Source organism: Lithobates pipiens, unplaced genomic scaffold (genome assembly GCF_037356315.1).
Source record: "Lithobates pipiens isolate NorthernLeopardFrog02 unplaced genomic scaffold, aLitPip1_a1.2 Scaffold_22, whole genome shotgun sequence".
Classification (NCBI taxonomy): Eukaryota; Metazoa; Chordata; class Amphibia; order Anura; family Ranidae; genus Lithobates; species Lithobates pipiens.
In genome coordinates, this window is record NW_027507784.1 from 273,084,002 (window position 1) to 273,154,007 (window position 70,006).

General features: G+C 45.0%; 2 long non-coding RNA genes across 4 annotated transcripts; one reads left to right on the forward strand and one right to left on the reverse strand.

The window, feature by feature from the left end:
* Positions 1–44,248: 44,248 nt before the first annotated feature.
* Positions 44,249–46,840, reverse strand: LOC143924650 (uncharacterized). Of its 2 annotated transcripts, XR_013261903.1 has the most exons (4): positions 45,561–46,840; positions 45,312–45,458; positions 44,626–44,877; positions 44,249–44,473 (listed from the first exon to the last, which is right to left on the reverse strand). It is a non-coding gene; the product is annotated as an uncharacterized LOC143924650 (long non-coding RNA). The 2 variants fall into 2 exon arrangements; XR_013261902.1 differs by having other exon boundaries at positions 44,249–44,877.
* Positions 46,841–46,873: 33 nt separating this feature from the next.
* On the forward strand, positions 46,874–49,454 carry LOC143924651 (uncharacterized). 2 transcript variants are annotated; one of them, XR_013261905.1, is made up of 4 exons: positions 46,874–48,142; positions 48,245–48,391; positions 48,826–49,077; positions 49,230–49,454. It is a non-coding gene; the product is annotated as an uncharacterized LOC143924651 (long non-coding RNA). The 2 variants fall into 2 exon arrangements; XR_013261904.1 differs by having other exon boundaries at positions 48,826–49,454.
* The last annotated feature ends 20,552 nt before the right edge of the window (positions 49,455–70,006 follow it).

Genomic DNA, 70,006 nt, shown 5'->3' on the forward strand with positions numbered 1-70,006 from the left:
TCATTTCAAAAGTACGGCGGATAGTCCGGCGGACTTAGTACGCCGTATTAGTCCGCTGAAAAAGTGCCGTGTGTGGGCAAGTAGCTTGTTCGGAAAGTCCGGCGGACAGTCCGGCGGGAAGTCCGTCAGACTAAGTCCGCCGGATAGTTGGCTACGTGTGTACGCGACATAAGGCAATAAAGTCGCATTTAAAAAAAAAAACCTGTACTTTACACTACAAAAGGAATATAAATGACCTGAGGGATCTGTTAGCATTGGACATACACCAACCTACCTGTCCACTACACTAACCCACCGGTCCACTACACTAACCCACCTGTCCACTACACTGCCCCCTACCTGTCCACTACACTGCCCCTACCTGTCCACTACACTGTCCCTACCTGTCCACTACACTAACCCACCTGTCCACTACACTAACCCACATGTCCACTACACTGCCCTACCTGTCCACTACACTGCCCTACCTGTCCACTACACTGTCCCTACCTGTTCACTACACTGCCCTACATGTCCACTACACTGCCCTACCTGTCCACTACACTGCCCTACATGTCCACTACACCTCCCTATCTGTCCCCTACACTAACCCACCTGTCCTCTACACTAACCGACCTGTCCACTACACTGCCCCACCTGTCCACTACACTGCCCTACCTGTCCCCTACCGTTACCCACCTGTCCCCTACCCTTACCCACCTGTCTAATACACTGCCCTACCTGTCCACTACACTGCCCAACCTGATCCCTACACTGACATACATGTCCACTACACTGACCTACCTACCTTTCTAAACTGCCCCACCTGTCCACTAAACCAACCTACCTGACCACTACACTGACATACATGTCAACTACACTGACCTTCCTACCTGACCCACTACACTCTTTCCTGCACTACTCCCCCACACATGTACAATCCAGGTAGATTGGTGGATTTTGCTTACCTGTCTCCAGGGCCTCCCTCCATGATGATCGCCCATCAGATGAGTGAACTCCCCTAGCTGTTCCTCAGTATCCCACGCCATACACTCATCTGCACTAAGCACCGCACCGCACCCCCCCCCCTGTGCACGCACACACCGGCCACACGAGTCCCGCACCTGAGGAATTATGGGGAACAGACTGTACCACAGGAGTCCCTTGGCAGGGGGAGGGTGCTGGGGAGCAGTGCCTTGCCCGGCATATGCCTCATTGAATGAAAGTGTAAGGTGGTAGGTGGGACTGGAGGAAACACTTGCACAGTTGGGTCACTCTTGGGACAGCAGTCATCATGGCAGCACAGGAATGATGTTGCACTTGGGAGAGAGCACTGCCCCCCCCCCCCCCCACGCTACACCACTGGGGCTGCCCGGGCCAGATGACATCATCGGCAAATGCAGAATAGCTGACGGGCTGCATCAGTTTCATTGCGGTACACTGTATTGTCCCGGAATTAAGGTGCCGGGACCCAGGACAGACCTGCTAATTGCGGGAATGTACCAGGCAATCCGGGACACGTGGGCACCCTAGTGCAGAACCAGAAGAGTGGACTGTGGTGGAAGGGGTAGTGGAAGGAGGCAGCTGCAGCCAGAAGGGCTGGCAGGGCCTGAAGAGGGCTAACAGGGATTAGTAGCCATAGTTAGGGCAGCTAGCACAAGGACTTTTCAGGCCTAACCAACAAATAGTGCTAGCTGTTCCTGGGGAACCCATTGATGTGCTGGTGAAGTGAGGAGTGATGAACTTCAAGCAAGTTTGCACAGGAGGAAGCTGAATGAGTATGTACATGGAGTGTACATCATTGTCCCAAAAAACAAAACAATTGCTGTTCTATTTATCCACACGGGGCATCCCATATCTCCCATCCCCATCCAAGTTATACCCCTCAGGCTGGGTTCACACTATTGCGAATTGGATGCAGGTTTTCTCGCATCCAATTCACAAAAGCAAGAGATTGTGACCGGCTCTCTAAGGAACCAGTTCACATATCTCTGCTGTGGCTGCGGTGCAAATTTATACAGGAGCCCTGTGCATCTTTTTGTCCAAATGTTTAGTGCTGTGAGCCGCATGCAAAAAAAAACAGTTTGTTGACTTATTTTTTTGTCTATGAGTGCTCGAGAGTGAATGCAGAGCTGGGCAGGATGACAGACAAACTACAATTCTTTGCAGCTCCTGCGGGGGTTTCGCTGCATGTATATTATAATATACACTCACCAGCCACTTTATTACTTACACCTTGCTAATACTGGGTTGGACTTCAGAACTGCTTTAATTCTTTGTGGCATAGATTTAACAAGGTGTTGGAAACATTCCTCAGAGATTTTGGTCCATATTGACATGCAGGGCCGTCTTTAATACTGATTGGACCCTGGGCAAAATTTTTCTAGGGCCCCCCCCCCCCCCATGCAGTTTTGCTCTCCATCTGCTCTGAGACATACAATAAATAGCAGCTAGACTTAAAATCTGTTTACTGAATCTGATCAGGCAGCAATTGCGATTGGTTACCAGCGGTTACAGCATATCATTACTGCTTAATGACTGGTTGCTAGAGGTTATAGCACACATTACGGCTCACTGATTAGTTGCTTGAGGTTACAGCAAATGATTTCTGCTTGTTAATTGGTTACTAGAGATTACTGTAAACTAATACTGCTCACTGATTGGTTGCTGGAGATTACAGCACATCATCTCCTCACTGCAGGGGAGCATGATACACTATGAATGCCACCTTTATTTACATATCAATGCTGCCGGACGCATCTATTTACTTAGTAATGCTGCCACTATTTACATACGAATGCCGGTTATTTACATGTAAACACATGGTCTGCAGGTGAGTTATCTTTACACAACAATAGGGCAGAGCTGGGCAGCATTAGTACCATCACTTCACACTGAGATATTGGGACTAAAACTTCAAGGAACAAGGGAATTTACACTGAGATAGTTGGCAAGTATGAGGCAGCTGCTTTGGGCCCCACAACAATGACAGGGCCCAGGGCAGCTGCCCCTTTTGCCCTGCCTTAAAGACAGCCCTGTTGACATGATAACATCACGCAGTTGTTGCAGATTTGTCTGCTGCACATCCATGATGCGAATTTCCTGTTCCACCACATCCCAAAGGTGCTCTATTGTCAGCAACAATACTCAGGCAGGCCGATGCATTTAAACGATGCTCAATTGGTAATAAGGGGCCCACAGTGTGCCAAGAAGATAACCCCCACACCATTACACCATCACCACTAGCCTGAAGTGTCGATACAAAGCAGGCTGAATCCATGTTTTAATGTTGTTTATGTAAAATTCTGACCCTGCCATCTAAATGTTGTAACTGAAATCAAGACTCATCAGAGCAGGCAACATTTTTCCAATCTTCTACTGTCCAATTGTGCAAATTGTAGCCTCAGTTTCCTGCTCTTAGCTGACAGGAGTGGGACCCAGCGTGGCCCTCTGCTGCTGTAGCCCCACCTGCTTCAAGGTTTGTTGTGTTGTGCTTTCAGAGAGAGTATTCTGCAAACCTTGGTTGTAAAGAGTGGTAACTTGAGTTACTATTGCCTTTCTAACATCTCGATCCAAACTGCCCATTCTTTTTTGACCTCTGGCATCAGCAAGACATTTTCGTCAACACAACTGCTGCTCACAGGATATTTTCTCTTTTTTTGGACCATTCTTTGTAAACCCTAGAGATGGTAGACATGGGCGCCGTCAATAAATTTGTTTCGTTCCGTTCCGTTCCAGTTCATGTTAGAATTAATTTGTACTTCGTATTTCGTGTTCGAAATTCAATTTCAATTCGTACGAAATACTTTGTTAACTTGTACGAACGTTCTTTACGATGAATTTAAAGGAAAAAATATATACCTCAATATGACAATATGTCCAAATTTCGTTACTACGGAAACAACACGTGACTTGGTTGACCAATCATAGGTTTTCTTCTGCTGCTGAGGCCTACAGGGCAGGCCCGATCATGTGACTTCCCTTTGTGGATTAGTTAGTGTAGTGGAGCAGATCACACGATTATTTCTCTGTGCATCTGAGCGAATATCTTTGCAATCCTTAGCTTTTCATTGTTCATTTTAGTTTATATCAGTTGTAGTTTGCAAGTGTATCATCTCCTAGTGTTTAGTTTCTGGTTTTATTAGTTTTTTGGTTGGTTTTGAGAGATCTTTTTTTTTTTTCATTTCTTGTTTCTTTTAGTTAATATTTTGTTATTTTCTGTTTGTATAATATTTCTTTTGTACATTTGGTGATTTTGGTGTTAGTTTGCTGCAATCAAAATCATATTTTTTTTTGTCTACATTTTTCTAACTTTTAAAGGAAAAATTAGCAGCAAACAAGGACAAAAAAGCAGTAAGAGTGCTGCTGGGAGAGGGAGAGCTATGAGCTGTGTACATGAGCAGCAGGTGGGACGTTCTGTCTCTGCGCCCTCTGAGCTCAGCTCACCTCCCATAAAGCTGAGGCGACTGGGAGTGAAGACTGCTGGTGGTAAAGAGCCTGGCAAACAGCAGACATTTGCATGTCGCCAGCTGTTCCAGGATTTACCTCCTAGAACCAGCAGCACAATTCATAGCAAAAGTGGCGCTACCACCTCTGCCACTGCTGCTGGTAACATGCTGCCCATTGGTACCTTTTATGGAAGAGGGCAGGCCAAAGGGGTTCCCAGTGCACATACATTTGTGCAGCCAAAGCTGGAGATCCTGGCCATGCAGCAGGAAACATGTCAGGAGGCCGAGGCTCATGATGATGTCACCACCACCATTGCTGCCAGTGCCATCACCATCAGCACTACAGGGAGCTTGACAGTGGTCAGCAAGGAGACAGAGTTTACTGCTTCTAATGATCACTGTTCCCTTGGCAATGTGAAAGAGGTGGAAGCAGGCTTTCCTGACATTGTTGTAGACAAATGTAATTTCCAGCCCTCTACCCATGTTGGCACCACCGACAGCCCAGAAAGTATCTCCCCTCAGTCCCCACTACTTTTTTCTCCTGAAAAGACCCCTGCCCAAGTGCTTTCTAAGCCTCCAGCATCAGAATGGGCCAATGCAACCATTAGACCTCAATCCATCACAGCACCCAATATACCTGGGATGTTCAGGTCTCTTCCTCCCACTCCTGCCGAACCTCAGAAAGAGAGTGTGACCACTGCAGTGGAAGGTATTCCATCAGGCAGTGTCCGAGGTGGTGGCTGCCGTTCCAGCATTTGGCAGCATTTTCAAAGAATTGGTGTCGGTCAGAAGGCCAAATGCAATCACTGTGGCAGGGAGGTCAGCCGGGGCCGAGACATAGGGCATCTCAGTAACAGTGGCATGAACCAGCACATGCGTGTGCACCACCATGCAGTGCTGTTAGGGGAGAAAAGTATCATGGCCACTCCTCCAAACACCAAAAGTGGAACCAATAGTGGCACCGCCACAGCCACCATCCCGCATCCAATCCATACCAGCCAGGCCACCCTGGAAGATTTTGGTGGCTTTCAGAGTAATTGTATGTCTCGGGCGCAGGTGCATAAAATAACACGCCTGATTGGCCAGCTCATTGCAGTTGGAGGAGAACCTTTCAACATGGTGGAAGGTGAGCCCTTCAAGCAATTGATGCAGGCTGTTGCACCACAGTACCGTGTGCCATCACGTAAGACCTTCAGCCAAACTGTGGTGCCAGCCTTATACAGGTCTTGTGTCGGGGTGCTCAAGTAGGAGATTGGAAGGGCAGGTGGACAGGCAGTGCACCTGACCACTGACCTGTGGAGTGCGTGTAGTGCCCAGTATGCCTTCCTGTCCCTGACGGCACATTGGTGGCAGGCCAAGGTGTCCCATGATGTAGTTCAAACATCTGGATCCTCGCCAGTAGTTGACAAACATGGGTACCGTTCCTTCCTCCTGCACGCTGAGGTGCTTGATGAAAAGCACACAGCGCAAAACATCCTGCAAGCCCTGCAGAAAAAGTTGTTGCAGTGGTTTGGACAGGCAGACAGCAACTACCGGATTGGCTATGTTGTCACTGATGGAGGCAGCAACATGGTCAAGGCTGTAAGGGATGGCAGCTTTGTGGGTGTGCGCTGCTCAGCCCACCTTCTCCACCAGGTGGTAACTGACAGTTTTCGGTTGGTGGAGACCATTTCTGGTGGCGATGGAAGGCTGTCCAAAGTGGTGGACTCTTGTCGGAAGATGGCTGGCCACTTCCATCAGAGTGTGAGGGACAGCCACCTCCTCAGGGTGGAACAGAGGAAGGCAGGCCTTCCAGAACACTGTCTAAAACAGGATGTGGGGACTAGGTGGAATTCAACCCTAGCAATGCTGGAACGCATCCTTGAGCAGCAGAAGGCTCTCCATGCCATGGCCTGTGATCATAACATTGGCATAGAGGGATCTTTAGGCAGGGAGGACTGGGCCATAATCGGGCAGATTGTGGCAGTCCTCAAGCCTTTCCTCTCTGTCACAGAACACCTAAGCCGCGAGGATGCCAGCATTGGTCATGTGCTCCCACTCTTCAACCACCTTCAGAGCAAATTGGAGAGGTTCAAGTCGGCTGAGGAACCTTTGCCTGGTGGTGGCCCTCAACCTGATGTGTTGGCTCTGCTAAACACATTTCTGATGGAGTTGGGCAGGCGCACGCAGGAGTTGACCGCCTCTTGCCCAGAACTGATGCTGGCTGCCATGTGTGACCCTCGCATCAAGGGCAAAATGGCTGTGCAGTGTAGTGCTCTGACAACATGGCGGGACAGACTAATCGACAGGGTGCGTCAGAGGGAAAGGCAGATGGTAAGTCTGGGAGAAGAGGAAGAGGAGGAAGAAGATATTGAAGACCCCCTCTCCCATGCATCATCTACATCTAGTGAAGTGAGCAGAGCTCCTGCCAGTGGAGCATCTTCTGTCTTGGCTGAGGCACTTGACACCCTAATGGGAACCTCCAACATAGTGCACCCCAAGAAACCCATATCAGCAAAGGAGGTTGTCATGTCCTATTTGTCAGCCCCACCAGTGCACCCCACCACAGATCCAATGTTTTTTTGGCAGGGGAAGAGCGAGGAGTGGCCTGCCCTCGCAGATATTGCCAAGGAGCTACTGTCCTGCCCTCCGACAAGTGTCCAGAGTGAGCGGGTGTTTTCTGTGACGGGAAACATCCTGTCACCCCAAAGATCCCAGTTGTCCCCCAGCTAATGGAGCAGTTAGCATTTTTGAAAATCAATTTGCCAAAGCTGGGGTACCCCTCCCTCACTCTGAACATTCCTTGAACTGACTGTCTGCAGCAGAGATGGCCATTTGGTCTTAGTAGTTGGTCCCTGTCCCTCCTCCACACAATCCCTCCCCTCGCTTCTCATCTACCCCTATTTGCTTGTGACATCATCTGGGATGGACGAGAAGAGAGTGCCCTGATGTGCCCCAATGTGCCCTGATGCTCCCCAATGTGTCCCAATGTGCTCCAATATGCCCTGATGTGCCCAATGTGCCCCAATGTGCTCCAATATGCCCTGATGTGCCCCAATGTGCTCCAATATGCCCTGATGTGCCCCAATGTGCCCTGATGTGCTCCAATGTGCCCTGATGTGCCCCAATGTGCCCTGATGTTCCCCAATGTGTCCCAATGTGCTCCAATATGCCTTGGTGTGCCCCAATGTGCTCCAATATACCCTGATGTGCCCTGATGTGCCCCAATGTGCTCCAATATGCCCTGATGTGCCTCGATGTGCCCTGATGTGCCCCAATGTGCTCCAATATGCCCTGATGTGCCCCAATGTGCCCTGATGTGCTCAAATGTGCCCTGATGTGCCCCCACCATTCTTCTCATTTACACATATGACTGCTAGAACAGATAAAAAGACATTTAGGGAAATTGATCAAGCTTGAAGCGAAGAGAATCTGGAGCAGTTGCCCATGGCAACCAATCAGCTTCTCTTCAGTTTGTTCCGTTAAGATTTGAAAATACAAGAGAGAAGTGGATTGTCTGCCATGCATCGCTGGTCCAGTTTTCGCCTGATCACCCCACACTGTTTAGGGTCACCGGGGATGTGCGGAGAGCACATGCTTGGTAACACCAAACAATTTCCAGTGACCCCGCATATCACCGCTGACCCCGTACAGTGCGGGGTAAAAAACAAAAGCAGCTGTGCATGGCAGCCATGTGCTCATTATGAGGGGCTCCCACCGTCCCTGTGCTGTGCTGACTTCCTCCTGGGGCTGTACCCCTGCTATGCTCAGTATGTCAGCACAGGAATGGTGGAAACCCCTCATAATGAGCACAGCAGAGGTACAACCCCAGGAGGAAGTCAGCATAGCACAAGGATGATGGGAGCCCCTCATAATAAGCAAAATGACTGAGTCGTCGATGCGACGACAACTGATCCGAAATTCGTAAACAAAAGTTCATATTGCGTACAAAATTCGGACGCATGGCAATTCGTATTTCGGATCCTCCCGAACCTACGAATTTAGGACACATGTCTAAGAGATGGCTGTGTGTGAAAATCCCAGTAGATCAGCAGTGTTTGAAATACTCAAACTACCCGCCTGGCACCAATAACCATGCCACGTCCAAAGCCACTTAAATCCCCTTTCTTCCCCATTCTGATGCTCGGTTTGAACTTCAACAAGTTGTCTTCACCACATCTAGATACCTAAATGCATGGAGTTGCCACCATGTGATTGGCTGCTTAGCAATTTGTGTTACCAAGCAATTAAACAGGTGTACCTAATAAAGTGGCCAGAAAGTGTATATACATATATATACTATATATATCCCTGAGAAGGAGTATTTTTTTAAAACAATGTGACAAATAAAAACCTTACAGGGTTGATTTTCTTTTAGGCATGTAGGTGGTTTACTTTGAAGGGAAAGTTGTATTTTGCTTAGTAAATGTGGTGAAATTTCACTTTGGAAAAAATACCGTCATATGCACGAAAAAAAAAAAACACAACTTTGATTGGATGATAGGATTTTGCCAATCTTCATTTCCCTTCTATTCCCTTGCAAAGTGAGCAGCCTATTTTCCTTTAGCAAACTCACCCCTATATGTCAAAAAGAGCAATGTAAAAATAATTTAGATCAGTAAATTAGTCATATAGTTATTGTCAAATAATCCATCTCATATTGACACTGCTACATTTTATTTAGCTATCTACACATCAATGACCAAAGCAAGTGATTGATTGTTAGGCTTAAATGAAAAGACAAAGACAACCCTAATACTGTAAACAGAACTGAAGTTATCACAAAGTTATTGACAGTCATTTCCAAGTCCAATTGAGTACTCCTTGTCGAGTAGAGTAAAGTATTTCCAAGTCCAGTAGAGTAGAGTAGAGTAGAGTATTTGCAAGTCCAGTAGAGTACATGGGTGTCCGCAGAACTTTTTTCAGGGGGGGCATCATTTTAGGGTCACCCATGCACCGCCCCAATGTCATTATCACATTATCATGGTCAGAGACTGCAGACGTAGTACAGTTTCTAAGATAAGTAATGGATAATGACCAACAGGCCCTTTTACCAGACCCAGCGAAACGACAGCAGTGATGCCTCTGGCTGGACGATCGATTACTCTGGGTCCCCCGGGGGTGACTATGGTAAGTAGTGTAGCATGTCTCTATCCTGGTCTCTCTGGCTTCCACCCGGCACACTCCTCATTCTTTGTCCTGTAGCACTCTGTCCCTCAGCTTTTTTCCAGGCTGCAGTCTCTCAATCTCTCTCTTGATCGAGCTATAGCCACCTCCCTGTGGAAAATGGGGCTGCCAATCTTTGGGACTACATGTCCCACAATGCTCTCCTCTCCTAGTCTTCTTTGATTGGCCTTCAGTTATGGCCAATAGGGAAGGAACGGAGCGGGCAGGAAGCCCCGATAGCGACGCAACTGTGCTGAATTTAAGATCTGATCCCCAATTCCGGGGGGGGGGGGCACTTGACCCCCCTTGCCCCTACCTGCGGACGCCCATGGTAGAGTAGAACATTTCTAAGTCCAGTAAAGTTGACTGGTAGAAAAAGCAGAATGTTCAATTTTCATAATTTTATTCAAATTATAAAAGATTATTATTATAATGCTGATCTAAAAAAAGTGCAGATTAGAAATCACCAAGAAACCTTATAAAGGAAGACCATGGACTTCAAAAAATCTTCTTTACTGAATATGGTTAAAATAAATTAGTTAAAAAAACTACCACTGATGCAAACTTTAAAAATGACAATTTGTCAAACAACTCGGAAACCGGCCGTCACCATACCTCATACAACCACCACACGCAGTCCACACTGCAATAAGTCTATGGGGATACACTGGCTCTTCCATAGTCAGCGGGATAAAAAATGATGAGATTATTCAAATGGTCATTCAAAAGCCACTCAATCCACAGAGACCAAACCCTGGGAAATCTTCCAATCAAAGGATTTATTTTTCAAAGAAATCTGCATTAAACAGTCCAGGTATGCACTAGTAACGGATGACATAATCAAGTAACAAAAAAAAAGGGGGGGGCCATAGTCAAAGTCATATAGCAACAAGCCCAGATGGGTAGTCATGAGAAAATATTATGGTTTTGGAGGTAATCATCCATGTGCAAAGCTGAGGAGACAAATAGGAACTCAAGGGAGACCCAAGACACAGAACCATTGGGAGCAAGTCAGCATACAAAAATAGTGTAAAATAGAATGTAAAATAAAATTAAACTTTTACAATATATATCGGGGGACACTGCAACCCGGTGGCCTGCTTAGCCCTTAAATGGGACCATGAGGGGAGTGTGATGTAAGCAAGGATATGCATCGTGTCCGGATGTTATAGCCCATTACTGAGCCAAGGATACGTGTAAAAGAAAGAAAACTAAATAAATATAAAGGTTTACATGCAGGGCCTCTAGTTTCAGAAGGTCAGTCTGATTGCGCTATCTCCTGAAGATAGGCATCTGTGTATACAAAATGGTGCCAGGGTCTTCAGGTCTCATGGGAGGTCTCCTCCCGGTTGTGCAAGGTAGCGGTGTGGTCCCCCATATCTTTCAGTTCATTCACTTTAGCAAACCACAGGGATATAGGGGGGGGGGGGGGGTTCTCCGATCTCTAACAGAGGGGAATGCTTTGGCCACATTAAGCAACTGGATTGTAAGGGAGGCCTTGTATTTCTTAATCGGTCTCTTTGAGAGATGAAGCAAGCATGCCGCAGGGTTCCCCTCTAGATTAACATTTGTCAGGTGTTTGATTATGCAGCTCAACTCGCACCAAAAGGGCTCAAGCTTGGCACAATTCCAGAAGATGTGCAGCATCGTTTCCTCAGCATTGCCACATCGCCAACATAAGCTGGAAACCTGAGGGAAAAACCAGTGTAAAACGGTAGGTACTCTGTACCATCTGGTCAAGATCTTATAAAAGGTTTTCTGGACTCTAATGGCTGTGGAAGACTTTTGGGCAAAATGGAGGACTTTCTCAGTCTGAGAGTCATTGAATTGGATGCCTAGGTCTGCCTCCCATTTAGAAAGGAAGGGTGGAACAAACTCTTCCAGCGGACGAGTCAAAGAAGCATAGATCATTGAAAAAATGTGGTGGATGGGATCCCCCCCCCCCCCGCGTCAAATGTGTTCCAGCTCTATAAGTTGGCGAGACATGCCCAGGGTCCTGAAACACCCCTGCAGAAATTTACGGAGCTGAAGACCACTCCAGAAATCCAGCAGAGGGTCCGCAGCAGCCACCCCAGAAGAGGGGGATAGTTGGCCATCAGGACAAAGTCACAGAGATGGACCCGTCAGCTGGCGACTAACCTCCGGAACCAAGAGTTCTGGAGGCCAGGTAGAAATTCTGGGTTGCCCAGTATCGGCACCATAGGGGAGGGTAGTGGTGCCATGGAGGAGTGTCGGAAGGCATCCCTATCTAAAGGCAGTGTGCTGCCCAGGGTAGAATGGTCAATGAGGGCCTTCGTTAAACGTGAGGTGATCCATGGCCAGCTCTTAGCTGTGGCACCCGAGTCTTCCACCTCCATGGCCACCCAATGTTTCGCCTCTGCGTAACAGTGCCAATCCACCAGCCTAGTGAGATGTACCAGTCTGTAGTAGGCCTTCCCTGTGTTTATCAAGATGAAGAAGTTGTAACCTAATGCAAGACTGACAGTCGGACCAAACAAAGTTTTGAAACATAGTGTTCACATGCTTAAAGAATATGGGGGATGAATAGGAAGTGCTTACCGTAAATACAACACCCTGAGCAGCATGGTCATCTTGAGGGTATTGCAGCGGCAAAATCACGTCAGCATGAGTGAGTGTCTGTGGAGGAGATTTGCTTTGAGGCGGATAAGCAGTGTGGTGAAATTTGCCAAATACAGATTTGAAGGGTGAGAGATGATGTCAACTCCCAAATAATGAATAGAGTCAGTCTCCCAACGAAGTGGAAATGCCAAGCGTAGTGAGTTAGCCATGTTCCTGGTGATGTTAAAGTGGAAGTAAACCCATGGATTTATCAGTTAAAAAAAAAGGCATGCCGGGAATGCTAACTGCACATTGGCTGTGCTCTCAGCAAAACTATCAAACTATCCAATGGCTGGTGTCATAACGAATCACATGTGCAGCACCATAGAAGTTGAAGATTAAACAGAGGCAAAGATGGCAGCTTCCTTGGCTGAAAACGATAGTGGAGTTTACTTCCACTTTAAGGATGGAAGATTTGGATAAATTGATTTTGAAAAAAGAAAGAGCCCCATATTCCTGCAAAGACTGTAATAATTTCGGGAGGGAGGTAAGCAGTTCTGTTCCGGAAAAAGATCAGGTCATCTGCGAATGTGGCCACTTTGTGCATTCACAAGGCTTTTTGATAACCAGCAATGCCTTCATCCGCCCTAACTGTGCAAAGGAAGAGCTCTAGGGTGAGTATAAATATTAGGGGGGGTAAGGGGCACTCATTGGGGGTTATTTACTAAAAGTAAATCCATTGTGCAATACAAGTGCCCTTGGAAGTGCAATCATTGTAGATCCGAGGGGCACATGCAAGGAAAATAAAAAAAAAACAGCTTTTTTACTTGCACATGATTGGATGATAAAATCAGCAGAGCTTCACCTAATTTCAGAGCTTCCCCTCAGATCTACGGCGATCTACAGCGACTGCAATTTCAGTGCACTTGTAGTGCAAAGTGGATTTGCCTTTAGTAAATCAACCCCACTGTGTATATGGAAAAAGGTGGATCTCAACTCATTGACCTTGACCACCGCTGTGGGATTGAAATAAAGAGACAATATCCAACTCAACATTGAGGACCTGAGACCAATGTGTTTTAGAGTGGCTTGCATGAAGGTCCAGTTCATCTAGTTGAAGGTTTTCTCTGCATCCGTAGACAACAAGAGAAGAGACCGTTTCGATGATCTGGCTGAATGGATCAAGATCATCACTCTAATTGTGTTGTCACGTGGCTCTCGGAGAGGCACAAAGCCAGACTCGGGATATGAGGGAGCAACCTATTGGCCAAAATTTTGGCAAACAGTTTCAAATCGGTGTTTAGGAGTGCTATCGGATGATAGTTCCCCCATCACAATGGGTCCTTCCCCTCCTTTGGAATAAGGGAGATATAAGCTCTCAGAGTGCCAAGCGGGAAGGATTCCCTGTCCATGATGGAATTAAGGGCAGTGACCAGGGGTCCATATGGGGTCTCAAAGAAGACCTTATAATAGCTTGGGGAGAAGTCATCAGGGCCAGGGTCCTTCTTCAGCTCTGAGTTTGCCAGGGCCACCTCCACTCCTCAACTGTGATAGGTTCCTCCAGTTCCTCCCGGACAGTAGTAGGTAGAGATGGCATGCCCGAGGAGGCAATATAGGACTGTGGAGTGGTGGTGCCAGCAGAGGAGGAGTCTGAAGGGAGGGAACAATCTAAGTTATAGAGGCTTTCATAGAAGGATTTGAACTCCCTTGCCATATCTTGTAGGTATTCATGTGCAGACCACACAGCGCCCGGGCTAGCAGCGAACCTGGTTTGTTTGAAAATGAATACATTGTACGATGAGCCCATGCTAGTTTTTGTTTTGTTTTGTGGAATAGGAGCGAGTGGAGTTCTTCACAAACTTTTAGAAGATCTTGATACGTGGCACACGCAAGGCTAGCCTTATGGGAGCATTCCAAGCTATGGAGCTGAGTAAGAAGTTCCTCCGTGCAGCATGACCTCTCTCTTTTAAGACAGGCCCCTATTCTGAACAGTGCGCCCCAAACCACCGTCTTATGGGCCTCCCAGACAACCAAGGGACTGGTGACTGATGCTTCAGTGATGGCAAAGTAGTCCCTCAGGGTGGTCAGGAGCCCAGAACAGATCTCCTCCGATTGTAGCAAGGCCTCATTTAGTCTCCAGGATAGTGGAGTCTGAGTCACTGGACCCAATTGAAGTTTCAGATGGATTGGGGCATCATCTGTAAGAGAAATAACAGCAATGATGGCTGATACTACTCTGGATAAGTATTTATGCATTATCATAAGATAATCTAACCACGAGTAGGTGTGATGGACCAGGGAGAAAAAGGAGCAATCATGGTGCTGTGGATGTAGTATCCACCAGGGGTCAACCAGATGCAGGGTATGCAGATCCGTCTTCAGACGCTTAAGGCTTAAGGGAGGTGGGAAGAACTGCGTGAGACATCCAATAGAGGAACCAAAGCTAAGTTGAGGTCTCCCCCAAAGAAGAGATATCGCTCTGAAAACCCCATGAATCCCCCCTAGGCAAGAGGCAGATAGCAGAACGAGGAGAAAAAACAAAGAAAGAAAAAAAGAGGCAGAGGGAAGAGTAAGTGAGGAAAGGGGGAGAGGAGTAGTCTATCTAGAGTGCAATATAACCAAGGACCTGACTCAGCACAGATGGTGCCTAAGCAGGAATCCGCCCTAATTGGGGGTAGATGGGGCATTAGAAAATGCCTGAAGCTTGCAGCCAAATGCAATAGAAAAACAACACATTTGGAGATGCACAGGTTAAGAACAATGAGAAACATAATAAAACAAACAAACAAACAAATGAGCGAGTCAGTGTAAATAAAACAGATACAGAGACATCAATAAAGATCCAGTAACTGAGACCATGCTGTGGTGGGGTACTGGGGGGAGACATACAGCCCCATATGGCTTCCAGGTGGGCAACATATAGGAGGGACTAATGCCCAAACTTTTAACCATTTAACCATGTCCCAAGACACTCAAACAGAGCGTCTTGACAAATATAGGTATATATCGTATGGAAAGTCATAGTCTACACCAGTGATGGCGAACCTTGGCACCCCAGATGTTTTGGAACTACATTTCCCATGATGCTCAACTACACTGTAGAGTGCATGAGCATCATGGGAAATGTAGTTCCAAAACATCTGGGGTGCCAAGGTTCGCCATCACTGCTCTACACCATAGCCCTTGATATGGAAGGAGTGAGTATAGCCACTGGGCAGGCCTTGCATCCCCATCATCAAACAAAAACAAAAACAAGAACTGGCAGGATAGAGAGGGAGGCTAGATATGCAATGGATGTACAAGGTGTTGGTGTCCCACCGGCCGCGCTATGAAGGGCCATCACATTCAGAGTCAATTCTGACTTAGTCATTGTAGAAAAATCAGGGGTCATGGCCTGTCCATTGGCCTCTGCTAACTGCAAACCACTTCTCCCGCCTGTAAGCCAAAATAGACGCTCGGCAAGGCAGAGATCCGCAGACAGCAAAACTGAACAAAAAACTATGGAAACATGTCCCAGGAGACAACCCCCCCCCCCCCGCCAAAAAGCTCTCAGGTAAAACCCCACAATTGTCCATCTTTGGGGCGGCAATGCACCGTCTTGGAAGACCCTGAGGGCCAGTGTAAAACAAAGTAAATAGAAAAAAGTTTGGGGCGTGGCTTGGTGCCTGAGGAAGATGGACGCTCGCTTCTAAGCTCTCTCTCCCAGAGGTCCAGCTATCTATCTATCGGGTATCTATCTCACCGAAAAACATGGGGAGCACACCGCAAAACCCTTCTGGTTTACCCTCCCGTTCGTCCAGGAGCCAAGACGCCCTTATAAACCAACACATACCGGAGATATTCCGCGCGCGGCCTAGAGGAACGGCGTCTGACTCGCACGCCACACCGCGCGACGATTCACCTCATGGCAGAGGGCCTAACAGATCCAGAAGCCGGAGCCCACAATCTCAACCCACGGATCCACCGTCGTCTCCGTCGCTCAGTCTTGCAGATTTGAAAGCTATGACGGCGGATATCAAAGGAGCACTCGCGGCTGCGGTCTCCGAATTATGCGCGGACTTTCAGTCGATGATACTGAGGGTGGAAGACATTGAAGACACACAGGCCCGCCATGACACTACTCTTTGTCGATTGCAACAAGTCTCGGAATCTCACGCGGTCCACTTCAGGGACATTAACCGTCACTTGGAAGACCTCGACAACCGTGGAAGAAGACACAACGTCCGATTACGAGGTCTTCCAGAGTCCGTGGAACCTACACAGCTAACCCGCGCTGTCACTGCCATTTTTAATGGCCTCTTGGAGAGGCCCCCTGATACGCCTATTGTCCTAGAACGCATCCATCGAGCCCTACGACCCAGAGGAAGGGATGCTGATCCCCCTAGGGATGTCATATGCTGCATAGCAGATTATATCCTTAAGGAAGAAATTATGCGGAGGGCGAGAAATGGAGGGCGGATGCTTCACCATGGCGCTGAAATTAAACTTTTCCAAGATCTGTCGGCCATTACTCTACAGAGAAGACGAGAGCTAAAACCGATCCTAGATCTTTTGAGAGCCCGCGCTATTCCGTACAGATGGAAATTCCCGCTTTGTCTCTCAGTCAACTATAACGGTCACTCGGTTAATCTCAGAGTGCCTGAAGATCTTGAGCATTTTTGTAGTACTCTCAATTTGCCCCACGTCGAAGTGCCTGACTGGTACAGTGATTTTCGTCTCCCCGTGTTACGGAGAGCTGACTCTATGGAAGGCATTGCAGAAGCAGGCAACTTTAACATCGGCAGACGCAGGAGGAGCCATCCCCCTGCTTCATCACCGAGAGCTCAAGGCAACGTGCGCAATCTCAGCCCTACAGCCTCACCGGACCACCGAAAGCCTAGGAGATCATAAAGTCTCTTCTTCCTGGAAATCCGTCTCGTTGACACATTACACCGCAAATCTTGTTCTTTGTTTTCCCAGTTAACTGAGTTAAGCGCGGTCTCACAAGAAACCTGGAACTTATACTGTCATGAAGAGTTCTACTTCTTTCTTCATTCGTCAATCACTATAGACGTACGAGAAACTTCGCGGTTTACTGCCCTGGAATGTGCCTCGGATACACTCATATGGAGCCATTTACCACGAATGTTCTCCTGCATCCTCACCGCACCACCTACAGACCCTAATACACTGTATTGGATTTCGTACGTCAAACCTGTAGGTAAGCTGTCTGACTGGACATTATCTACACCCACGATGCGATCCTTAAGAGTTGGAGAACTTACACTTGGACTTTGACATCATCTCCTGCTTTAATTTTTTCCTTTTTCCTTTTCCCTTTTTTGATGATCCAATGCTCACTTACTTTTCCTTTTCTAATGACTGGTATAATGTTTTTCTGCTTTCTCTCAAATTTTCTTGGTTCTCTATATATCTGATAAACCAGATGCATGCTGAGTGTATCCGTTCAGTTTGAAATACTTTATAGCCTTTCGATTAATGTTGTTTGCTTAATAACCTTATCGTTTGATTTATGCTTCAATACCGCATAACACTGTATATTCACTGAATGTCTGGCTACGACCATTTGTTCTCTCTGAGACAACCCTCGCAAGGAGAATGGATCCCACTCCATTCCTTGAATATACAGTCAACTTGCACCTCAGTGTGTATACTCCTAGATCCTGAATACTCGCTCCGAGCGTAGTTACAAAGAATGCCTTCGGTTTTCATGTTTATGTTCTAGGTTGAATTTTTAAGGTACGTTATTAAGAACTTACATCCGATCCCTCCTAATTGTATTGTGCATCTTCCTGATCAGCAGTGCCTTTCTTCGTGATCTCTCTGTAGAATCTACCCAATCCCCGTATCTTTACATAACAATATCTCCATTTTCTTCCATGTTTGTATATTTCCTCTCATGTTATCGTTGTCGCCACAAATGAACTGATACCCCTCCCTCTCCCTTCTCGACCTCAAGGGAAATGGAGCATATCCCATCTTAATCGGGTTACCGAACACTCTCCACCACAGGAATCTCTATGAGATCCACCTGACCTTTACTGGAATTATTTGTTGTCGGGAAGTTTCTAATAAATACTTCCGGACCCCAGTTGTATTTACACCCCCCAAACACCCACCTTTTCTTTTCTTTTTCTTGTCACATACTATCTACAATATACTTACCTTTGATCATATCTAATTCCTCACCTCCCCCCTTCCTCCTTTTTTTTTCTCTCTCTCTCTTCTTTCTTCCCTTTTTCTTTCTTTTTCTTTCCTAATAGCTTAGTATCCTGCCCTTCGCATTCCCTTTCCCAACCCCGTAGGTTTTCTGCTACTCGCCGTCTGTTTCTCTGCTGGTCACTTACGATTTTGCTCATCATGCCCTCCCAGCACTCGATACGCACGCCACAATTTAGATCTCTCAAGATCGTATCTCTAAATGCGAAAGGTCTTAACACGCCTGAAAAGAGATCTCAACTTCTGACCCATATGAAATCTATGAAAGCTGATATCATTTTTATTCAGGAAACCCATTTTAGCTCTCAGGCCACGCCTAAATTCTCCAACTTACACTACCCTCAGGGTTATCACTCCACCACTCCGAATTCTAAAACGAAGGGTGTATCCATTCTCATATCCAAGCGGACTCCCTTACAAGTAATTGATACCAAGATCGATGATCATGGAAGATACATTTTTCTTAAGGGCTCGGTACACGACAAACCGATTACATTGGCGAATATATATAGCCCTAATTCGGCACAAGTCCCCTTCTTTAGATTAATCTCGAATCAATTGGCTACTTTTCAATCAGGTATGCTGATTCTAGGAGGCGACTTTAATGTCCCCCTAGATCCTCTGATCGACACATCGACTGGTTCCTCTACTCTCCCTTACAGGGCCCTAAAACAAATTAGACTGACGCTACAAGATTTACTTCTCCACGATGCTTGGAGAACCCTTCATCCGACCGAAAAAGACTTCACCTTCTATTCTAACCCTCACGACAAATACTCTAGACTTGACTACCTTTTCTTAACACAGAAGGATCTATCCTATCTTAAACAGGCGACTATAGAACCGATGGTTCTGTCGGATCATCACCCGATTTCAATTACTCTGCAATTCCCTGAGACTCATGACCACACATATATCTGGAAATTGGATCCAAGTATCCTGACTGACACTATTCACACCTCTCAACTCCAACAATGTCTCACTGATTATTTCTCTGAAAACACTACCCCAGATACCTCTTCAATCACTCAATGGGCAGCTCACAAAACTGTTATCAGAGGGAAACTCATTTCCATCTCTGCTGCGATCAATCGAGAACGAAAACGTCGTCTATCCGATCTTTTCACACGCCTTAAAAAGTTAGAGACAGCACACAAATGTACACTGGCTGAGCAAACCCTCCACGATTTACAAGCAATTCGTTCCTCCATTCGTGAGGAATTGGGGAAATCTATCCGAAAAAAATATATGCTCTCTCAGAAACTCTTTTACCAGTTCGGCAATAAAAGTGGTCACCTTTTGGCCCAAGCCTTGAAAGCCAAACGGTCGAAGACGATAGTACATTCCTTACATACTTCCACAGGTAAAAAACTTACATCGAACGAAGAGATAGCCAAAGAATTCGAATGCTTCTACTCTAATTTATACAATCTTAAAAACTCTGACGTACCCCCCTTAGCTAAACCTCACAGACAACGAACGATGGAGGGATTTTTACACCAATTCTGTCCCAAAATTCAAAACCCAGACATCATATCCTCTCTAGAGGCCCCGATTACTTCTTTAGAATGGAAGACCGCCCTTAAGCAGACCAAAACTGGAAAGAGCCCAGGCCCTGATGGACTGCCTGCGGTTTATTATAAAACCTTTTCGGATGTTCTCTTAGATCCCTTCTGTAGAGCCTTCAATTCCATTTCAGACACCACTCCCCTCCATCAGGATATGCTAGAAGCCCATATAGTGGTAATTCCGAAGGGTGACAAAGACCCAACCAAAGCTGAAAATTATAGACCTATCTCACTACTTAATGTTGATTTGAAACTTTTCTCTAAAATTCTTGCTAACAGAATTCTTCCTCTTATCCCTACACTGATCTCTGGTGATCAAGTCGGATTCGTCCCTGGCCGTGAGGCACGGGACAATACGATTAAAGCCATTAACTTGCATCATTTAATCAAAATCTCTGGACAAAAGGGCTTTTTCCTTTCCCTTGACGCGGAGAAGGCATTCGATAGGGTAGCATGGGATTACATGCACTATGTTTTGAAAACCATCGGATTGGGACCTCGCTTTCTCCGCTTTATTGATGCTTTATATCTCAATCCGAGGGCGAAAATCAGAGTGAATAATACCTTATCGAATGCCTTCTCCATACGAAACGGGACCAGACAGGGATGTCCCCTGTCCCCCATTCTATATATTCTCACCTTGGAACCCTTCTTAAATAGCTTAAGACGTAACCCAGATATCACTGGAATTAAATCGAAAACGAAAGAATACAAAATCGCAGCGTACGCTGACGATATCTTACTATTTCTCACCAATCCCCTTATAACGATTCCGTCCCTTTTAAAAGCATTTGGCTCATTTAATACTTTGTCTAACCTAAAAATTAACTTTAGTAAATCCTATGCCCTCAATATCTCTTTACCCCATGAATTGGCCGAACAATGTAAACTTAACTTCCCGTTTCAATGGACAAATGAGACTATTACCTATCTGGGCATACAACTCCCAAAAAATTTAGACGGCCTGTACGCAAAAAATTATCTACCAATACTACATAAGATATTGTTAGACCTAAAACTATGGAACAAACCAATCTTTTCGTGGTTCGGTAGGGCTGCTATTCTCAAAATGAATATTCTCCCCCGCATTCTGTATCTTTTACAAGCCGTCCCGATTAAACTCCCCATAGCCTTTTTTAAATCGTACAAACGAGCATGTACGAATTACCTGTGGAATGCGCACATACCCAGAATTAGCTATCACCAACTCTCCCTACCCAAAGACAAAGGTGGCATAGGTCTCCCTGACATCGCTAACTACTACAAAGCCACTCATATGACGAGGATTATTGACTGGAACATCCACTCACCTTACAAAGATTGGATTGCTCTAGAAGCTTCGTTCGTGGACTCCCCTCTTCGACATCTTCCTTGGGTACAGCGCTCACACATGCTCGCTTCGACTAAATCCCATCCATTAATAGCCCCAACTTTACAATGCTTCTCTACTATATGCGCTCAAAAGGAAATTTCATCTAATCCTGGACCAATGACTCCACTGAAACTGAACCCACTCTTTCCGCCAGGCATGCACGAATCCTTCCTGGTTAAACATTGGACTAACGATCCGATTCTAATTAACTCCTTTTACAACAAAGGAAGACTGCTCACGGCACAACAAATCGCAGAAAACTTAAAAATGCCCCCAATCCCCATGTGGACCTACCAACAAATTAGACATTACCTGCAATTCACGAATAAACAAAATGACTGCACTAGACCCCTGACTCCCTTCGAGAAACTCTGCACCTCACGGACTCCCCTGACTCACCTCGTCTCTTCGACTCATTCACTTCTATTCCAAAATTACAATCCTGGCGCTTCGTTGGCTTGCAAGGCTTGGGAGAAAGACCTGGAATCTTCCTTTTCACAGGAAGAATGGGAACGTATCTTCCTACATATTCATAAAGGTTCGCTGAACGTATCAACGCAGGAAAATGGCTATAAATTACAATGTCGCTGGTACCGTTCTCCTGCTCTGATCCACTCCTGGGATGTAGAGACTCCGGATACATGCTGGAGATGTCACAATCCGGGTGGCACCCTCCTACACCTGTGGTGGCTTTGCTCAGCCATACGTCCTTTCTGGCAGATAATACATAGGAACATTGAAAAACTTACGAGCTCGACAATACCCTTCTCTCCAGCACTTTTCTTGTTACATCACGATGCCCGCTCTAGCACATCTTACCGAAAATCTCTTACATTCCACTTAATCAGTGCAGCGAAGCAATGTATCCCAATCTATTGGAAATCTTCTACTATCCCTTCCATTGCAGAATGGCTCCATAGAGTTGACAAGATAGCAAACATAGAAGAACTGATTCACATTCATGCTGACACTCCGACAAAATTTAGCTCCAAATGGGCGCCTTGGATCCACTTTCGAACTACTGCTGACTTTCACGACCTGATTCAATATCCCTCCTGAATAACCTTCGCATATTTAGATACCCGTAATTAGCACAGAGTACCCCCTGGGTTTCCTACCACACGACACCTCATCCGTCCACTCTAAAAGGGTGTTGATTCGTAGACGGCGAGTAGCAGATCTCCTGAACCCCTTTCTGATTCTCTTACCTAAAGACACATCCTCCCCTCTCTTTACCCTTTCTCACTCGTTCTTTATCCCGTCTCTCTTTAACATAGGTCCCTCTCCCCACCCTCCTCTCTACAAGGAGATACATCTCCAGAATAGAAGGTATAAACCTATCACATACCCCCTTACCTCCTTCTCAATCTTTACTTACCTTGACATGTTCTTTGTTGTCACGGTCGGGCAATCCACCTTTAGACCTGTTGATCATAGTACAACTCTACACCTACACAATTAAACGATCTGATTTTATTTGCCTTTGGAATTTCTCCCATAGATTTTAACATCTTGTTGAAACTGTTTATTTAGACCTAGGATTCCATTCTACATCTACTGTATAACCATATCCAATTTGTTTGTATTATTCTTGCTCAACATGGATTGCCTGTTTTATATATATCTATATATATATATATCTATGTGTTATTATTTCACTGTATGATGTATTCTGAAAACCAATAAAAACCTTTGGAAAAAAAAAAAAGAAAAAAGTTCATTGGGGCCCAAGACACTGCTGGAGTCTCACAGAGAGATCCATAAAATCATATTGCACACAGTCTTATCCTCCACCACATTGTGAAGAAAAGTCAGGCTTCGGATGAAGTCGGGTGGGACCTAGGGGCCTCGTGGCTAGAGGTGCAGGACCTGGGTCCCCAGATCCATTGCTGTCTTGGCCTGGGAGGGCCAGGAGCCTCCTGGGTGAGTAAATTATTGAGAGCGCTGACAGCAGGCTTGTCAATTAAAGCTGAACAGGTCAGGAAGCTGGTCTGGGAAGCGAAGGTAGAATTAAGATCCCTGTTTCCGCACAATTAAATGGAAAGGGTGACCCCAAGGGAAAGTGGCTTTTGCTTCACATATCACCTCAAGGAGAGATTGCATGAGACCCCACAAGGCCCGTGTGTGCCTAGACACATCTGGGTAAATCCGGATAAGAGCTCCGTCAAAGTCAATAGGGCCCTTTGACCATGCCAGACGTAGGATCTCCTCCTTAATGGTGAAAAAATGGACCCTGCAAAGAATGTCCCGTGGCAAGTCTGTAGGAGCGTTGCCTTGTGGGGGTAAGGGATGTGCCCTAGGACCTGGCATACGGTGCACCTGGTCCAGCTCCAGCTCAGAGGTAGGAGGTTTGCCCAGGACCTGGTTCAGGATAGCTGATTAAAGAAGAAAAGAACTGGGCATAGAGCTCAGAACAGCTAAAAGAAACTCAAGAAATGAGTTTCCTAATAGTTCAGTGGGAACAGGGACTATTGCGGTATCATAAGTTAAATCAAAAAGATCATTAAAATTCAATTACATTTTATTATGAATTAATCTACATTAAAAAGTGATAGACAAACATTTGCATAACAGAACCAAATTGTATTCAATCAGATAATAGGACGGAATAGGTTCAAAAACATAATTTTAACATTTCCAAGCAAAGGGATTTTTTACGGAGGTACAGAGATGACGCATAGATCCGACCGGTTTCGCGGCACTAAAAACGCCGCTTCCTCAGGGAACGTCACTTTGTAAATCCCTGGAGCTCCCAACCCACAACAACCAAGCGGCCTACTTCGAGACACCCTCAAATCAGGGTGCCCCCCCTGGGGGAGGACACGGGGGGCAAGGTAAAGAGACTCTAGACAGCACATAAAAGGACCCCACTCTGTCTGGTTACTAAACAATAAATTGTATAGTATAGGTCCCAGCAGATCTTCTGTAAAGTATACCAACAACTTCAATGGTGGGTTTACTCTTTCAATCAATAGTCCTGCGCGTGAGTCATCTCAATACCGGCGCCGGTATTGAGATGACTCACGCGCAGGACTATTGATTGAAAGAGTAAACCCACCATTGAAGTTGTTTGTATACTTTACAGAAGATCTGCTGGGACCTATACTATACAATTTATTGTTTAGTAACCAGACAGAGTGGGGTCCTTTTATGTGCTGTCTAGAGTCTCTTTACCTTGCCCCCCGTGTCCGCCCCCAGGGGGGGCACCCTGATTTGAGGGTGTCTCGAAGTAGGCCGCTTGGTTGTTGTGGGTTGGGAGCTCCAGGGATTTACAAAGTGACGTTCCCTGAGGAAGCTGCGTTTTTAGTGCCGCAAAACCGGTCGGATCTATGCGTCATCTCTGTACCTCCGTAAAAAATCCCTTTGCTTGGAAATGTTAAAATTATGTTTTTGAACCTATTCCGTCCTATTATCGGATTGAATACAATTTGGTTCTGTTATGCAAATGTTTGTCTATCACTTTTTAATGTGGATTAATTCATAATAAAATGTAATTGAATTTTAATGATCTTTCTGATTTAACTTATGATACCGCAATAGTCCCTGTTCCCACTGAACTATTAGGAAACTCATTTCTTGAGTTCCTTTTAGCTGTTCTGAGCTCTATGCCCAGTTCTTTTCTTCTTTATATACACTATTTGGGACGATGGTATCTCGGTAAATTTTGAGGCCAATATACTATTTACAGGATAGCTGATTGTTTTGTCTATTTCAGTTTTCCTTGTCATTTAGCCTCAAGTGAACTTCCACAAGATGGAGGCAGAAAGTCTGATGTTCAACTTCTACGATAGTGATGCGAGCACCTGCAGTGGTGGTGGAGGACTCCAAATCCATCACCCGCTCCTTCACTGTATCCACCTGCTGGTGGAGGTCATGCAGCTCCCGTGTAAAGGCATTCACTATGGAAGCAGCCATAGCCTGGAGATCTTGCTTAGTGGGAAGGTCTGCAACTATGTCCCGGAGGGCCCCCTCTGAGCGACCGCCTATTCCTGCTGAGCATGCTGGTTCAGACTGCAGATCAGAGTGCTGTATATCTGGGGACAGTATGGGGGAAGGCGGTCGTTCCCTGTGTGTGTCTTCTGCTACTGAAATCCCTGCCTGTGTGTTTCTCTTACCCGCTGATGTGGTCCTCGCTGGAGTGACTCCTGGTGGTGGCATCTTGGTCTGAGCCATGGGAAAAGAGGCAGCATACTGCCTTAGAAAGTAGTGGGTGGTCTCAGGTCCCCTCAAGTCCTGGGTGGTTGGCAGGTGCTTGCGGTCCCCCGACATGTAATTGAGACTCACCTGGACAAGTCAACGGGTGGTTCCCAGCCTCAGCCCGCAGAGCCCCGGAAAAAGCGGCTTCACTCTGCCATCACTAAGCCACGCCCCACCAGTCACATAAGTTGGTGTAAGTCAACTCCACAACAGGAGATTCATGGCCAGATGTCATTGGATGTATATAGACTGGAGAGGATTCAACACACAAGTCCCATATAACATTCACTGGGCAGCATATAGCTGCTGTACATCAGTATGTTCACCACTTCATGACTCACAGAAGGGGGGGATGTTGCAAATCCTCATGCTGTATGCAGTCCATGCTTTACCATTTGAATAATCTCATCCTTTTTTATCCCACTGATGATGGAAGAGCCAGTGTATCCCCATAGACGTATTGCAGTGTGCACTGTATGTGGTGGTTGTATGAGATGTGCTGGCGGCAGGTCTCTGAGTTGTTTGACCACATTGTCATTTTTAATGCTTGCATTAGTGGTAGTTTTTTTGTACTAATTTATTTTAACCATATTCAATAAAGCTGTTTTTTTTTAAGTCCATGGTGTTCCTTTATAAGGTTTCTTTGTGATCTTTAATCGCCACTTTTTTCATGTTTATGCATGACCTTAATGAACCACATCTGTTAATTTAGGTGGGGGCCTCAGCATAGGGATACGGTTCTGATTTTGAACTACCCTGTGCAGTGTGTGCACTAATTAATTATTGTTCTGCCTGGGTGTCTTTTTATACATGTTTTGACACTGATCTGAGCCTCATGAAGCAAGATTGAACTTTATTAACATAGAGATGCAATTAGGATCTAATGCATGAATCACCTGTCCAAGACTACATGTACATGTACAGATAGAGTAAAAGAGGGGGCCAAGGATTGCGCACAACCGTTATAATTTATTGACATCATATGCAATTAAGTAATGTTATGTCAGTATGGAAATATATGTGAAACAGCCTACATTTGAAAATTTCTATAATATATACTAGCATATACTATTGAAAAACCATTTGGTTACTGCCCAAGTACAAATACTTTTTAAAGTCAATTCCACTTTGGCCAATTATCATGAAAAAGGATGCTCCAACAGTGATTAAAATGAAAGAATCAGCACAGTGAAAGAAAAGTGTGTAAGCACTCCTCTTATGGCAATCGGTAAGAGGGAGATCTTTCTCATCTCCCTTCTGCTAAACAGAGTGATACTACTAATGCGCACTCGGTGATTAAGGTGTGCCCATGCACATCTAGCACACCCTGTGTGTACGCCATTGCAGATAGATAAACATGAAGAGTAGTGTTTGAAATATTTACTTTTAACAGGCACTTACAGTATATTTCACCAACAATTCACACAGCTTTTTACATATATATTGTGCATTCACATCAGTCCCTCAGCTTACAATCTAAGGTTCCTAACTAACATTCATACATACTACTAGTGTAGATTTTAGACATGAGCCAATTAACCTGCCAGCATGTCTGTGAAGTGTGGGAGGAAACCCACAGAGGCACAGGAAGAAAATGCAACCTCCAGGCAGGTAGTGTCATGGTTGGGATTCAGACCAACGATCCTAGTGCTGCCAGGCAGAAGTGCTAACCAATTAGCCACTGCCGTTCTAATATTTTCATGGTTTAAAATATCATACTGAATCAAATACTGAAAGCCCTCTTCACTTCTTGTCCAAATAGAGTCATGAGAAAGGTGAAGAAAGCGATATTTACCTGATACTACTAAAAAATGACAAATCAAGAGCATGGTTGGGTCATTATACATCATGCCCTCTCCTTTTCGCCTGCTCTTGAAATGAGCAGTATGTGTGTCTATATGACTCCTAGAAAGGGTCCCAGCACCCACCTAACTTACATGTAGCATAAATAGGGCCCTAAGTTGCAGATGGCTCTGCACAGCCTTTACAAATAGTATATATGCCCCTGCTTTGCTCAGTTTGGAAAAGTCTGGGGTAGTTTGGTAAAGATATTCCTATGTACAGAACTTATAAGATTTGTGGTAGTATGAATTCTGGAGCCATTAGAAGCATTGAGTATTATCCTACAGGATTGAACTACTGAATGTACTGGTCTATGAATGAAATAATAAGAGAAGTTGAACTAAATGATGCTATATTATGCTGTTGCATTACAAAGGCATTGATATGCGCTGATCAGCAGTAGTGTGACCCTGACTGCCATTGAATATTGATATAAATACAGAATGTTTCAAACTTGTCAAACACCACACATAAACCTGGAATAAAACTCAGAACAGACAAAATGGCAAGGTTCATACACAGTCATAAATAAATCTTGCATATGTGGTCAGATCAGTCCTGCTTTACTCATGGGCCCAGGCACCCATCTAAAGTGCTTTGGGTTATCTACTTTACACCATGGTAAGTGATGATCAGTAGTAGACTATATCAAGGGAGTCACTAAAAAGAAATATGAATGTAATAAATTGCTATTAGGATATATATTCAAAGCCCCAAGCTCAAAAAGCTTACCCGCTAACAGGGAACACCAGCCCTAACTATTTGCAAAGAAACTGAAAAGAGTATGAAGGAAGGGGCATTAAGTGATAATTCACTGATGATATAGCGTACACATATTTATTTAAACAAATGTTTATTAAAATATACACAAAAAACACATGTACAAATAAGCAAAAAGAGCTACCAAAACATAGATAAAATTACTAAATGTGCAAGAAAACGTTGAATGGTATTATAGAACGCTTGTCACAGTATAATGTTGAACGAGTGTTATATGGAGCTTGCCAACATGTTTCCCGGTGCAATGGGCGCTTCTTCAGGGCTTAATTTCATAGAGTATAGCTTTATACCTATGTTCAAAGTGTCTGACGTTTCCAAGCTAAGGGGAGACTAAAGATAGATTGTCTAGTCAGAAACCAACATACAGGACAAAGAAACCAGTATGCCAGTCTATTCAGAGCGCAGTGCATATGCGCTGGTAATGTCACCAGCTGTAGTAATAGTATCTCTTAAGATGCACGCCTCAGAGATATTCCTTGTACCTACAGGTAAGCTTTATTATAAACTTTCCTGTAGGTATAAGTCAACAAGCAGTGTTTACTACCACTTTAAGAGTCTCATTAAATATTAAAATAAATTACTACTAAAAAAAAAACAGAAAGTAAATTAACATTACAAATGACATGGCATATAGCCCTCCACTTCCACGGTCAACATGAGCTATGAAGAAAATAAGGAAAGGTAAGAATGAGAACTGACAGGGGCCAGCATTAAAACTAACTTTTTGTTTTGCCTCTCATTAGGAACAAAGCAATGACTCTTCAATGTCCAATCAGTAGGACTGTTGTAAGGTCACCAACCGGACAATGTTGTCTTGAAGAGAAGGCTGGAACAGGACTGGATGCATAGAATAACAAATCCTTTGACAGGTAAGACAATTTACATCTATGCATTTCAATCATGTATTTAGCTGCTTGCCTGAATATCATCTTTAAAATTAGAATGTGCTGACTGTGTGGAAATGGTACATATAATCAAATAGAATTATGTGCCTTGCTGAATGCCCACTAGATGCTGCAATCACAGATCTGACCATACAATAAAGTGGTAAACAGCACAGGAACACATCATCATCAGTGCTAGCAGGAGTATGAAGAAAGGACTAGAGACAGGAAAAGCTTTAGACTTGTATTTGCAGAGCATGGTAATAATTATCATGAAAAATGTATGAGTCACGTTTATGTAGAAATGTGCATTGCTAAACAGGAGGCAGAAACCCTCATCTGCGTAATATTGGTTTATACAACACTGATGCTTTAAATCCTCTGCACTGAATGACCATCCAGTCACACTGACCAAAAGAATGTCAATAACACACTGAAGAGGAAGCAGAGGAAAAGATAAAAATATATTTTTCCCGGTCTGAAGATACATGACGTGTAAGTACAATGTAAACAAAATGAAAAAAAATAAAGAATATCTACCTTCCAACCTCCAGAGTTTAAAGGGGAACCCCAGTGAAAAAAAAATATATGACAATATACTGACAATATACAATATAATATACACTATATATATATATATATATATATATATATATATATATATATATATTTATGGTCAAAACCCTTCGTCCTGAAGGTATGGAAGGAAAACATAAACACGCCACATGACGAACAACATAAAATAGACCTGAAGTGTGCCCTGGTCTGCAGTAAGGTAAACCCAGTTGAGCTGGGCAGTGAGCCCTGTGCTACTGGGCGGTATGCTAAGAGAAGGGCGCATACCTGAAGAAAGTAATGGTTGTTCCTGTAGAGAAACTTGTTTCTTGAGTGCTGTGAGAAAGGGAAATGGGTGGGAGGGTACCGCGCACTGGAATCGACACTGAACGGTGTGCGAGGTCTGGTTATATACCCTCCGGGCTCCTCCCATAATTACGGGCCACCATACTGGCCCTCTTATTTATGGTCAAAACCCTTCGTCCTGAAGGTATGGAAGGAAAACATAAACACGCCACATGACGAACAACATAAAATAGACCTGAAGTGTGCCCTGGTCTGCAGTAAGGTAAACCCAGTTGAGCTGGGCAGTGAGCCCTGTGCTACTGGGCGGTATGCTAAGAGAAGGGCGCAAAAGACTTGGTTTAGGGACAAAGTAGTTTATTATAGTAAGACAATAGGTTTTAGAGAGCAAGGCCGCGGAAGGCTTGAGCCATTTCTGACTGTGGGTCGGGAATGTACTGAGCGAAGCAAGTGGATTTCCATCTTCCCAACTTCCTGATTACGTGTGCTGGAACTCCGTTGCGTGAGGCTGCTGATGCTGCTCCGATACGAAAAGAGTGTCCTGAATAACGAGCTGGGTCGAGGCCTATATTGCGTAGGAGGATCTTGACATGGCTGATAAACTGATTACAGCTAAGCGGTTTAACCGGGAATGGTAGTAACGGGCTGTCGGGTGATGGATCGGATAAGTGCTCTAGTAATTGGTCCAAGACGGCCACGGGGCACCAGGCATTGGAGGTTTTAAAAAACTTGATGTCCGTCCCTGGGCCCACCTGTTGTGTTTTAGATACCTCTAAATGTAAAGTGAAGAAGGTTTGGTGGCGAGTGAGGTGCCGTCTGCATAGCTTCTTACCGCTAGAGCTGGTGACTGTAAATTCGCTGGGGCGCAGAAAACCATAGAAGGCTAGGTAAATGGCTGCTTTAATGACCAGGCTAGGAAAAGGGCCAAAAGGGGAACGAGAGAGGAAGAGTGATATCTCACGAAAGATGGTGCCGGTCACAGGAAGACGTTTGCTGCTGACTGGCGGCTGCTGTTTGAGAATACCACGCAGAATTGTCTTGACTGCATGAGCGGCGAATAAGGACGGTTTGGCGGGGTCTTGCAAAGAAATAAAATGTTGGATGCCTGCCAGATAGAGTCTGATAGTGTTGTGAGCCAAAGTCATCTGCGTGTGGCAGTATGAAATGAAAGCGAGGATATGATGGAGATCGCCTGGGCTCGCCCCGGGAAAGGCTGCTAGGAATCTGTTGTACATTTTCCAGGCAGCACGATAGGCCTTGATCGTGTTGTGAGATAACGAAAGGTTAATGAGCTTGGTAGCATTGCATAGGTACGGATTCAATGAAGAGTTAGCTGAGACCAGTGTGGGATAGTAGTCATGGTTGGGTCGGCTCCAGGTTCCTGTGAAAAGAATGATTCGAAATTAAGGCGGGACAGGGCATCAGCTAAGGTATTACACTTGCCTGGGATGTGGATGCAGAGAAGATTAAACTGGTGCTGAAGGGACAATTGTACCAACCTGCGAAGAAATGCCATTATGGCCAGTGACTTAGACGGCCTTTGTTTATGATGTTGGCTGTGGCTTGATTGTCTGTGACAACCGTAACTGTCTGTCCTGTCCAGCTACTGCCCCAGGCTTGTGCTGCAGCCACTATAGGATATAGCTCGAATAGCGAGGATGATAGATTGAAGCCGGGGATTGCGAGAATCTCTGGCGGCCATGGGCCTGCGAACCAGTGACGGTCAAAGATCGCTGCAAAGCCTGTGGAGGCTGCAGCATCAGTGACTATCTGGGGTGAAGAGGAGGATACTGATGGGATAAACATTGAGATGCCGTTCCAGTTTGCTAAGAAATTGTCCCACATGTTGAGATCGGCTGTTGCTGCTTGATCTAGCCTGAAGACACGGTCGGGGTCTTGTACTTGGGAAAGAAATACCAAGAGGCGGGAGACAAAAGATCGACCCTGGGGGATGATCCTTACCGCGAAGTTGAGCATCCCGAGCAAAGACTGGAGTTGTCTCTTGGTGCACCCTTGTGTAATCGTAAAGGTATGGATGACCTCCCTGATGCGGGTTAGTTTGTCGAGAGGTAAGCTGGCCTGCATGGTTTGAGTATCGAGGATGATACCCAAGAAGGTGAGGCGTTGTGCGGGGCCTTCCACCTTCTTCTCCGCTATGGGTACATTGAGTTTGGCAAAAACTTCTCTAAGGCTATTAAGATCTACTGGAGATTCCCCGGGTTCCTCAATAAGCAGAAAGTCGTCCAAGTAGTGGATCACTTTCTGACAGGACGCGTGGTGTGAAAGGATCCAGGACAGGCACTGGGCGAACGTGTCGAAGAGCCATGGACTGCTTTTGGAGCCGAAGGTCAATTTCGTGGCGAAATAGTACTGGTCCTTCCATTTGACACCGTGCCATTGCCATAGGCATGGATGGATCGGTAATAATTTAAAAGCGTCCGCGATGTCGGCTTTGGACAGCCAGGCGCCAGCTCCTAAGCGGAGGATGGTTTGGATGGCAAGGTCTACGGAGGAGTATTTGAGACCGAATTCCTCTGAGGGTATAAGGGAATTTAAACTAGGTACGTGAGAAAAATGAGGCGCGGACAAATCATAGACTAAACGAAGTTTATTTGAGAATTTCCCTTTCACGAGCCCGATAGGGCTGACTCTCCAAACAGAAAAAGGTGGGTGTGAGAAGGGGCCGATCATGTATCCCCGATCAAGTTCATTTTGTAGCAAGGTGTTGATCGCTTCTTCGTCTGTGGCTGCTGACCGAAGATTTCTGCATTCGTGGGTGGTGTCTGAGAGAGTGATAAACCCCGTGTGGAAACCTACAGTGAAACCCTGTAGTAGGAAGGCTGCTAGTGAGGGTGATGGGTGTGAAAGGAGGTAGAAGTGCAGCCATCCGATGTGTATGCGGCTCAGTCATGTGTGATTAGGTTTTTTGATCCCGCAGGCGATTCTGGGGTGAGCTTGGTGGCAAGTGAGGCAGACGTGGAGGAGTCTGCATTGAGGGAAATGGCAACCCCCGATATTGAAGTTGTTGCAAATTTGAGCTCCTCCTAGCGTTTTAATGGGTCGACCTAACTTGTCCTCTTGTGGGCGCTGTGTGGATGTACCTGCGCTCTGAGCTGTGTTTGAGAAGGGGGGAAAGTACGGGGGGCGTCTGCCCTCGTTTTCCGAACACCAGCTAGTTGTGTGGGTGGCCGACTGGCAGTTGGTGCACAGTGGGGAGCGTAGACCCGCAAAATGGCGACAGAATAGTTCTGTATCGACTGCGCTCCAGTCGGTAGCCAACTGAAACTGACTGAGCCTGGCAGCAGCTTTGGCCGAAAAGGAGCGGTGGTAGTCGTAGAACGCGCTCCCTCCATACCTATAACCTAGATCCGTCACTGCGTGTAGATACAGATCAAGTTCTTCCCTTTTGTTGGGGTTGAGGGAGCAAATTATGTCTCTAACCATACCAAAGGCGAGCACGAACTCAGTGACTGTGAGCTTACGTGCGAGCCTACGGTCTTTCGCTTTTAGAACAACGGAGACATCCCCCCATGTATAGGCTTTGTTCTCCGCTGCATCGTGAACCGAAATAAGGAGGGACGCGAGATTGACGTCCCGGCCATCTAAAATGTCCTTCCTAATGTTAGCTGGGACGAGATGTGCCGGGAAGATGGTGGAGCTGTACTGGGGCGTACCTAACGGTATTGGCATGGGGGTGGTAGTGGTGGGTGATGTGGGGAGCACTTGTCGTTCTTCTAGAGACACTACTCTGGTCTGGACATCGGAGACTGTTGAAGACAGTGAAGCCACTAAGGAGTGCAGCTGAGCAACTGCTGATGCAATGGAGTGTAGGGACGCCTGGGAATCTGATGGGGCTGGCGTAGATGGTGGGAATAGCAATTTGAAGAGTTCGGCTTTTCTTGCTGTAGCCGGGAAGGGGATATCCCTGCGTCGTAGTTCTGCCGTGAGTTTCGGGATGGTCCAGGCTCTGTAGAGCTGTCCGTCACCGTTGGTTGAACCCGCCCCAGGTGATGACGGGTCGGGGGAAGAGATGTCGCTGCCGGCCAACGACATGGTGTCCGCTAAACGAGAGGGGAAATGCATATGTTTTAAGAAAAGGTTGGGGATACAGGAGGGGACAGAAAGGTACTTCGAGGAAAGCATAAAGTAGGAAAATCAGGGGGAGTGACAGCCATAGCGACAGTTGGTTTGCGCTTGAGCGCTGTTTGAGTGAAACAATTTATTATAACTCATAAGAATGCGTGACACCGAGGTGAGCCAGGAGGTGACTGGCTAGGTAACCGATAGCTCGGGTGTCCGACTGTGCTCGGCACAGACTAGTGCACCAGAATCCCCGGGGCGAACCGGGGAAGGTAACGGAAGTCTGGTGTGCTAAGTAGGAATGTTGCGGTCTGTAGAAATTGACGTGTGTTCGGTCGGCTAACTGCTTGCACTGCCAGCAAGAATGGGGGTTTAGGCGACCTTGTCTGCGTAGTGGAGGCTTGTGCTCCGAAAACAGAGTGAGATGCGTAGAAGTATGTGACAGTTGCTAACGCCTCGGACCCAAAATTTAAAATTATGCGTGTGAGGTAAAATATGTCGTGAAAGTGTGTAAGAGAAAGGAACTTATTTTTTTTTTTTTTTTTTTTTTTTTTTTTCATACCTTCTAACGATGCACCTGCCTTGAAGCCCTGGTGCTGGCGACTCTGTTGGGTCAAGGGCTGAATTTGTGTGAAACCTACAGCGGGGTGATACAGGAGTAGTAATAAGGTGGGTTTACAAGCTGTTTCGGGGCCATAGGCGACCCCCTGGTGAAGAAATGCAAAACTCTAACCAGGTTACCTTGTATTCTACCCCCCCTTCTTTTTTTTTTTTTTTTTTTTTTTACCTGGAATGGGTGGTCTGAGCCTGTTGCAGGATGGACCAAGTGGCAAATTTACTGACCTAAAAAGAGGAACAGGGATAGAGAAAACGTATGAGTAGCCGTGTTGCTACTGGAGACGTTCGGCTGTTTTGTGAGCCAAATGCAGAAAGACTTGCCGTGATTGCAAGACAGTTTAGTTTAGAAGGATAGAAGGTAAGAAAATGATTTATGTGGGGTTGACCGTGCGTAACTACGAGCGGTTTGGTGTAGAAGTTGTGAATAAACGTGCAATTAGGTTTCGAAAAAGGTGAAAGTATCGTAGAGCTTGTGCCGTGACTATTAGAACCGGGCTGGATGTGAGCCCTGAAAGAACGGTTGATGACAGATTTGGCCCGTTTGTCGATGACGTGATAAGACCCGGTGCGGTATTGTGTATATATATATTAATATTCCCCCCCCTGACGACCGCCTGGAGTGCGTCTGTGATCTGAACGAGCGGGTAGATGGCCAATTTGAGGCGGGGTGCATGTTTGAAACCGTGCAAGGGTAGCACTGGTTTCGGTTTATTTACAGGCCGAGCGATTTCGAAAGAAAACATGGTAACGAGTACAGAATGAGAACGTACGATTTTAACGAAAGCTGTGAACGAGTACAGAATAAACGTGCGATTTTAACGAAAGCTGTGAATGAGTACAGAATGAGAACGTACGATTTTAACGAAGCTGTGAACAAGTACAGAATGAGAACGTACGGGTGAAATACGGCAGGTAGAAGAAAATGTACGTGAAAGATAGCGTAAAGAGATACTAGCCGAAGACAACTTTAGCCAAGAAAACAAGCTAGCGAACTGATATCAACTTGAGTAAGGAATAACGAGAATAGTCCTACCTGTGACGATCGGCAAGGTTTTGCGAGTGGAGACGGGATAGCGATGGTGTATGTACGCGCTTACTAAGACGAAGTAAGAAGCAAACGGTCGGCCTGGTGACGTATTACCGCGCACTGGAATCGACACTGAACGGTGTGCGAGGTCTGGTTATATACCCTCCGGGCTCCTCCCATAATTACGGGCCACCATACTGGCCCTCATATATATATATATATATATATATATATATATATATATATATATATATATTTATGTTTTTATGTATATATATATATATATATATATATATATATATATATATATATATATATATATATATATATATATATATATATACCAGGCTTTTTTTTTCTCGTAGAATAGGTGCAGGAACTCCCCCCGTCTGAGTCACCCCTTGTCTCTGCCCCCTACCCTCCTATGACCACCATCCCTTGATTCCACCCCCTATCCACCTACCAGTACTACCCCGTTTTAGAGAATACAGAACCAAGTGTCATTTTGTGGCGCTAAATCATTTGTATGGAACATGTTGATTTTAAAAAGAAAAGCAGTAAAATAGAGCCCCTGCGGCCAGCAACAATAGAATCCCACCAATAGATCCCCACACAACAATATACTCCCCCCAGCAACAATGGACTCCACCCCAACAACAATAGATTCCCTGCAGCAACAGTGAACTACCCACAACAAAATATCACAACACGTAACAAAATATCCACCCAAGCAACATTAGACCCCCCCCCCCCAGCAGAAATGACAGATCTCCCAGCAGCCAGCATCAATAGATCCTCCAGCAGCCAGTAAAAATAGACCTCTCCCTCAACAGTAGATCCCTTCCAGTAACATAAGACCCCCCTCAGCAACAATAGATTCCCCATCAGCAACAATAGACCCTCACACAAAATCAGATCCCCACCATTGACAATAGATCCCCCAGCAGCCAACATCAATAGACAGCACACCCCACACCCCATGCTATTACATACATTCACGTTCCCGCTGGAAAAAGCCATATATATATATATATATATATATATATATATATATATATATATATATATATATATTTATTTATTTATTAGAGCTATTAGATAGATGTATGCATCTATGTGTTTATTGAGGAAAGGAACACTGGATAAATGTCATGAAACCAAATCTAACAATTTGCTTTAAATCTGAACACCTGGCACAAAAACTTTTGTTTAAATATATTTCTCAATTGCCACTTTGTGTGCACCAAATGCCTTTGTCAACCCAGTGATTACTTTGTAGAAGTAACAGTGACACCATCACTGTGCTGTACATAGCTTGTGCAAAGAACAGAACTGTGGGTGGGGCCCAGAAGACTCCACCAACTATAAGCTGCCTGTAGAAAACTACAGGAGGGGGTGGATACAAGACCAGTCACCCTGCACAAGGAGAGAGAACAGTCACTGGTCTAGATTACAGGAAGCTCCTGCAGAGAGGAAAAGTGTCACACTGGTTACCTCACAGATTTGAAAGAAACACACAAAATACATCAAGATTTAAGTAAGAATACACACCTATTTAGACAACATTTGCTTATGCCAGAATTTAGCTTTAAAATAAATCTCTAGGAATCTCTAGCTCTGTCTGCTCTCCTCTATGGGGATCGGATGAGCACAGAGAGGACATGAGATATAATGGGGTAAACATGAAATGTAAAGAGTGAGGAGGAAAATAATTGTGTCCCTTGTGTGTGGCTTTCAGATGCTCATGCCAACGGGCTGAGTGGTGGGAGGTTAAATGTCTTGTCAAGCATGTGGTATCCAAATGGCTGGTGTTTTTGCCACGCTTAATCTGCTTGTGGCAGAGATTGCAAATTGCAACAATGCGATCGGCTGCACATGTGCTAAAAAAAGTCCCACACAGCTGAGCTTCGGGAAGTGGGCTGGGAGATAACAGCTCCACAATCTGATGAAATAGGGTAGCTGCTCTCTAATCTTCCATGATGGCTGCCTCTGGAGGACATTTTGCCTTGTCGGGGTTGTGTCTCCCCCTCACTTCCCTCCTCTGCTCTATCTGGCACCCAAGTCACAGCAGTGACCTCATCATCATCCCCTCCATCTTCTTCACTAGAGCCAACTTGGCTCTGTGCCCTGTTGGGCAAAGCCTTGCACTTGACCAGTGGTCAGTTGCCTTGCTTCATCCAATTAGGGACCTAGAATGCACTGTGAAGCACCCCACAAATTCGGGTGTTCGCCGAATGGGCGAACAGGCGATGTTCGAGCCAAAGTTTTGCTCGGTCCAAACTATTTGCTCAAGTTCCACTTTATGCTCTCCTCTTCTTTTTTTGTAACTTTTTTGAATGGGGGGGGGGGGTACCTGGTTTTGACAGGAAGTGGCTCCCACTTCCGGTCAGTTCGTCGGGGTGGATCCACTGGAAATTCTCCTACCCCCCACCCGCAACTTTCTGAGACACAGAAGGCCACACAGAAGGCTGCACAGGGAAGGGACATAGAAGGCTGCGGGACAATTCGCATAGCACAGCGGGGCTTGCACTTCTGCTGTAGGCAGCTGTTTGTGAAGCCACAAGGAATCATAGAAGTTGTCCACAATAAACACGCTGATGCCGGAGACCCAAAGACCAGTTCAGGTGAGGACGGCACTGGACTCCTGGACAGTGGAATGTCATTATATTAAAGTCGGCAGCTACAGTATTTATATATTTGTAAACAGGGTGAAAAAACACTTTAACTAATTCATGCCATTTATAATTTTATGAATAAAAAAGTATGCATACAGTGCATCAAAGCATAATGGGCTTCACAACAAGAAAGACCATCAATGGCTGCATGCTGGTTGACAATCTGTGTATCTGTGTATAATGACTAATAAATACAGCCTGTATCTGCTACAATGGGAGGGGAATATTCTTCCTTTGAATCATTCAGGTGACTTTTTAACACAGCAGCTGCTAATTTAGCCTCCATAGACCTCCTATTGTTTAGCGCTTTTAACCTGCTTTCTGGAACTGTCAAACGGAACTGAGCACTTGCTAGTTTGGACTAACATTGTCAGAGGTATTTTGAGATAATTTTCCTTGTGGATGTGGTCCATGCTACCATGCTGAGGGAAATAATGGAGCAGAGGGTACATCAAACCTGTACTCCCTATTAAGCACCAGTGAGTTTTGAAGTGAGAGAGATACCAATCACATCTACACCTCAGCGAATCACATCTGCAGCAATATGGTCCCTGAAATGCCCAAGGGCTTGCTGTCTGAATAAATGTGTGTCAAGCAATGCTGTGTTACTTTAATAGTTAAGACCGTGAAAGTAAAAAGTAAACTAGACTGCTTTTTAAGCTTGCTTTCTTCCTTATAAAAGGAAACATGTTAGCATATAACTCTGAATTTTATTTTTATTTTAATCTATCTAAAAAACTTGATTTCCTGTCCCGTCCTGAATTGAACCTTGGTTTACTTTTAATCCATTCCTCAGGGAAGTTTCATACAGGCTTACCAAAACTCACCCACTCACATCCTTTAACATTACACCCAGAGCTTAATGCAATCGTGTCCACAGACTGTGAGTAATGGGAAAATGTTTAATCAGACTTGAGATGTACATTGTTTTTATTCAAGCCCAAGTTCATTTCGGAAAGTTATAGGTAAAGTAAGCAGTGTACTGAAATATATTTGAATTAAGCAAGGACATAATTACATGAAATTATCCATTATGTCTCAATATGGTAAAAGCTTAAAGCAGATATTGCAAAAGATAATAAATGAAGACCAGATTGGCTGAGAGAGTGACTTGTGAAATTTTCCGTCTTTCTTCCAAAATTGTTAGTGGAACTTTAAAGCAAAATGAGAGATGATAGAGAAAAAGGAGCGGGTTGGCTAAGAAAGGGGTCTGGGATAGGAAGAAGTAGGAGATGGGGAGAAAGGAGAGAAGATGAAAAAAATAGGATGGGGGTGCACATACTCACTTATTGGGAAGAGGAGGAAGATGAGAGTAAGGCCGCGTACACACGGGCGGACTGTGTACGCGGCCTAAGGGAAGTAGTAGTGGTAAGTGATTATGTTAAGGCGCCTTAAAGTGTTACTAAGCCTAAAAATGTTTTTTTACCTTAATGCATTATTTGCATTAAGGTAAAAAAACATTTTCAATTTCCCTGTGCCCCCCCTTGCCTTAGCAAATAGTAAGAGAGGGTAGAATAGATCAGCGATGTGCACGGCTGCATTTATTATCTCCTTACTTCCTCCTCACACAGCATTTGAGAAGCAGCAGGAGCCATTGGCTCTTGCTGCTGTCAATTAAATGCAGTGAAGAAGTGGGGGGCGGGCCTAAGTCCCGCTGTACAAGTCTATGGAGCGCGGCTCCATAGACACACAGCCCGGGAGTTCACAGACTATGTTTCTCCCCATAGCAAGTGGCTGGCTATGGATGTCCTAAAAGAAGAGAGCGGGTAAGTATAACATATTTGTCATTTTAATAAAAAAAAAAGAATCTGACTTTAGTAATACTTTAAGACTGCATCTAGGCCTTCTTTTTGAAAAGATAGGTTAGTTGAAAAAGTGGGCTTTAACTTTGGGAAAGTCTTTAAAAATTATTCTGGAGTTGAGTGGGGCATGTTTTTTAACAAAGTTTGCAGATAATCTGGAAATTACTTCTCATATATAATTAATATACTTTGATGTTATCTCCAAATATCCTCTTTATATGAGTAAGCAGATTTCAGAATATATGCAAAATGGGACAAAATATCTACCATCACCCACCCAGTTGCTGGTAAAGGGTAGTTCTCCCATTCACTTTTATATACTGAACGTGGAATTAAAAATGGGAGGTATTTATCATTATTTTAATGTATGTAGTCCTGCTATATTATATTTTAACACCTGAAAAGTTAATTTAAGGGGATTTGGTGTCGCTATTCTTAGACTGTTATTGCCATTATTAGCTTGGCATAAAAAAGAAATCATGTGTGGTACATGTGGGCTAAAAGTTGGTCGGTCCTGCCAAACCAATCATTTTTGGCCGATTTTCGTCATGTGTGTACCCAACTTAACACAGTACAGATAAATAAATAATACGTAGAATGCAATGGTAAATAGTAACTAAATGATAATATTACAACATGAGTAGAAAGAATGTAGGAAAGAATAAACTCTCACCTGATGTACATGGTACAGGTAGTTGTAACACATTAGATTACAAGGGAGACCGCAGGGAGTGCCTCAGAAGTAAGGAGGAGTCTCATGTAAAATTTGAAAAAAGAGATGATAGAGATATAAAGGAAAGGGTAAGAAGAAAGAAAAAGGCCTATCAGGCCTCCAGGAGAAAAATAGGGGTAAAAAGGACATCAAAGAAGGGTGATAAGGGGAGAGAGGCAATTTGCTCCACATCAGGGCGAAGATTAACTGGGGTAGGAAATTGGTTTCACAAACTTAAGGTTCCAGAAGTATGGGATCAAAGTCTGGAGGAAGAAAAAGGTCCGCCCATAGTTGCCAAATTTTCAGATGACATGGGATGTTGCCTCAATCTTACTGTGGATCATAGCTTGAGTGATCCTATTTTTACTCTCTACAGAGCAGAGAGATGAAGATTTCCAGGCCTTTGCGCTAGTCTGTTTAGAAGCTGTGATGATGTTTATTGTGAGTTTCTATTGGGCCTTTGTAAGGTTAGGTAGACAGCGGTTGAGCAAGGCAAAAGCTGGGTCAGGGATGGTCAGCCTGCTTAGCAGGGTGTACAATATTCTAAATGTTTGCTTTCTTTTTTTTTTTTTGTAATTGTTTATTTTAAATTTTCAACATCATACAGAAGAAAATATACATGAGATATGAATATTAACGTATCAAGAATGCAGGTATACTTTGATTACAAGGCATACAAAATCTAAACATATAGAGGCATAGCGATGTGATTAAAGTAGTGATCTTCCACCGTATCTTTAAGGGGGTTATAGACAGAATCTGTAAACAGACTATGTAACATCAAAGAGAGCTTTAAGGAAAAAATAAAAAATAGATTTCAGACCTTCTCTCGGGGACATGTATGTATCCAGGTTTATCTAAGTAGGAGCAATCCCATCAGAACCATATGTAGACTCATCCCATGTTGACCAAATTTTAGAAAATTTCTGCATCTTATCCTCCACTACGGCCGTTAAGTGTTCCATTCTGCGTATGTCAGCTACAGTGGTGATCAATTGCGGAAGTGTAGGTGGAGAGGTGGACAACCATAACCTGGGTATGACCCTTTTAGCAGCCAATAAGATAAAGGACAACAATCTGCGCAAGGCCTTAGAAATACCAGAGAAAGGGAGGCCTAGCAGATAATGCATGGGCGTCAGGGGAATAGGAGTGCCAGCCAGTGTTTCTAACAGATTTTGGACTTGGAGCCAGAACTGGTGGACTAGGGGGCAGTCCCAAAAAATATGGTAGTGAGAGCCGACTTCCCCACCACATCTCCAGCATTGTTTCGAAATTAACCTGTTACGGGCATGTAGAATATCTGGAGTCCTATACCAGTGCATTAGAACTTTGTAAGCAGTTTCCTTGTGGGTCACACATCGAGATATTCTGGAAGTGTGCTCCCATATGTTCCCCCAGTCCACCAGGGAAATATCGTGTTGTAGAATCTGAGACCATTTCCTCATGTAGTGGTGGGTGTTCATCGTCATAGGTATGGCGTCATGTAATATCGTGTAAATAGTAGAGATCCGTCTGGGTTCGTAAGGACCCTTAGCACATAGGCTCTCAAAGTCTGTGGGTTTGTCCAGAGTCAGAGAGGGGGACCTGATAGAGAAAAAGTGTCTGATCTGTAAGTATGAATGTAGAAGCCTTTGGGGGATCTGGTGTTGCTTTTGCAAGGTGGGAAAAGTCAATAAATGGCGTGTCGCCGGGTTAACAAAGTGTCGGAGTTGAAAGAGTCCCGCTTGGGTCCATGGTAGCATACGATCATAGGACAGGCTATCTGGGATGTCTGGGTTAAATAGGATATTTAAAAGCGGTGGACACGGTGAGGATAGGGAAAAGCGGTCATTGCACCTTTTCCAGATATTCAACGTGAACAACATGGGAGCTAGGCATATGTGCCGTAATTGGGGCATATGAAGGGCAGTAGAAGGCCAAAGCATATAGCAAGGATGTACCGGGGCTGTAACACTCATTTCTATTTCTGACCATCTATTTGGGGCCTTCCGGGAGGTCCAGGAGGTAAGAACTCTCAGGTGTGTGGCATAATAGTATTTAATTAAATCTGGGCCTCCGAGCCCCCCCCTATTCCTCCGAGCCAGGACCACTGTCCCCGCTAACCTGTGGGAAGCGTTATTCCAAACAAAACGGAGGCTTCTCCTTTGAAGGGATTTCAACTGTGACATAGGGATAGCCACAGGTAGAGTTTCAAACAAATATAATAACTTAGGGAGGATAGACATTTTAAGGACATTGATTCGGCCCAACAGGGATAGGGGGAGAGATGTCCAGTATGTCAGCAAGCGATTAATTTCTGAGAACAGGGGGGGGAAATTGGCCTTATATAAAGTATCATAGGAAGCAGTAATGCGAACCCCCAGGTATTTAAGTGAGTGAGGACACCAGTGGTAATTATACTTACTTTGAAGCGAAGATAAGAGGGACGGGGTTATGTTTACAGGTAATGCTTCGGTTTTAGTATCATTAATTTTGAAACCCGAGAGGCTACCAAAAGTGGATAGTAGGTGGTGAAGGTGTGGTAGGGATGTGTGCGGGTGGGTGAGAGTTAGGAGGACATCGTCCGCGAATAAGGATATTTTATATTCTGCGTTGCGGAGGCAGACTCCTTTAATATCTGAACATTCCCGTATAGCCGCAGCTAGGGGTTCCAGACTGAGGATAAAGAGCAATAGCGATAGAGGGCAACCCTGTCTCGTACCGTTGCTAAGGGAAAACGGACGGGACAGATGGGAGGAGAGTTGTACCTGGGAGGTGGGCTTCGAGTATAGGGCTTGGAGGGCGTGAATAAAGGGGCCTGAAAATCCAAAGTGGTTTAGTATCGCAAACATAAATGGCCAGCTAAGGCGGTCAAATGCCTTTTGGGCATCTAAACTGAGTATCAAAGCGGGGTTTTTAGTTTTAGTAAGCAGGTCTATAAGGTCAATTGTGCGGCGGGTATTGTCCCCCGCATGTCTTGTGGGAACGAAACCCACCTGATCTCTATGGATCAACGCTGGCAGCAGTAGAGAGAGCCTGTTCGCTAGAATCTTGGTAAAGATTTTGTAATCAGAGTTCAATAAGGCTATGGGACGATAATTGTCAGGGAGGGAATGATCCTTATCTGGTTTAGGGATAGTGGTTATGACTGCATGTAGGAACCAGGGGTGTGGTATTGTGCCCTGGAGCAGTGAGGAGAATAGGGTCAGCAGGTGTGGGGACAGGGATTCTAGGAACGTCTTATAATAGGAGTATGGAAGGCCATCTGGTCCTGGGGCCTTATGTGTGGGGAGATGTTTAATTACGTCAACTAGTTCGTCATTGGAGATAGGTTGGTTTAAGGAGGAGCGTTGTTCTGGTGAGAGTTTTGGGAGGTGAATAGATGATAGGAAGGAGTCCAAAAAACGAAAGTATCCCCAGAGTGGGGTTTTTTAACAGCGTAAATTACCTGTGGAGGCTAGTTTATGTATATATGGAAATAAATACTGACATGTGGCAAAAAAATAATAATACAAATGTTTATTAGTAAAAAAGAGGATTGAACAGGTGACACAGTGGTCAGGGACTGAGCTCCACTAAGTGAATAAAAATATATGATATTACATGGATAAACAGAATACAATTATAATGCCTAGACCATAATACCACTGTAGATACAGTAAAAAATAGATAATGTGGACCCTTTACGCGTTTCGACCCTATCGGGGGTCTTCTTCAGAAGGTTTTTATCTATTGTAAAAGAAGGAAGACAAACATAAATACATATCCATACATGGTGCACTGTACTGTACTAGAAATAATCTGCTGTAAGCAGAATATACACCAAACATTGCATGGTTACATAATTAACAGTCAATTGGTATACATTGCATAATAGATACCTATATCATTCACGTAGGAGATCCTCTTTGAAAGACAGAAATAAGCTCCGCCATTTCTCCCATATCCTTCACAGATGCGCCAAACTTGCATAGTTGAAGTTGGTCGCTATGCTCTACCGAAAAGGGAGAGCAAGGGAACGGAGTTCAAGGGATAAATGACTTACAGGGGATCACATCGCTATTGCTACCTCCAATATAAAATAGTGGAGGAGGGTATAGGTATAGGTAGACAGAAGTCGGGAGGGGGACAACCTACAATAAAAACAAAAGAAGATATAAGGATGTATATATATATATATGAAAAATCCCTATTCAGGGGCTGTCCCCCCTGTATAGGGGGACAGAAAATATACCCACATGTAATATGACGGGTATATAAGTATAGAGGTAAGCCATACTACTTGAGTGTAGCATGCCATACACAATTAGAGTTTAAGCAGATGATAATAAAAGCTAAAGATCATTGTAAGTGCCCAGTGATGAGTCAGCAACGACAGACAACGCCAGATGACAAAGAAGAAAATAAGTGAAATAAAGACACAGCATGTGCAAAATCTAATACCCCAGCATGACTGGTGATGAAAGTAAGATGGTGAAAAGTAAAATAAAAATACACCATGTTCTGGAGTCCAACGTGCCCCAGCGTAACAAAAGTAAGTGTGGAAAAAGGTGGTATATATATATACCTGTGGTTAATATCAAGTAAGTGCACGTTATGTAGCAGAGCCAAAAAGGGGCAATATAATGGGGATAGTAGTTGATTAGAAATGATGAGCTTTACAATCAAACCCCTCAGATACTTATACTGTCATGGGACAGAAAAGACCTTTTATCTGCAAATAAACAAGAGATAGTATTAAACTCCTGCAAGCAGAGCTATATATAGGCAGCAAGGAGAGTAGTAAAGCATTCAGTAAAATAATCCAGTGACTTACCCTGCACCTAAAGTCAGTGCTAATGCTATCCTGTAGTAAGCAGAGTGAATTGCCAGTGTGAGGAGGTGGGATATAAATCATGTGTCGTTCAATTAGCTGAATCAAATTAGGAACTCCACCTGTCTAACCATAGCCTCATTTGGTCGCCATATAGGTTGATTAGAAATAATGAGCTTTCCAATCAAACCCCTCAGATACTTATACTGTCATAGGACAGAAAAGACCTTTTATCTGCAAATAAATAAACAAGAGATAGTATTAAACTCCTGCAAGCAGAGCTATATATAGGCAGTAAGGAGAGTAATAAAGCATTCAGTAAAATAATCCAGTGACTTACCCTGCACCTAAAGTCAGTGCTAATGCTATCCTATAGTAAGCAAAGTGAATTGCCAGTGTAAGGAGGTGGGATATAAATATCCCATGTGTCGTTCAATTAGCTGAATCAAATTAGGAACTCCACCTGTCTAACCATAGCCTCATTTGGTCGCCATATTGGCCGACCGGATGTGGTCCCCTCGGCGTTCCGGAAGTGACCTTCCCAACATGGCGGGAAGGTACACAGTAGTGTCGCACCGGCGTGACGTCGGCACGTCACGTCGCACGCGTGCAACACGCGTGCGCAGTGAGGTGCCGCGTCCGTTACTGTTCCGGAATGCCGCCGACCAGATGCATTGTCCCGGGGGGACGGGTGGTACCTACCCGCACAAGCCCCGGGACGAACGGGGAGAGGAGTGCGCGCGCCAATGCCGCTCCCCTCTTCTGGTCGTGAAGCCATACCCAAGCAGTCCACCCTATGTGCAGCGAAAGGAGCAAGTATGCTCGAATGGCACTATCTGATGGAGAAAGAGGGGAAATGCACACAAGCTTATCCGTCATAGAGTGTATAGAAAAATATATAAAAGGACATTTTGATACATTTAATAGCAACATGTCAGGAGTAAAAATAAATATAAAAATAGCACAAAAACATTTCATAATGAATATATCATTTACAGGTAAACTGGGTATACATAAGAAAATCATCTACTGGTTGGTATACAGAATATGGCAAGCTGGTTATCGGATGGTGAGGCCATATATACATACTACGTTACTGTATCACATATATGCACATATACTCCCATCAGGCGCAGAGAGGAGCAAATAAGGATAATCAATATAATCATCCTATTTAGGGAATTAGTGGAGCACCTATGTAAATGTGAACATTTGCACGTGTGTGATATGTTAACTTTATAGGTGCCTTGGGGGGCTATATCTAAGGCCCAAACCAAGATTGTTCCAATTATCGCCTTGGAAGCTAGAATCTTGGTTTGGGCCTTAGATATAGCCCCCCAAGGCACCTATAAAGTTAACATATCACACACGTGCAAATGTTCACATTTACATAGGTGCTCCACTAATTCCCTAAATAGGATGATTATATTGATTATCCTTATTTGCTCCTCTCTGCGCCTGATGGGAGTATATGTGCATATATGTGATACAGTAACGTAGTATGTATATATGGCCTCACCATCCGATAACCAGCTTGCCATATTCTGTATACCAACCAGTAGATGATTTTCTTATGTATACCCAGTTTACCTGTAAATGATATATTCATTATGAAATGTTTTTGTGCTATTTTTATATTTATTTTTACTCCTGACATGTTGCTATTAAATGTATCAAAATGTCCTTTTATATATTTTTCTATACACTCTATGACGGATAAGCTTGTGTGCATTTCCCCTCTTTCTCCATCAGATAGTGCCATTCGAGCATACTTGCTCCTTTCGCTGCACATAGGGTGGACTGCTTGGGTATGGCTTCACGACCAGAAGAGGGGAGCGGCATTGGCGCGCGCACTCCTCTCCCCGTTCGTCCCGGGGCTTGTGCGGGTAGGTACCACCCGTCCCCCCGGGACAATGCATCTGGTCGGCGGCATTCCGGAACAGTAACGGACGCGGCACCTCACTGCGCACGCGTGTTGCACGCGTGCGACGTGACGTGCCGACGTCACGCCGGTGCGACACTACTGTGTACCTTCCCGCCATGTTGGGAAGGTCACTTCCGGAACGCCGAGGGGACCACATCCGGTCGGCCAATATGGCGACCAAATGAGGCTATGGTTAGACAGGTGGAGTTCCTAATTTGATTCAGCTAATTGAACGACACATGGGATATTTATATCCCACCTCCTTACACTGGCAATTCACTTTGCTTACTATAGGATAGCATTAGCACTGACTTTAGGTGCAGGGTAAGTCACTGGATTATTTTACTGAATGCTTTATTACTCTCCTTACTGCCTATATATAGCTCTGCTTGCAGGAGTTTAATACTATCTCTTGTTTATTTATTTGCAGATAAAAGGTCTTTTCTGTCCTATGACAGTATAAGTATCTGAGGGGTTTGATTGGAAAGCTCATTATTTCTAATCAACCTATATGGCGACCAAATGAGGCTATGGTTAGACAGGTGGAGTTCCTAATTTGATTCAGCTAATTGAACGACACATGATTTATATCCCACCTCCTCACACTGGCAATTCACTCTGCTTACTACAGGATAGCATTAGCACTGACTTTAGGTGCAGGGTAAGTCACTGGATTATTTTACTGAATGCTTTACTACTCTCCTTGCTGCCTATATATAGCTCTGCTTGCAGGAGTTTAATACTATCTCTTGTTTATTTGCAGATAAAAGGTCTTTTCTGTCCCATGACAGTATAAGTATCTGAGGGGTTTGATTGTAAAGCTCATCATTTCTAATCAACTACTATCCCCATTATATTGCCCCTTTTTGGCTCTGCTACATAACGTGCACTTACTTGATATTAACCACAGGTATATATATATACCACCTTTTTCCACACTTACTTTTGTTACGCTGGGGCACGTTGGACTCCAGAACATGGTGTATTTTTATTTTACTTTTCACCATCTTACTTTCATCACCAGTCATGCTGGGGTATTAGATTTTGCACATGCTGTGTCTTTATTTCACTTATTTTCTTCTTTGTCATCTGGCGTTGTCTGTCGTTGCTGACTCATCACTGGGCACTTACAATGATCTTTAGCTTTTATTATCATCTGCTTAAACTCTAATTGTGTATGGCATGCTACACTCAAGTAGTATGGCTTACCTCTATACTTATATACCCGTCATATTACATGTGGGTATATTTTCTGTCCCCCTATACAGGGGGGACAGCCCCTGAATAGGGATTTTTCATATATATATATATACATCCTTATATCTTCTTTTGTTTTTATTGTAGGTTGTCCCCCTCCCGACTTCTGTCTACCTATACCTATACCCTCCTCCACTATTTTATATTGGAGGTAGCAATAGCGATGTGATCCCCTGTAAGTCATTTATCCCTTGAACTCCGTTCCCTTGCTCTCCCTTTTCGGTAGAGCATAGCGACCAACTTCAACTATGCAAGTTTGGCGCATCTGTGAAGGATATGGGAGAAATGGCGGAGCTTATTTCTGTCTTTCAAAGAGGATCTCCTACGTGAATGATATAGGTATCTATTATGCAATGTATACCAATTGACTGTTAATTATGTAACCATGCAATGTTTGGTGTATATTCTGCTTACAGCAGATTATTTCTAGTACAGTACAGTGCACCATGTATGGATATGTATTTATGTTTGTCTTCCTTCTTTTACAATAGATAAAAACCTTCTGAAGAAGACCCCCGATAGGGTCGAAACGCGTAAAGGGTCCACATTATCTATTTTTTACTGTATCTACAGTGGTATTATGGTCTAGGCATTATAATTGTATTCTGTTTATCCATGTAATATCATATATTTTTATTCACTTAGTGGAGCTCAGTCCCTGACCACTGTGTCACCTGTTCAATCCTCTTTTTTACTAATAAACATTTGTATTATTATTTTTTTGCCACATGTCAGTATTTATTTCCATATATACATAAACTAGCCTCCACAGGTAATTTACGCTGTTAAAAAACCCCACTCTGGGGATACTTTCGTTTTTTGTTTTCAACATACCAGGGGTGATCAGCGCCCTCTGACCCTGCATTGGGGTGTTACCGTCCATTTTTTCTTTTTTTTTTTGATAGGAAGGAGTCCAACCTGTCTTGTGGGAACTGATCCTGTTTGCCCGTGTTCAGGCAGTTGTAAAGTTTGTTATAATATTCTCTGAATACTCCGGACATGGTCTGAGGACAGTGCGTTGGTGTACCGTCTGATTGCATTATATAATCAGGAATGGATAAAAAGGGCCGGGGCTTAAGTTTGTGGACAAGCATCCTATGTGGTTTGTCTGCAAACTCATAGAACTTTCGCTTAGAGCATAACATTGATTTTGAAATGTCTTTTGCGTCTATAGCCTTAATGTGGTTGCGAATAGTAGTCACTGCACGCAAGCGATCCACCGTAGGGGAGCGGAGTAACCGCGCCTCCGCGACCTGCAGCTGGGCCACAAGCTCCACCCTCAGCCTAACAGAGTCCCGCTTCAGACGTGAGCCAGCTGAGATGCACTCCCCCCTAAAAACTGCCTTGTGGGCCTCCCACACAGTAGATATATCTGAAATGGAGCCTACATTGAGATGGAAAAACTCCTCCAATCTCTTGAGCAGTCTATCTTTGGTTTCAGCATGTCGCAATAGAGACTCATTCAGTCTCCAGTGGCAAGTTTTAGGTGATGCGTTATGGAGCGTCACATTGAGAGTGATGGGAGCGTGATCAGACCACGTGATAGGCTCTATTTCAGAAGATACCACATTGGGTAGCAAGGGTGCAGTTATTAGAAAGTGGTCCAGTCGGGAATACAATTTATGTGGGGGGGAGAAAAAGGTGTATTGGCAATGGGTGGGATGTTTCACTCTCCATGCATCAAAGAGATTGTGGGAGCGATTAGTTTGCGAAAGGAGGTGGACAGTTTAAGAGTTTGGAGGGACGGGGTTTGTTGAGAGAGTGCTAATCTATCCCTACCAGGGGACATACACATGTTGAAATCCCCGCCTATGATTGCGAAAGGCTGAGAGAAGGAGCGCAGCCGATCCAATACTCTAGTGAGGAAGCCAATTTGTCCCGTATTAGGGGCATAAATATTAGTTAAGGTAAAGGAGGTGTTCAGGTGAGAACAGTTCAGGAGTATAAACCGACCTTGGGGATCTAGGATCGAAGCAAGGATCCGTATAGGGCATGAACGTTTAATCAAAATGGCTACTCCAGCCTTCCCAGATGGGCTGGAGGCCATAAAAACAGTAGGGTACAGCTTGGAGGCAAATTTAAATGAGCCCTCCGGGCGGAAGTGCGTCTCCTGAACCATTATCACATCAGCCCCTGAGGATTTGAATTCCCGCAGGGCTAGCCAGCGTTTTCTTAAGGAATTCAAGCCCTTAACATTACAGGAAAATATTTTTAGAGCCATAATACATTCATGGAATAATTAGCAGATGATATTGGAATCTGGTACATGTGGTTGGAGTGCTCTGATCTAAGGAGGTCTGGAAGAGGCATATACACATCAGCATTTCCTAGTAACATAAAATTGTATGTCAAGTTTACAACCTGCAGCGACATGTAAGAACCAGGACAGGTCAAAAAAGGACCTGGTAAAAACTTTGAAAAATTGAAAAAAATAACCTGAGTAAAATATAGAGAGACAAAAATGAAGAGACAAAAAACAAAAAACATAAAACATGTATCTTGAAAGCCTGAAGGATATAAAATCTTCAGGGAGCCAAGGCAGAATACCTTGGACCTATAAAGGGACATAACAAACATTTGGAGTGGTAAACTATGTACCGCTCCCGCAAAGAATGATTAACCTCGGACTCTTAACATTTGAACAGTGGTCAGACATACCACCATCGACTGGGAGTACAATACCAGCTGGAGGGGCCCCGCGGGGGGGGGGGGGGGGGGAGGAGGCTCGTTGAGCACTACAGAAATGGGAGAGATTTAAAGTTAGGGGGATGTTCCCCGAAGAGTTCCTGAAGAGGTCCGATAGGTTCCTGGAAACCAAGGGTAAGGAGGTGCAATTCGGACAGGCGCCGGAACTTCAGGCAGGTTGTTTAGGCACGTTGGGGCGTTGCGGTGTGGAGAAGCCTCTCTGATGTCTCCGACGAACTGGGGTCCAAATTGCCGTAGGGGCTTGGAGAGGTTTGGGGGCCAGAGCGGGCGGGGGGAGTTGGAGGTCCTCTTCAGGGACAGGTGGGAGGCCCAAATTGCGAATGAAGGCCTCACATTCATGCAATTCTCTGATAGAGTATTGTGTGCCATCTTTGGATGCTGACAGCCGGAAAGGGAAACCCCATCTGTAGGAGATTTGGTGTAGTTGGAGGTGTGCAGTTATTGGTCGGAGGTTGCGCCTTTTGGCCAAGGTGATGGGAGAAAGGTCGCTGAAGATCTGGATCTTAGAGCCTTTGAAATCGATGCGATTTTTATTGCGTGTGGCTGCAGTTAAAGCTTCCTTGCTGTCGTAATAGTGGAAACGGACTATAATGTCCCTTGGATTGGATCCAGGAGGAGGTTTAGGGGCCAAAGATCTATGGGCTCTGTCTAGACGCCAATCGATATCTGGTATGTGCGGAGCCAGAGTGACAAACAGATCAAGCAAGTATACCCGCAACTCCTTATCACTGACTGTTTCAGGGACTCCACGAATCCTCACGTTTGAGCGACGTTCTCTATTTTCCAAATCTTCTTGTTGTAGTTGTATTTGGGAGACTGTGTGTTTAAGAAATGCGTTTTCGTCCTCCAATACGTGCATGTATTGCACATTCTCATCAAATTTAGATTCCAAAGTGGCAGTACGCTCTCCAAGCTGGTCGATCTCTCCCCTAAGCTCCCGAGCAAGCTTTCCAACCTCTGTAGCTATATTGCGTGTCAAATCCTTTAGGAGTGTCTGTAGTTTCAGGTCCAGGACCGTTACCGTAATTGCTTCGGCAGGATTTGTTTGCTGGGTAGAGCCACCTTTGTGAAGAGAACTAGGTGTGGAGGGCAGGGGGTCGGTGGCCTCTAGTGGTTCTGCCAACGTGTGTAAGGCTGGAGATTGCGATCTGTGTAGGTATCGCTCCATGACGTGTGCAGGACGGGAGGTCGATGGCGGGATAAAGCCTTGATATATATTCTTTTGAAAACCAACTTTGCCCATGTAGTATCCGGAGGGGTCCGGGGGGCAGCTGATAATGACCCTGTGTATGTGAGAGCTTATGAAGCGGTGCAGGGTCCCTTAGGAAAGGAGCGGTATATTAAGCCATACTAAGACATGGTGTCAGCGTTGTTAGTCGCCCATGAGTTCTGCTAGTTTGTGCTGATTCCAACAACTGAAATTATGAAAGTCTCAGGAGAAGGGGGGTATGTCTCTTTAGGGGCTTGTTGAAGAGGCTGTGTAGGGAGAGCTGACTGGTGAATAGATGACTCCCGTGAACTGACCGTAGCTGTCCGCCTTGATGGTCAAACAATTTCACCCAGATCAGGGGGGGGGGGGCTCCTGGAATGGTCCACGGAGACTCCTAGCGGAGATGATGGAGGCCAAGCCAGGTGTAGCCTGGAGAAGGGGCCTTAGCCGGAGCTCTAACCCACTAGGGCGGTAGTCAGGCTGTGGAGAGCCTGAACCCAGGAGGAGGCCGGGTCGGGGAGAGGGCCGTGGAGCTGTGGGGATGGGGAGAGTGTCCAGAACCCAGCAGGGTGAGGCCTGGGGAAAGCAAGGGCCCCCTGGGCTAAGACAGTGCCTCACCTGCAGTCCGTGGAGCTCACAATCACCGCCTCTACTTCAGCTGTCTAGGGATCTTGGAGTGTGGGGGGATGAGATGGCAGCTGTAGTGTCCAGCTTCCAGTAAGTAGGCCCCCTGCCAGGCGCTGGTGCAGGAAGGTGTGGTAACTGGCAGGCTTCACTGGGCCTCGTTAGGCCTCACTAGGCCGCATCCGCGGCAGACAGTCCGGTGATGGAGTCCAGGAAACACTGCACTAATGGGTTACAGGGAGAGTCCAGGCACAAATCAGGGTGCAGATTGGAGAGATGTGGGCCTCAGGAGGGTGGAAGGAGGAACTGGGTGCACCAAGATGGCCGCTGGTGGGGCCTAGAGCTTGTGCAGGACTTAGAGAGGCGTTCGGTCCGACAGCTATCCAGTGGGGGGCAGGCTGTACTGAGATTGGGGACAGTGTCCTCCCTAAAAGGATTTGCGAGACAGCTGCCAGAGGGGGTTTGCAAGAGAGCTGCTGTAGGCCTCAGGTGTACCAAGATGGCCGCCGGGTCTCACCTCTCAGGATGTAGTGCTGGATCCTCTCCTGACCTCCGACGGGCGATCATCAGTCCCCTGTCCCAGGCGGGGGAGTCCTGTGGGCCCAGTGGTGAGTGGCGCCGTGGGATCCGGCTCGGGATGCGTCCCGAAAGCTGCCGTCCGGAGGTCTCCAGGTGTGGAGTAGGCCGCAAGATGGCGGCGGAGACCGGCCTGTCTCGCCGCCCGCAGCCCCGGGATCAATTTCGGCGTCGGAGCGCCCGAAAATAACGGCTCCGTCCGGAGCTCAGATGTTCCCCCGGCTGGATGTAGGGTCTGGCGGGGCGAAAAAACGCCCGGTGGACAAGGATGGACGAAGATGCTGAGAGGCCTCGGCGGAGCTCAGCAAAGGCACGTCCGTCCACCTCAACTTCCGGTCACGCCCCCCGTTTGCTTTCTTTTTAACGGCAAAAAAAGAATGAAATCAAAACTTTACAAAGACAACTGCAAAAACTTGCTACGAATAGCAAGCACAAAAACAAAACTCCAGAAGCTACACCAAGAGCAGACCTTTTGGATACAACCTAAACAACATACAACCAACACAATATCTATACCTCAGGCTATCAGTGACCTGGAATACAATCCAGAATCCCATAGTATCCCTTGTGTAAATACTGACCTAACTGAAAATGTGGAAAGCAGATAAAAGAGGAACTTGGAATCATCAATTTGTCAAATCATAAACTTTCTGAACCAGAAATAACAGTCCTCTCCAAAGACCTCACATTCTGCCCAACCACCAAACTGGATCATTTACAGTTATTGCAGATATGAAGGAATTCTTCAGGAGACTAGAGCTCAAAGAATATTTTTACAGCAATGAAAGGAATCCTAGGACAATGGAATGCAACAAAAAGAAAAAGAACAGCAACTTCACACCTTCATAAGGAGGCAGCCCCAAACTGGATACCTATATTGACAGCTTCAAACTGCAAATGACATCCCTAATATCCACCCAGCAAAAGAAAATGTTGTACAATCGTTCACCCCCGGAGCAAAGGACTATACATGACTTATGCAATAATCAGGCCATCACCATCAAACTTGCGGATAAAGGAGGAGCAGTTGTTGTGATAGATACAAACAAATACATACAAGAGGGCCGGAGGCAGCTGGCAAATGCTACTTACTATAAAAAAACTGGATTATGATCTTACCCAGGTTTTTACTAAGCAATTAAAAGGTCTCATTGAAACACTACCATCCCACCTACATTCAGATTAACAAATTAACTACCGTATATACTCGAGTATAGGTCGTTCCGAATATAAGCCGAGGCCCCTAATTTACCACAAAAAAACTGGGAAAACTTATTGACTCGTGTATAAGCCGAGGGTGAGACATCCCTGTGTCCCGTCCATCCCTGTGTCCATCCCTGTGTCCCGTCCATCCCTGTGTCCATCCCTGTGTCCCGTCCATCCCTGTGTCCCGTCCATCGCTGTGTCCCGTCCATCCCTGTGTCCCGTCCATCGCTGTGTCCAGTCCATCGCTGTGTCCCGTCCATCGCTGTGTCCCGTCCATCCCTGTGTCCCGTCCATCGCTGTGTCCAGTCCATCGCTGTGTCCCGTCCATCGCTGTGTCCCGTCCATCGCTGTGTCCCGTCCATCGCTGTGTCCCGTCCATCACTGTGTCCCGTCCATCCCTGTGTCCATCCCTGTGTCCATCCCTGCCTACCTGTGCCAATCTGCAGCCTCTCCTCCTCGTCTGACAGACGGCGGCCATTCCACTGTTCAAAAGCCGCGCCTCTCTGTCTGTGATAGGCGGAACACTCAATTTCCCAGCAGTCAGTGTTCTGCCTATCACGGACATCCTCTCATCCTCGTCCGTAGTATGAGAATGAGCGGATGTCCGTGATAGGCGGAACACTGACTGCTGGGAAATTGAGTGTTCTGCCTATCACAGACAGGGAGGCGCGGCTTTTGAATAGTGGAATGGCCGCCGTCTGTCTACCTGATCTCCGTGACTCGAGTATAAGCCGAGGGGGGCACTTTCAGCCTAAAAAAAGGGGCTGAAAATCTCGGCTTATACTCGAGTATATACGGTAATCAGCAGGAAACTGTATTCTGATAATGAAGTCACAAATAGAAAACCCTGCAATAAAAAACGTCGTAATCTGTGCTACCAAATCAATCTATCAAAAAGTGTCACACACTTAAAAGGGACAAGTGGTAAGCAATTAAGGCTGGTGTTGGCGTTTCAATCATCATGGCACCATGGTTGATATGGTGTCAGGATGATTGAAGCGCATTGTTTCTATCATTACATTGTAATATATAATGAAGTGGTTCAACTCACCATAATGCGAATTAGTGGGAGCCTTGGGCGTGTCACTTGCCACTGTTGCCTGTCACCAGATGCAGCTTTTTAACTTGCCATTGTCACCTGCCACTAGATGTGGATTGTCACTTGCCACATCACATGCCACCATTTGCAGATTGTCACTTGCCATGTCACCTGCCACCATTTGCAGACTGTCACTTGTTACATCACTTGCCATCATTTGCAGATTGTCACTTGCCAACATTTTCTGATTGTTGCTAGCCACGTCACCTGCCACCATTTGTAGATTGTCACTTGCCATGTCACTTGCCACCATTTTCAGATTGTCACTTACCACCATTTGCAGATTATAACCTGCCACCATTTGCAGATTGTCACTTGCCACATCACCTGCCACCATTTGCAGATTGTCACTTGCCATGTCACTTGCCACCATTTGCAGATTGTCACTTGCCATCATTTGCAGATTGTCACTTGCCACCATTGGCAGATTATCACCTGCCACCATTTGCAGATTGTCACTTGCCACATCACCTGACACCATTTGCAGATTGTCACTTGCCACGCCACCTGCCACCATTTGCAGATTTTCACTTGCCACCATTTGCATATTGTCACCTCACTTGCCACCATTTTCAGATCGTCACTTGCCATCCCAGCCAATGCCACCAAATGTGAATTGTCGCTGCATTGGTGGCAGGCTGGCAGCACTGGTACATTTAGTGAGGGCAGGGAAGTGGAGATGCAGGGTGGCAGTGACAGATGATGTAATCTCTCTGTTCCCCACCGCACCTCCAACATTTAAAAGGCCCGAGCTGTGAGGGCAGAAGGTCGCTGATGTGTGGCAGACATTGAGAGATGATGTCATCTCTCTGCTCCCCACCGCACATCACTCCCACATTGAAGTGGCCCAGCTGTGAGGGCAGAAGAGTGGTGACTGTCGGGCGGAGAGAGATGATGTAATCTCTGCTTGTCAGCCTGCTCATCTCTCCTCCACCTTCAATGCCCCCTGCCACAGCCGTACCCCACTGAAACTCGGGGCTATGGACTCCACATTCGGGGCTCCAGCCTTGATAGCCACACCCTGGTGACGCCTACGGCATTGCTTGGACCTTGAAAAGGTGACATACCCTGAATGCCTGTCCTGAAAAATTTTATTTTAGTGCAAATAAAAAAGTATCACAGACAGTACTGAATTGTTTCTGTAACATTGTTCAAAAAATCTTGCAGTCAGCCATGACACCTTCTCCTGAGAAACATCTGAAAGATAAGAAATATATATATATTTTTAAATGTAGGCATGCTGTGTAAATGGGAACACATAAAAAACATATAGTGATGAAGTGGAAATATTCTTTGAAAAGTGTTAGCCTTAAAGTCAATTTAAAACTCCTCAATGTGACATCTCTGCTGCACAATTTTCCTGCAGAACGCACAGTGTTATCATCCTGTTAAAGAAGAAGTGGAAAATAATGGACCTACAGGCATGATCAAGAGATAGTATTAAAGGGAAACTTAGAAAAAACAGAAAGTGCTGTGCTAATGCTAGTGACAGCCTGAAGCATATGTGCCTTTTTCGAAATGTTCCCAATAGTTATACTTTAAAACAGTGGTGTCATAGGGGCGGCTTTTGGGGCCATAGCCCTGAATCTGGGGCCCATAGCCGTGCGTCTCTGCAGGGGTCCCCAAGGGGAGGGAAGGCTCTCTGGGGACCATGATTTTAAGGGGGGTGCTCTCTGAGAAAAATGATGAAGGGGGAGGCTCTCTGGGGACTCTGATGTAAGGAGGAGGCTCTCTGGCGACCCTGATATAAGGGGGGCTCTCTGGGGACCCTGATGTAAGGGGGGGGCTCTCTGGGGACCCTGATGTAAGTGGGGGCTATCTGCGGATATATATACACACACACACACATGTATAGTACTGTATATACATGTGTATGCCCACCCAAGCGTATGACTTTCTTTACTACGCTGCTATGGGCTCTAGCCCCAGATATTTTGTAGACCTAGCAATGCCCCTGCTTTAAAGAAAAGTTGAGCAGAGAAATCTATGGAAGCTGCAATTGTCAACCTCTCTAGATATTGTTAGCTGCCTGGCACTCATACTGACCATCTGGTTGTAATACTTTCTGAACAAATTTGCAAATTAGAATTTCTGACCCCACTCTTGACTTTAGTTGCTGTATGTTTGTGCCAGGTCAGTGACTCATAGTAATGAAGTCAGAGACAGCCAGGTCACTTACATTTTCTGATAAAGATCAGCAATGGCAGTCCACACATTTCTCAGTACAGTTTTTCTTCAAATATAAAAATAGATGATCAGTGATGGAAGTATACGTTTTTACATTGCCTATAAACAACAAACACATGCATGAACTTATACACACACACACACGGTATATAGTAAGTGGTTGTATAGTTAGCTATGTTTTATTCACAGGTTCAATATTTAGAAAATATACAGAGTGGGGTTCTTACTTCTCACTTTCATATTTTCGATGAATTCACAGATATTTCATTGCCTCTTCATTATCTCAGCCCTAACTGTTGATCCATCACTATGGCAACCAGATGCTGAGCTATTTTACAGTGGGACTGCAAAATCTGGAGAAAAGAGCCTCTATATCACCCATAGTAATAACTTAAATACCAGCTATCATAGTTTTAACGCACAATAATATTTAAATGTATGTAATTGGTTGCTATGGGCAAAACTTCCACTTCTGTTAATTTAAATGGTGGATCAACGTGGGGACCAATAGCATCTTATATTAAAGAGGAACTAAAGGGTCAATACTTGCCCGTCCAATGTTCCCTTGCTGGGTCTGGCATCTTCTTCTGAGTGCTGGTCTTCGGGCCTCTTCATTGGGTGGAGCAGAATGGTGTCACTCCTGCATATGCGCAAGAGCTAGTCATCTGGGCACTCAGAGGGCGGCCTGGCATTGAAAGCTGAGCTGCACATTCGCAGATCTGTTTACAGTGCTGGAGAACACAGCAAGCAAGCAGGTAGGGGCATTTGATTGCAGAGGAGATATTAGATGTCACTTCTGCACTTAAGGCCTTCCCGCTCGCTTTTTCTTACAGCGGAAATTTAGTTCCTCTTTAAATAAAGCCTTTCATTAACAGTTCTGGACAATACATGATCCCAATGAGAATTCTGTGAATAGGTATGACAAGTATGTGCTAACAAGCATCTTTCTTGTTGTCCCTGGTAAACAACTAGCTTTTTATTATCATTTTTGCATCGTGGAGTTGAAATAAGGATTCAGAATGGTTGCTAGGGGCAACAACATTTTTTTACTTTTAACACTATTTATACTTAGAGACACATTCCACTTTGCCCATCTGTAGATACGGTTGTGAAGATTACACTCTGAGCCCCTGAACAGAGACTTTCCAGCTTGCAAGAAACACTAGGGCAGGTTTACCAAGCAGGTAATCCTCCTTCACACACATACAGTATGTCACAAAAGTGAGTACACCCTTAACAATTTTGTAAATATTTTATTTATATATATCTTTTCATGTGACAACACTGAAGAAATTACACTTTTGCTACAATGTAAAGTAGTGAGTGTACAGCTTCTATACCAGTGTAAATTTGCTGTCTCCCCAAAAGTGAGTACACTCCTAAGTGAAAATTTTCAAATTGGGCCCAATTAGCCATTTGCCTCTGCCGGTGTCATGTGACTTGTTAGTGTTACAAGGTGTAAGGTGTGAATAGGGAGCAGGTGTGTTGTCCCTCTCACTTTCTCATACTGGTCACTGGAAGTTCAACATGGCACCTCATGGCAAAGAACACTCTGAGGATCTGAAAAAAAGAACTGATGCTCTACATAGAGATGGCCTAGGCTATAAGAAGATTGCCAAGACCCCGAAACTGGGCTGCAGCACAGTGGCCAAGACGGTACAGTGGTTTAAAAGGACGGGTTCCACTCAGAACAGGCAACAACATGGTCAACCAAAGAAGTTGAGTGCACGTGCTTAGCATCATATCCAGAGGTTGTCTTTGGGAAATAGACGCATGAGTGCTGCCAGCATTGCTGCAGAAGTTAAAGGGGTGGGGGGGTCAGCCTGTCAGTGCTCAGACCATACATCGAACACTGCGTAAAATTGGTCTGCATGGCTGTCGTCCCAGAAGGAAGCCTCTTCTAAAGGTGATGCACAAGAGAGCCCGCAAACAGTTTGCTGAAGACAAGCAGACTAAGGACATGGATTACTGGAACCATGTCCTGTGGTCTGATGAGACCAAGATAAACTTATTTGGGTCAGATGGTGTCAAGCGTGTGTGGTGGTAACCAGGTGAGGAGTACAAAGACAAGTGTATCTTGCCTACAGTCAAGCCTGGTGGTGGGAGTGTCATGGTCTGGGGTTGCATGAGTGCTGCCGACACTGGGGAATTACAGTTCATTAAGGGAACCATGAATGCCAACATGTACTGTGACATACTGAAGCAGAGCATGATTCCCTCCCTTTGGAGATCGGTCCGCAGGGCAGTATTCCAACACGATAACGACCCCAAACATACTTCTAAGATGACCACTGCCTTGCTAATGAAGCTGAGGGTAAATGTGATGGACTGGCCAAGCATGTCTCGACACCTAAACCCTATTGAGCATCTGTGGGGCATCCTCAAATGGAAGGTGGAGGAGCACAAGGTCTCTAGCATCCACCAGCTCCGTGATGTCATCATAGAGGAGTGGAAGAGAACTCCAGTGGGAACCTGTGGCCACACCAAATATTGACACTTTGGGCCCAATTTGGACATTTTCACTTAGGGGTGTAATCACTTGCCAGCGGTTTAGACATGAATGGCTATGTGTTGAGTTATTTTGAGGGGACAGCAAATTTACACTGTTATACAAGCTGTACATTCACTACTTTACATTGTAGCAAAGTGTCATTTCTTCAGTGTTGTCACATGAAAAGATATAATAAAATATTTAAAAAAAATATCAGGCATATCCACTTTTGTAAGATACTGCACACACACGGTAGCTGCCACTTCATGTTTTACCAGAAACACTCACTGTTCACAGCATCCATAATTCTTAACTCTAAAAAATTAACTTAACTTCTACAATTTTTGAAAGCTAAACAGCATCGATTCTTCTAGTCACACTTGCACACGGTTTTTGAAGGAACACAGCAGGTAGTTTGTCTAATTACAGATATTCTGTGGATATAGGCTGCCTCAAATCCTCTGTCTCTTCATGTAATCCCAGACAGACTCAGTGATGTTGAGATGAGGGCTCTTTAGGGGCCAAACCTACTCCTCCAGAACCTTTCCCTGCTCCTAAGCATTGTCCCTGCCAGGTGGATAACCTGTCACTACACTAGCCACTCACATCAAGTGCACCAAACCTAGGAGCCAGAGTCTTGAATAGACTCTCCTCACCCAAGATGTCCACTGAGGTCACGTGGGATGCCAACATTCCTCAGAACTTCCTTCCCCTTCTGCATTGCCGCTTTGGTCTAGCACCACCGATACTGGGGAATACAGACTGCACCTGTCTACATGTGTGATTGGCTCAAAAATTATTCTGCAGCAAGACAAACATGCAGTCAATGTCGTTAATAACTATCTTCAGTGTAAAGAAGAACAAGGAGTCCCGGAAGTGATGGTTTGGCCCCACAGAGCCCTGATTTCAACATCATTGAGTGTGTCTGGGATGATACATGAAGAGGCAGAAGGATCTGAGGAAGCCTACATCCACAGAAGATCTGTGGCTAGTTCTCCAGGATTTTTCAGCACAATCTACCTGCTGAGTTCCTTCAAGAACTGGGTGCAAGTGTACCTAGAGGAATCGAAGAATTGATGATGTTTTGAAGGAAAGGGTGGTCCACCAAATATTGATTTGATTTAGATTTATCTTATGTTCATTTACTTTCCATTTTTTTATTGATATAAAATAAACTATTAATACTTTTATTTCTGAAAGCATTCTTAATTTAGGAAAAAAAATTCACACCTGCCTGAAACTTTTGCAGAGATATATATATGATATATATATATATATATATATATATATATATATATATATATATATATATATATATATATATATATATATATATATATAGATAGATAGATAGATAGATATGTTAGGGAGGGCTGATATTCCTCTTCAGGGTGCAGGTTACTAGGCATGGTGGGTGTAGTGAAAGGTGGAAAGATGGGAGCTAGTCACTTTTAAAAATGAACAAAGAGTTTTATTTCTCTCAACAGGAACGATGGGAGAAAGGAGTGGGACATAGGACACCCTTAGGCAAATGCAATGACAAATTGTCAGACTCCTTGGCCTTTAACCGCTTGCTGTCCATCCACCGCAGTTGTACTGCGGCAGAATGGCACAGGCAGGTTAATCACCATTAAGCTACGCCAGCCGCGACGATCCGATTCGATCAGAAACCGATCGATTCCCAGGCCCAGACCAATGAAATCTGGCCTATACCTGGTGATCGCTCCTAATGAATAATATCTTTCAACTATCTGTGTAACTGTAAACACTGACAGGGGAAGTGATGTCATCTCTCCTCGTGTCGGTCCTTTCGTTTCAGACCAAGAGAAGAGAGCATCAAACAGTGACTTGCACCAACTCTACACTGACACCAGGTCACGTCAGCACACAATTCACCCCCGGATCAACCCCCCCCCCGCCCCCCGTTGGCCCCCTTCACCACCTGTCACTGTGTCACCCAGTACAGCATTTAGATTTTTTTTTTATCGATGTACTAGGGTCATTAGTGACAAAAATCAGTGATAGGGTAATTAGTCTTAGGCTCAGTTAGGTCTATGGACCCCCCCTACCCCCCCCCAATAAAGGTTTAACCCCTTGAATACCCTCTGTCACCTTTGATCACAGTATAAGTGTCACGGGTGACACAGTTTAGCAAGATTTTTTTATAGCGTCAGGGCACCCGCTGTATTTTGCGCAATAAAGGTTTAACCCCCTGATCACCCAGCGGGGTGATCAAAGTTAGGTTTTAGCATCAAATAGGGTCTGCGTCGCCCCAGGCACCGTCAGATCAGTGCCAGTACCGCTAACACCCAAGCACACACCATACGCCTCCCTTAGTAGAACGAATAAATATCTGATTTGATCAGAACTATATTAGCGTCCCTAGCAGTTTAGGGTTTCCAAAAAGCAGTGTTAGCGAGATCAGCCCAGATACCTGCTAGCACCTGCGTTTAGCCCCTCTGCCCAGCCCACTCAAGTGCAGTATCAATCAATCACTCTCACTTACTAACCACAACACACATAACTTCAGCGTTCGCAGAGTCAGGCTTGATCCCTGTGAATGCTAAAAGTTTTTTTGGTAGCATTTGAATCAGTCGTTAACAGTCAGGAGCTTTTTTACCTGTGAGTCTCACTAGTGTACCAGTAAATCTAGAGACCAAAATGTCAAATCGAAGGTACACTAGTGAAGAGGCCTACACATTTCTGAGCATGACAGATAGTGAAGAGGAAGTCACTCACCTGTCAGATTCAGACTCAGAATATGAACCTGTAGACAGCAGAGGCACCCTGACAGATATCTCTGACGACAGAGTACCAGACCCCGTTCTTCTTCTTCTGTCATTGAGGTGCAAGAACTGCAGGTCCCTCGTATGGAGCAGAGAGGCAGTACTAGTGCTGCTCATCCTTCTGGTGAACTGGCAAGCACCAGTCGCCTAGTACGTCTTGGTCGTACTTCCAGCACTGCAGTAACACTTGGTGATGTGGCCAGTCCCATAAATGCAGTTCAAGCTGGCGAGGTGGCAAGCACGATTAGTGTCCCGCTGCCACCAAGAAGAAGACAAAGACAGGCCTGTCAAAGCCATAGTGCCCTTCCTGCTGCATTCGCCAATCCTAATTGGGAACCCACCACTTTTGCAGCACCTGTACTTCCCCCATTCACTGGCCAACAGGGAATTCAGGTGGAAGCAGTTGATTTTACGTCACTTGATTTTTACTTCGCTGTTTTTCACCGAAGATCTCTATAGATCTATTGTGGACCAAAGCAATTTATATGCTGGTTAATCCCCAGCAGACCCTTGCCAAAGATTGGAGACCAAATATGGTCTCCGAATTTAAGACCTTCCTGGGCCTATCCCTCCTCATGGGCATAACTAAAAAGAGTGAGTTGCGGTCATATTGGTCCACTGACCCAAATCACCATATACCCGTGTTCTCTGCCTCCATGACCAGAACACGACACGAGCAGATCTTGCGGTTCATGCATTTCCATGATAATGAACTCTGTCATCCTTGGGATGACCCTGAATTTGATCGGCTCTACATAATTCGGTCCCTCGTAAACCACTTGAACCAATGTTTTGCAGCCTCATTTACTCCTCATCAAGTTGTCTGCGTTGATGAGTCCCTGATTAAGTTTTCTGGCAGCTTGTCATTCAAACAGTATCTTCCCAGCAAGGGTACCAGATACACAGTCAAGATGTATAAGCCCTGTGACAGGGCCACAGGCTTTACATGTAGTTTTATGGTTTACGAGGGAAGAGATAGTTACATCTAGAGAACTGCCCTGACTACATAGGGAGTGCTGGTAAGATTATGTGGGACTTGGTGTCACCCTTATTCTGAAAGGGGTACCACTTGTATGTGGACAATTATTACACAAGCGTGCCACTTTTTAGTCACTTATTTGATCATCAAATTGGCGCATGTGACACCGTGCTTACCCCAGCGACTTGTAGATTTCTGTCTAAGGCTGGGGGAGAGAGCCTGCTTGAGATGTAATAATTTGCTCGCTGTGAAGTGGAGGGATAATAAGAATGTTTTCATTCTGTCCTCCCTTCATGCAGACACGACTGTCCAAATTCCTACGACTCCTATGGTGACTGGTGTTGTGGAGAAACCCCTCTGTGTCCACGAATATAACCTTAATATGGGAGGGGTGGACCTCAATGATCAGTTGTTGGCACCGTACCTAATTGCCCGTAAGGCCAGACTCTGGTACAAAAAAGTGTCTGTTTATTTATTTCAATTGGCTTTGCTGAACGCTCATGTGCTATACAGAGCTTCCGTACGAACTGGATCCTTTCTTAAATTTCTGGAATAGATCTGTTTCCAGACGGTGCTCTGGCCCAACTTCCCAATCCAAATACAGTAAGCTGGCTGCATGAGAAGCATTTTCCGCATGTCCTCCCTGGTACCCCTACCCAAAGAAACCCCCAAAGAAGATGTTGTGCCTGTAGAAAGCGCAGATTTAGCCATGACACCCGCTTTTATTGTCTCTCCTGTCTTGACCAACCTGGTCTTTGCATTGGTGACTGTTTCAAACGCTATCACACACTACAGTAGATGAGTATTAGCGTAGGGTACAGCACCACACAGTCATAGTACATTTGTATACAGGGTCTCGTGGGTTTCGAAAGATGTGATGGCCATCACATTTTGAGAGACCCTAATCTGCAACGTTCAGTTTATAGTTTTTTTTACAGTTTTTATAAAAGTGAAAAAAGTGAAAAAATAAATAAAAAAACACACACAAAAACACAAAAAAAAAGCCAAAAATAGTTGTGGTTGTATTTTTCTTCTCTCCCTCTTTCTCTCTCTCTATTGTTCTCTCTCTTATGTTCGCTCTCTACTGTCTGCTCTATTGTTCGCTCACTATTGTTCTATATCTATTGTTTTCTCTGTTTTATTTTTACTATGTTTTAATGTATTTGCTTTGCAGGTATGGTATGTTATACTGTAATGTTTGTTTAATTGTTAACCATCATTTGCTTAGCAGGTACGCCATTCAGCTGCAACACGGATTTATTTATCTTGACAGCAACAGTGTTTGCTCCCACGATACATAAAGCTGTGACTCCAGAGCTGTAGGAGGTGATTTCACCACCACAGTTAAAAAAAGAGCATGTATGCCGAAGGATGGGGGCAGCACGGGTGGAGGAGCGATTTGCTCCTAACTTTTGGAGCGGATGTCCCAATGCTTCAGCATATATATATTTTAGGCACAGATTGCGTTAAAAATGTTTTATTAAAAAAAAAAAAAAAGATTGTATTTGCTTTGCATTTATGGTATGTCTTCCGGTTATACTGTAATGTTACTTTGTTTTAATGTTAAGCATCATTTGCTTAGCAGGTACACCATTCAGTTGCAGTGCAGATTTATTTATCTTGACAGCAACAGCGTTTGCTCCCATGATATATAAAGCCTTGACTCCAGCACTGTAGGAGGTGATTTCACCACAAAAGTTAAATAAAGAGCATATATGCCAAAGCATGGGGGCAGCAGGGGTGTATTGCTCCTAACTTTTGGGGTGGATGCCCCCATGCTTCGGCATATATTTTTTAGGCCATTCAACTGCAGCACCACCACAGTTAAAAAGAAAATGGTGCATGTATGCCCATCATTAGAAGTGGGTAGATGAAGGGAAGTATTCTAATGGTGGGCATACCCACCGATCAATCTCTTTTTCCGTTCAGCCCACAGGCTGCATGAAAAAAAAGATTACAATATCTGCCCAACAAGGACCAGCAACGTACTGGTATGTTGCTGGACTTTGAGTGGTTATACCAGAAAGATGCCTGCGGGTTTAGGTATCATCTTGGTATCATTCTTTTCAGCCAGCGGTCGGCTTTCATGTAAAAGCAATCCTAGCAGCTAATTAGCCTCTAGACTGCTTTTACAAGCAGTGGGAGGAAATGACCCCCCCCCCCCCCACCATCTTCCATGGTTTTCTCTGGCTTTCCTGTCCCAACAGGGAACCTGAGAATTCAGCCGGTGGTTCTGCCAGCTGACCATAGAGCTGATCAGAGATCAGAATGGCTCCAATTATCTCTATGGCCTTAGAAACCGGAAGCTACGAGCATTTCATGACTTAGATTTCGCCGGATGTAAACAGTACCATTGGGAAATTGGCAAAGAATTTTATCATATTGATCTTGGTGTGATCAGATGCTTTGAGGGCAGAGGAGAGATCTTGGGTCTAATAGACCCGATTTTTTTCAAAAAAGAGTACCTGTCACTACCTATTGCTATCATAGGGGATATTTACATTCCCTGAGATAACAATAAAAATGATAAAAAAAAAAACAAAAACAAAAAATGAATGGAACCATTTAAAAATAAAATAAAAAAGCATAAGCAAAGCAAAATAGATAATAAAAAAAAAGAACCCCCCGTCATATGTAAACAGCAATTGTGAGGTATCACCGCAAAGGTCAGATCGAGGGCAATAATTTTAGCAGTAGACCTCTGTAAATCTAAAGTGGTAACCTGTAAAGGCTTTTAAAAATGTATGTAGTTTATCACCGCTGAGCGTTTGTGCGCAATTTTAAAGCATGTCCTGTTTGGTATTCATGTACCCGGCCTAAGATCCTCTTTTTTATTTCCTCAAAACATTTGGGCAATATAGTGTGTTTTAGTGCATTAAAATTAAAAAAGTGTGTTTTTTCCCCAAAAAATGCGTTTGAAAAATCACTGTGCAAATACTGTGTGAAAAAAATAATCACACCATTTTTTTTTTTTCTTTTTTTTTCAAATAAATTTTATTGAAAAGAAGGTACAAGACAAAGAAAATACCGTAAGATGAATAAAGGCATTTTTAAAGGAGCTGTCTGAATCTCGAGAAAGTAGTCACATCAACAATTAAATGCATTGAAAACATAAACATATTACTCCTTGCAGGAAATCCCTTACAAGAAGGAGAAGGGGATGACCTCAACTGAATGGATCTGCGGATGCCATGGCATGGCACCATGGAATCCTTCAAGGGAGCCAAGGTCCTACATGGAATATGCATAAAAAAAATAACAGAATGCTAGAAGGAAAGAGGGGGGGGGGGAAAGGGAGGGGGGGGGAGAAAAGGGGGGGGAGGGGGAGGCTTGCCAAGCCTGGTATAGTATAGCAGTCCGCATCTGAGGAGGGTGGGATTCCAACCGATGGTGGGGGGTGTGGCGTTGAAAAAAGTAGAAGATATACTGTGTTGTACACTGGGTAGTAAAGTTTCACACTGCAGTAAAGTTCGCTGGTGGCAGGGGGTCAGTGCGTGTGAAAGAATGGTCTTTGAGGAGGGTCCGTTCCTGTGGAGTGAGTTTGGAGGCGATGTACAGGTTCCATCTACTATGGAAACGTTGTGTGGCTTTAGGTTGGAGTAGGTTTGTGTTAAGTTTGTCCCGGAGAAGAAGGTGCCTGAGGTCTCTGTTGACTTGAGAAACTGAAGGGGTGGTAGTGGCAGTCCAGTGTGCCAGAATGGCTCTCCTGGCAAGCAACAGGCAAATCAGGGCCCATTCCTTGCCTGGGGGTGAGGAGGCGGCCGACCATGGGAGTAGTTTAGGATCCCAGTATCCGAAGATGAGGAGTAGCGGATCTTTGGGAAGCTTCAGTAGTGTGACTTCAAAGATGAAGGCCAATATGCGATCCCAGAACAAGGAGATGGCCAAACAAGACCAGTAGCGGTGGGCAAGAGTAGGTTTTGATTGTTGGCAAAGAGGGCACTGTGAAGCTTGAGAAGTATGAGGTATCCCCGATGGGAGGAACGGTATATGCGCTCTGTGTGAGATTTTAAGTTGAGTTTCCCTCCAAGATTCGTTCGGGATGAGGCGGTATACTGAGTTGAGGCCATACAGAATCTTTTCGACTATGTCATCATCCGGAAAGTCTTTCGCCAAATTGGATACCGAGGATGAATGCAGAGAGGGTGTTGTTTTGAGAAGTAGAGGTTTGTAGATTTCAGAGATTTTGTAGGAATCTTGTCGTAGAAGCGTGTCGATGAGAGAAGATTTGAACCTCGAGTGCTCCGCCCTGCATGATTTCCGAAGAAAGCTGAGGCACTGGCCATAGTGGAAAGCAGAGGAATCCGGCAAGGAATACTTTTGGGCTAAGGTCCGGAAAGATAATGCACGACCAGAGTCCAAGTCACACATGGATGAGAAGTTAATAAGGCCTTTCTGTCGCCATGTTGCGTAAGGATGGTGTTCCAGACCCGGGGTAAAGTTTGGATGACCCTGAATCGGGAGGTGTCTTGACATGAACGGAGATAGCTTGAGACCTTTTCTGACTTCCCTCCAGGCGATAGCTGTGTCTCTCAGGAGAAGATTGTGTTGATAGGACGTGTCGAGAGTTTTCCACTGACAGTGGAGAAGGGCAGACAGGGAATAGGGATGTGTCATTTCGGACTCCAGTTGGTAATTCGAACAACGGGATTTCTGGGTTATCCAGTCAATGCCTACCCTTAACAAGCAGACTAGGTTGTACGTTCTAAGGTTGGGGAGACTGATGCCCCCCTCGGTTCTGGGAAGGTGGAGTTTGGTAAATGCTATGTGTGGTCTCTTGCCCCGCCATATGAAATTAGAGATTGTGGTGTTTAGGAGTTTGACGTCCTTGTGCCGGAGAAGTAGTGGTATCGTCTGAAGGGGATACAATAAGCGTGCGAAACTGACCATTTTAAATAGATGGCACCTTCCCAGAAGCGATAGTGGCAGATCCATCCAGTTTTCACATTCACGTTTAATTTTGTCAAAAAGGGGAGGGTAGTTCAGGTGGTATAGAGAAGAGGGTAGTCTCCCTATCTTGATTCCCAGGTATGTAATATGCGTTTTCGCTATTGTAAAAATGGAGCGTTGTGCCCATAGCGGATGTGGGTGGGAGCCTAAGGGGAGTATTTCGCTTTTAGAATAATTTATGCGCAAGCCCGAGCATTGTCGGAATTGGTCAAAAACCTCTTTGATCGTGGGCATGTCAGTGGACGGGTCGGCAGAGAAGATAAGAACATCGTCCGCAAAGAGAGACGTTCTTAGTTCCTGTGACCCTATTCTGATCCCATGCAAGGGGGCTACAGTTGATAAGTACCTAGAAAGTGGTTCGATAGCAATGTTAAAAAGGAGAGGTGATAGGGGGCAGCCCTGTCTGGTACCTTTATACAAGCGGAATTAGTCAGATAAGAGGCCTGCGGCAACA